This window comes from Hetaerina americana, unplaced genomic scaffold (genome assembly GCF_022747635.1).
Source record: "Hetaerina americana unplaced genomic scaffold, ioHetAmer1.1.p SCAF_4, whole genome shotgun sequence".
NCBI classification, from domain to species: Eukaryota; Metazoa; Arthropoda; class Insecta; order Odonata; family Calopterygidae; genus Hetaerina; species Hetaerina americana.
In genome coordinates this window covers 30685186-30747702 of record NW_027286985.1, presented here as the reverse complement: position 1 = coordinate 30747702, position 62517 = coordinate 30685186, and the positions used below count along the sequence as shown (strand labels likewise).

Sequence of the window (62517 nt, the reverse complement as noted above, 5' to 3'; positions counted from 1 at the left end):
ATATAAATACTATTGGAAGATTTGGAGTTAAAGTAGGTTGGAACTCTTCAAACCATATTTGTGGATGATCAAGCCTTAGTTGGCCAAAGAGTCACAGTAATTCATTGTTGCATTGACTAGATTAAGAGGGTAAAAATTGAGCACAACAAAACGGTACTGATATTCTCAAGGAAATAATACAGCTAAGTTAAACATTAAAGCTGGGGGACATGAACTAGAACAAGTAAAACAATTCATCTATTTGGGAAATGTTTTGGAGTGTGGGTAGAGTTGTAAGAATATTGAAAGTAGAATGCATTTAGTAAAGAAGTGTTTACAAAGAGGCAGGAGTTGATGACAGGCACTTGAGGGGAAGAATACTAGGGAAAACTTTAATAAAGGGCTTCAGACAGAATATGTGCTGGAGGAAGATGCATCTCTTGGAAAGAAGAGCAGAAAGGTAGGGCTTTCTTAGGTTTTTGACCCTATCCCCCTGGCAGAGTGCAATCTGCTGGCACACTTAGATAATTCAAATATAAACTAAATGCTACCATGTGTGAAACTCGCATGCATGGTGCAGGTCAGTTCCTTTTTCTGTGCTGTATTATACAAAGTTATGATTTCTGAAAATCTCATAACTAGGATTTTAGGTATACCTGCGGAGAGGTTTAATCTAGATTTGAACTTGGGATCCTACAGTAGGTAAGAAAATCTCTACTCATGGCTACCATGCCATTCAAGGTTATATGTTACAGAATGCATATTTATTATACTCCATGAAGGTATTTAGTATCCGAATTAAAAGATTTTGTCCTTTTAAGGCACAACACATCTGCCCTAACCATATATATTCCAGCATTTAATGTAAATAAAATTTGTACCTGATGATGCCACAAGTTGGTGAAAAGCATTCCTTTTTAAAATTATGTCTTTGGAATGATGCAAAATCTTATAATATGGTGTATTCAATGTTCATGCAAATAGTCCTGATTTGCATTACACTAGTGAAATTGCTTTGACTAGAGTTAATGGGATGGTCAAAAGGTAGTTTATAAATTCATTGGTCAAAACTATAAGTTTTCATAAATGTATGCCATTGCAATTCAGATATGGACAGCGAGCTATTAAGTTGGTATTAAACATTAGACATTCAAGTGTCCAAGAGTGACAACCATTGGTATCACTGAATTAATCAGGTGAAAAATTTATGCTGAGACTGTAATCAATGGCTAATATTTTTCCATTAATGCTGTTATGATTCTGCGTGTGTTCAAATGATTACTTAAATGAAACAAGATTCTGAAGTAGGAAGGCTAAGTTAAACATTAAAGGAAAACTGAATGCATGAGATTGGGAGGAAGAGTTCGCATATTTGAACGGTATTTTGGAGAAAAACGGGCAGAGTAAGTAGAGATATTTGGAGACTAATGGCATTCACAATTGAATTTGTAAGAAGATGGTAATGACAATGGACCTGTTGAATAAATACCGAAAGAAAAGACTGCAGTTATATGTTTTAGAAACTTGAACTTAAAAGGATAAGGGTAGATTATTTTTGAGGCTTCCAAGATATGGGTATGATGAAGAATAGAGCAAATAGTTGCAAGAAACAACAATTAAAAATGTGGGGAGAAAAGGTAGCATTAAATTTGAAGAAACTAGAAAATAAAGATGAAATACAGAGATGCTGGAGACGTAGGAGGATGTGCAATATTGGGCAAGCTAGGGTAGAGGATGAGAGTGGGCTTTTTGGATGGCATGAAGGTTGGTAGAAAGTGCCAATGGATACCAACAATTAAAAAGAATCCTCATCAAGTAACTTATTATGTTAATCTATCAGAATGTTCTGTAAGGAAATAAAGTGAAGGATTTTAAATCCAAGTCAGATTAATGACACCTTGGTATTTTAATGTAATACTTAAAAACCACCTGAAGTTTCACTAATAAGAATAATTTAATCTCACATTTAAAAGTTATGATTCCACATTGAATAAGATTAACAATTTCATAGGAATGCACAAATTATCTAAAGTATGGAATGTAAATACAATTACCATGAGTCCTACGCGGTGCATCCAACTTAAATAAGTTTCTGGAGGTCACTTTAGGGCCATTAACTCTGGTTCTGTTTTGATTCTGGGGAGTCAACTCAAGTGGAAATACATTGTGCATTTCCACTTGAGCACTATGTGGTGAAAGCTCAGCCATTAGCCACAATAGCACGACCATATTTACATTATGTATTTGACTACATCATCTACTACAGTCCCTTCATATCAAAGAACCAGCATCACTGTTTATCATATAGGTTTTTGACCTAGTTTAATCTTTCAAATGCTTCATCAAACATGTCTTCAAACAATAATGATGCAGAAGTTCAGTTAATTTTTTAATTTTCAAAATATACACATACATACGTACAAAAATATTGCCCCCCTCGTATTCACAAGAAAAATCTCAACTTAAGTGTAGAGCCACCCAAGTTACCAAGTACTAGCTGCATGTGTACTCATGAAGTCCATTATTACACATGCTTTCAGTGATTTACACTTATGCAAATACACTCAGCAGTACACAATGACAATAAACACCCAAGTCACCTTCCCAGATGATCTCTTCTAAGATACTAGGTTTGTTTCATATTACAATTTGGTCCTCAAAGGTGGATTCCCTCCGAATGCTTCTGCTACCTTGTACACCTGCTTGTGGACTTCATCATAATGCGGGCTCAAATAATTTTTTACACGGTCCAGCCAACTAGACAGATGCGGGCGGTTGAGTCTTACGTCGTAGCCAGCCATCTCTATCCAAACATAATTGAAATTTAATTAAAATATTGGCTTGTGAATTAGTATACAAGCCACCAACAACCTAAACCATGACATCCTAACAAAAACATATTCAAAATTGGTAATTTTAGGCTTGACCTTTGGGAACTTATCCATTACAGAAAGAAAAATTTCAGCTCTGTTCATTCCAATTAATGTTTTAATCCTACGACCCAGATTTCAATACATAGTACCATCATCAGGTACTTTTTTGACCTTTACCTTCCATATGTATACCTTTGGGTCGTATGGCAACAATATGGGGGCAAAAGATAGAATTGATCTGGGCTCAAATCCAGATCCCTATACAACCAGCTGGATGATGCAGCCAAGAAAGGATGCCTTGGTAGCTTAATTGGCGGAAGCACTCAGCTGGATACAAAGGGATGCGGGCTCGAATCTTGGTCTAGGCAAATGATTTTTATCCTGAGTATTTGTTAGTCAATGAGGAGGAATTCCAAGTGACAAGTGACTCTTCAAAATAGATAAACGAGGGAAGTCCCAGAAGTACCTGGCCTGACTTAGAGATGGCGGTAGTTGTTTCAAAAATATCACTGCATTAGAAAGTATTCAATCTATAAAGCACATGTTTCAAGTTTGAAGATGCTAATTTGTATAGTATTTGTTTGGCAACCATCAATAGTGAACGTTTTCGTGAATTTGTGAAAATGGAGTATATTGGTCTTATTATGTGATACAATACTTTTATTGAAAAGGCCTCAGCCCAACCGATATAAAAGCTGAACTGGATTCTACTAATTATTTGAAGGCATTTCAAAAAGTGCAGTACATCGCATATTAATTGAAAACTTGGACATGAGAAAGCTGTGGGCAAGATGGGTCCCGCGTTTGCTCACACTCGAGCAAAACCAGTGTCCTGAAGATGTTTCAATTGAGTGTTTAGTGAAGTTTCACCGTAACAAAGCAGAATTTTTAAGCCGTTACATAACCATGGATGAAACATGGATCCATCATTTCACGGTCGAGACAAAAGAACAATGAAAACAACGGATTCAAAAGGGAAACCAACTCCAAAGAAGGTGAAAACCATTTCATCTGCAGGCAAGGTCATGGCGTTGGTTTTTTGGGATGCACATGGTATAATTTTTATTGACTATCTTGCTAAAGGAAAACTATCAACGAATAGTATTATTTGAACTTATTGCAGCATTTGAGCAAAGAAATCAAGCAAAAAAGGCCACATTTGGCTAAGAAGAAAGTGTTGTTTCATCAAGACAATGCACAAGCTCACAAATCCGTTATTGCAATGGCCAAAATTCATAAATTTAAATTGCTACCTCATGCACCCAATTCACCAGAGTTAGCCCCCTCGGATTATTTTCTGTTTGCAAACTTGGGAAAATGGCTCGGTGGTCAAAGATTTTCTAACCGGAAAGAAGTGATTTAGACAGTTAGTGGCTATTTTGGGCAGCAAAATAGTTCTTATTATAAAAAGGGTATCAAACCTATTGAACATCACTTGGAAAAGTGAATAGAGCTGAAAGGAGATTATGTTGAAAAATAAATATATTTTTTTCCAAAATGTTTGAGTTTTCTTCGATGGGTCGGGTACTTTTGGGATTACTCGCATGCATACAATCTCAAGTCTGTGTTTGCTTTTCATAAATAATTCGAAAAGTATTTTATTTTGCACACGTGTTAGCCTAGTGGTGACCATTTTTCTGCTGTATGGAGGGTCCCAGATTCAAGTACGTGCATTGACATTGATGAACACTTTCTACTAAGCCCAATCTGTGTGTGTGAGAATATACCTACTTGGGAAAACTCGGACAACATGTGCAAAAGCAGTTAAATACAAATTGGGGTTTTAAAACTCTTCAGGGTGTTTATCATGCCTAATTACATTCTATTACTCAATGAAAATGTCATGATAAAGCAGACAATCCTTCAACCTTACCGTGAGACATTTTATAATATAATAATAATTTATTTTGAAAAATGGTACAATCATATTAAATGTCATCAATATAAATATTACTTAATACACAAACATAAGTTCTTAAATGTGATGAAGATTGTCATAAAAGAATTCATCCAATTAGTAAAGTGGGTGAACAAGTAACCAGGTAATAACCCTTTTCTTGAAACTCTGGATACAGTCCAATTTCAACTGAGTAGACAAATAGTTATACTGTTATATAACTAACTATCTGCCAACTCAGATTATGAAATGAGTTGTAAGTTGATGACCATCTACAATAAGTAGTATTTAGATTCGCTTAAACCCTTGTAGTTATTTTACTCATTTTATTACAGGTCTGACTGATGTGAGTCTTCCAGTTAAGTTTTGCATCAATATAAATTCCTAGCGTTTAAGTTTCAACATCAGTTATTTTTTTAAGACTACATACAACATGCTGGGTTTTTTAAGTATTTAAATGGAAATGATTAATATCAAACCAATCCTTAGCTCGTCTTCATGTGGCACTAGATTGTGCCTTTGCACCTTCTAGATGTTGACATTTTTGTATAAAAGAGTTGTCATCAGCATATAAAACATATTTAGATTTCATATTACAAGGCAAATCATGATGATGAAAACTATTGGACCAAGCACAGAGCCTTGTGGGACACCACATTTTACTTTAAGAGCTGCAAATCAACAGCCATCAAACTCAACCAATTGGTGACCATCATCCAAATATAACTTCATGAGTTTCAGTGTTGCACTGAAACTAAATAAGTTTATGAAATGCACAAAAGAAATGATCCATCCAAAAATCACTTTTCAAACCATTACACTATAATATTCTAGCTTTGATAGGAATATTGAATGTTAACACAGTCAAAGCACAGCCTTACTATGATCACATAGTGTCACGGAGACTGATTCCTTCTCTTCAAATGCATAAATGACATAATTAACTATGGACTCAAGAGCCGTGATTGTAGAGTTCCCAGAGCAAAAGCCATACTGGGATTTGGAAAGCAGACTATTTGACCAAAACAATCACATATTTGATCTTTCATTAAAGCTTCAAAAATTTTACCAAAAACAGGGACTATGAAAATAGGGCAGTGGTTAGTTAAATTATCTTAATCACCTATACTATGCCACTCAGGAGTATTTGATGAAAAATCTCAAGCTGCCAAAAAACAAATTACCACTGAAACTCTGTGATATTCGAAGGATGCATTTATATTCCAAAGACTAGCTTCGCCATGTCATAATTTTACCATTACGTTTCCATGATATCAAATTTTGACAAATTTAGAGCCTAAATTGTACCTCTCACTTACTTGGTTGTTCAACTTCACAGGCCCCTAATATATCTGCGATGGAAATTTCATTACCAGTCAAGTATTTCTTTTCACCATTTTTCAACCAGAATTTCTCAACGTCATCCAAGGACTTTTCCATTCGTTTCCTAAAATCCATTACTCTTTCCTCCTTCGCAGGGATTCCTGTTATGGCTGGTTGCAGGAACTGAAACAGTTATTCTCAAGCTCAACAATCTTTGAGTCGTATAAATGTATGATGCCGAAGCAGTACTCAAGGCGTCGTATAAAAGACAAAGCAAATAAAAATATGATTCAATTATTTACCTTGATTTGAAAATATCTGGCACAGTTAGCACGAATATCCAAATGTTGCCATTCTAAGTATTCGTCCACTACTGCCTGGGATTTGAAGTCCCTGGGATACCAGTGATCTGGTACATCCCTAGTCTGTGACAAGTAGCGTAATATTGCTACGCTAAAATATTTTGCAAAAGAATATAAGATAAAATCCTCTTTGAAAAGAACTACGCGGCGGAAAAGAAAAACACTACCTCTCGGTTAATTTGAAACCATCTTCATCAATGACTGGAACCTTTTGAAAAGGATTTATTCGTGAATAACTTTCGGTAAAGTGCTCCCCTGTAATATATAATACAAAGGCATTATATTCACTCCAACTGTTGCCAAATTCCATTGCTACCAATTGATAATGCGAATTACAGATTTGATCTGGAGGCTTCCACATTTGTTCAAAACCAATGGAAGTCGTATAAAGTTGAATATTTTTTATGTCCCAGTTAAATCCGAAGATAATCATGAAAATGTAAAAACCTTAAACTGAGTCATTACCTTTTCGTAACGCAACCGGACAAGGCTCATATGGTATATTATTTATTTTCAAAAATAAAACCACGGCCCTTGACGGCTGGGACATCAAATCAAAATAAACTTTGAGCATCGTAGGACAATTGTAATAACTCTTGACTTGGAATTGTTTCGAAATAAGACGATTCTCCTGAACAAAATGTTTCACTTTTGCCTATCAAGTCTTGAATTAGCGATTTTTATTTATTTGTTTTTGGGGAAAAGATATTGCTTATCTCTCAACACCCTAACTGTCCTCGTCGTTGCCCATGACGTTGTTCATGTAGGATTTTAATTTGACATAACTTGAGCTTTGCCCGCAGATGGCAGTGGTGTTAGGCATTCGGTGTCGGTATCATGCGGTGAACCGGTTAACCATAAAGTTAGTTACGAATTTACCGCCACTTCTCGTTCAAATCTCGTGAGTGACGTAAAATCGTGAAAGTTTTCCCTCCACTTTTTGCTTGATGTCAAATGTAGTCAACAGAATCTGTACAAGTTCGTGTGTGTTAACTATCAGTCATGGGTGATCATCGAGCTTTAGTCCTTAAGCGACCTGTTGAATATGAGGACGTTGACGCTTTCCGCAAGTGCAGGTCGTTCTATCAAAAAATAGGGGTAAGTTTGAGTATCGTTATTGCGTCTAGGTAAAACTACCATTTAGGCTATTACGTAGTGTAAGGTTTCAGCGGGAATGCTCAGACAGAAATTCGAAAGGACGATGACTTGCTATGCTTAGTGAGTAATTGGTGCTGCTACTGTATAAATCCGGATGTTATTGTAATACCTTTGTTATCTGTAAGAAGATTTTCGTGCTGCATCCTGGGGTGCAGTTGTTTGTTGATTTACGGCATATGTGTTTGCATGAGTGCTGGATGAAGGGATTTTTGCATGAGTGTGTGCGCTGCTGTGGGTGTAATTTTCCATGTTGTTGTTTTGCATGTGGTATTGTTCCTTATTACGGTTGGTGACCTAACACCCCCTGCCACACGCCCTTGCGGCGGCTTGCGGGGTATTATGTAGATGAAGTTGGCTGAGACGAATTTGAATTGTATGATTCTTATTGTTGTATTTTTCTCCCTTAGTTTGTTTTAGATAAATGGGAAGAATCGATTGGTGATATTTGCCCCCGAGTATCAAAGCATGAGGTAAGAAATTTTTTTCTGGCTATAGTTATTTTTTTATTATTGACTTCTTAAAATGGATTGTATTCATCACACCAACTTTTTGTCGGTGTGATTTCTGCTACTTCACATGTATTTCATATGTGGTTGTTAATACAAAGCCAGGGATTATACCACGTAATTGTTCATTTACTAAACGCTGGTTAGGTAACGTTTATTTCCCTCTAAGGAAGTGTAATAAAGTCGCAGTTTGGATGCTTTCTTTTCGTTTCTCTGAGAAAATAAACCAGTAGCGAATTCAGCTGTAACTTTAGTGTTGTATAATATTTTGGAAAATATTAATTAAGTCAGTTATCAACAATTGCTTTCAGTTATCCTGCGCAGAAAAATGTCTTGATGAAACGGAAAAGAAATTATGGAAGTTGGTTGCTTGTCAAATGGCAGGTGCAACTGTTGGAGGTAAGTGAGTAATCTTTTAGAAACTCATTTCTGCATATCATTATTGTTTGTATGCACGATATTATTATATTGACCTTTTTTATTTCATATCTAGGTACTGGACAAAATAATGCAAATGCTCTTACTTCTTCCGATAAGATTCAAGGGCCAGTGAACACACAAATTGAATGTGTTCAAAGGGAAGTTCTTGCCTCTCGGCACTCGCCCGAAGTTAATAATCAAGTGGTTCGTGTGCAGAGATGTGTTCAGGTTCAGAATGTGGCACTGCATAATGTTGAAACAGCTCAACCAAAACTATTATCCATTAATGTGAGTAGCCAAATCTAGATACTTGAACTTCCTAGTAATTAGAGGAGCACATTGAGATTTGTCATTCTTCTGATCGGTGTCTGTATTCTTTATTCAATTCACCCATTGTAAGAGCTTATGAAAAATCTTGGTGAGCCGAAGATCTGAAATATTGTCTTATTTGATTGTTTATGGATGATTCATGTGTGGGTGAAAATTAATCGGTTTTGTTAGTGACCATAATCATAAACTTCAGCCTAAATTTTGGCTTGACATGTGGGTGGGGAGCCCACATTTGTAAGTTCTATGATGCATATGATTCAGTTTCATTTTAGTTGTTTGGGTGCTGCAGCATAAATTGCTGATCAGAAGGGGATTTGAATTCAAATCAGCAAAGTATGTGGCCACATCCTGTTGTTATTTTGAGTTTTTCCGGTGAAAAAGTGTTCCCCTGAGTAATTTCTTTAGCTTATTTCATATGCTTGCTCTGGCCTGGTTAAAGATATTCAAAACCACCATCTATGTTTGGATTTAAAACTTTCAGAAAGTAGATAAGCACAAGGCAATGCACTGCTTCATCCTTTTTTGATGATAGTAAGGAAGAAAGCTCTGTGGTCTCCTAATTTATACGATAATTTTATAGTGCATTAATAAATAGCAGTGGCTCACTCTGGGAAATAAGATATACAGAAGGTAGTAATTATATATCAATGTAGTAGGGTCATTGCATATCAAATCAACCATAGCCAGAAATCCACTTATACCACAATGGCCAAACAAAAGCACTAATCCACGTAGAAATCTATTGTGGAATAGTGACTTGGTCATTATATTCCAATCCCTCCATATCATGTCTGTAGCTGTGCAATTCATTTACCTGAACGAATCTTGCAGATCCTAAATAAATAAATTGAATAATATCTGGCATGATATGGAATCAGAACCTAATGACCCAAAAATAACATTTTTCTGCTTTGTAAAAATTGATATATGGTTTTGATGTGCTACATTATCCTTGGTTACAGAATGAGTGCAAGTGCCATCTTCTGTGCATTTTACTTGGTGCAAAGGAAGTATGGGGGAGAATAGGGGGTGAAGGGAGGGAGGAGTGCACTAAAAGTTCACAATTATAGTCTGGCTTCTGTGTAATTTGGAATTTTGCATATTTCTCAATCTTATGCCAAACCTTCCCAGCCTTCATCCTGCCAAAACTACCTTTCTTCTTCTCTGCACTCCCATTTTCTCCTGGTTAATCATTGTTTATCTGTGTATATGTTTTATCATTGTAGCATGGCATCTGTACTCGTTCTGTTCCTGATGATTAAATAGTCCATTGAATCTTGGTTAGTAATAAATTATCTAGTAGGGAAGTGCTGTTATTCAGCAATTTTCATTAGATGCATGAATTTGTCAAGAAATTAGCCAAATGTTTATATGCCTTTAATTTAGAGGACCTCAACCCTCCCCATGGACTACGAACTTGTCATGTTGGGAGGAGTTGCATGTTGCATTGGCCCAAAGAGCAATGCTAGCAGGGGCAATGATGATGAATAAATTAATACCCGGAAAAAGCACCCAACAGTGATGGGGGTATAAATGTGGTGGTATACAGAGGGGAATGAAAGTGATCTAGAAGAGTATGTTTCTGGAGAGAGGAATGAATGCCCGCTGGTAGAAATGAAATAGTATTGCAGGAGAAATTCATTATTTGTATTTAACACATTTAAGCGCTGCAATCTACTTTGGTAGAAATGAAAAATTTCATTCTCCAATCTAAGAATGTTAAGAATATTGTGCCCATGCTTATTCTAATCCTTGAATAAACCACACGTCCACCAATGTGGTGGCTCCTTGTAACCATTTTTTTTTGCTCTGTAGAGTGATGTACTGTGCTCGTGCAATCCCTGAAAGCGCGACCTCGTTGAACATTACTCAGATTAAAACTAAGAGGGTCATCCGGAAAGTAGTACCCGTTCGTGAAATAAAGACACAAAAGTAAATATTAACAAACATAAAAAATTTTATTTGAAAGAGGATACTTTAAACTACTTCTCAACATAATCTCCAAGCAAATTAAGGCATTTGTCATAACGTGTGACAAGTTTCTGTATTCCTGCTGCATAGTCCTTCACCGCCAGCTCATTGAGATACGCGAGGGACCCATCTTGCACAAATTTTTGCATAATGCAGATGGTGTTTAACAATTTCATGAACAATTGTTCGAGAAACATTGGGAAAATGCTCACAGATGTCATCAATTGTGACGCGCCGATCGTTCCTCACGAATTCGTCAACTGAGCTCACCAGTTGGTCTGTAATGACAGACGGTCTCCCCGAACGCTCATCGTCGTGTGTGTTCCCCCTCCCCATGTTGAAGTTGCGACACCACCGCCGAACAGACGACTCGTCCATTACATTGTCTCCATACACCTCCTTTAATTGGCGATGAATATCACATGGGCGAACGTTTCTTGCATTGAGGAATTTAATCACTGCCCTCACTTCACAACTGGCGGCGTTCTCAATTTTTTTAAACATTGTAAACAATCACAGAAACAACACAGGCAATGCTAGCGTCACGCAACTTGGCTCAGAGAAGGCAGACAAGCCACTGAAGCTATCTGGCCTCGTCCAGCGGCTACTCGCGTCGTCAGCACTTCATGCGGCACGAACGGGTACTACTTTCCGGATGACCCTCGTAGATGCGTACACGATTTCCAGGGTGACAATGTTGTGCGCCAAACAGTCTGCGACATGAACCCAAGCATCTGCCATAAAGAGTCCGAACAAAGAATCCCACTGCATTTACTTTCTGACGGACGAGGGCTCTGCCTGGGTTAAGAGTTTTGTGACCGCCTCCTTCCTGTCGTTATCCCTTACGTCCCGACAAACAAGGGTTCTGCCTGGGTTAAGAGTTTCGTCCCAGTCCCAGGCAATGTTCTGCCATGCTAGTATTGTCCGTTTTCGAGTTGGGTTGTTAAGGGTCTAGCCATCCATGATACTCAATTGCTTTTTGTTGTTTAAATGGTGTAATATGACTGATGTTGTATAATACACGACTGTTTTGGTAAGACTCAGCGTATTTAATGTGACTTCCCGATACCCTTTGTGTCACAGTCGAAACCCCCCTTGCGACAAAGACATGTTTGGCCGGTGGATGGAACATGTCACATTAATTGCAAATATTCCAGTCAAACACAATACAAATGCAATTGGTGTTTGATTGATACAGTCAAAAATAAATAAAAGAATTTATGTTTAGTTTAGACTTAAATGGCAAAAACTTATGGTTAGGGATAAATTTAGGACTAGTGTGGCCAGCTCACAGTTTCATGGGCGCAGATGCTGATTCAGGTCACAATTTAGTTCAAGAAGAATAGTGTTAAAGTTGAGAGAATAAGGAAGGGAATTCATTTAAGTAAATGGAAAGGAAAAGACTAAACTGGGGTGAAAAGGAAGGAGTACCAGGAGGTAGTTAACAAAATTATGAAAGACAGGTGTAATAGAAGAAAATTGGATCAACTGAAACAAGAAGTGAAGGATGCTGTAAAGAAAATGATGAAAACAGTAAATAGCATAGGGTTAAGAAAATAAATTCTTTAGTGATTATAGGAGAAATTAAATAGTATTACGTCTTGGGATGTGTGGGATCAGAACTGAGGGAAAGTATGTTTTTGTATGGCTTAATTTTGTATAACTTCAAAATAAGTATTCACTCAAGTGTCCCTAGTATGATTGCATGGTTTTACCATTTGTCTCTAATTTTCTTCTGTGCTGTGGTGAATAGCTACAGGTATCCGATGTAAGATCCCGAAGTTTGGCAAAGTATTATGAACAGTTTCATGGATATTGTTTGCCAAAATGATCCAAATTTCACACACTATTCAGCCTGATGGCTCTACCCTATAAGCCATCATGCCATAAGTAATTCTTATGGGCTTTTCTATTGTTTTAGTCCCTATGACCATTTTTCATACTTATCAATCTTATACTAAACATTAAAACTAATGCATTTTTTTATTAGTATTCTTGACCCATTTTCAAAATGTTTAAGAATCTATATTCGATTATTATGTGGATTGCAGACTCGATTGGGGGCTAATTAATTCATTTAATCTATAAATTCTATTTTAGCTCAGTAACTTTCTAACCTATTACTTCCCATAAGACACATTTTATTTTGGCAAATTAATCTTTTAATGACTTATTAAAAAATTTCAAATCTTTGTTATAAGGTTCCCTGTGGTTATGTTTAGTACTTTGCTAATTGTATGTTACTTTGTTTCTTGTCCAGAGTAATCCGCAAGTGTTAAATTTGCTGGTGAATTGGTTCATAACCCCAAGTGAGAATGGTGTCCATTTGGAAGGAATGCTGCTCAAGTAAGATATTCATTAATTGTGGTAATGTGCTATATATGTATAATTTCATGTGAGGAAATCTTTTGATTCACCTATCACTAATCATAGTAGTTTCAGGTTTAACTTTGTGGAATTCCTTCATGTGAAGGGTAAAAAATAAACTTTACACTTCCACAATAAAGATTTAATATTTCACGACCATGGTTTCGATGCTGCACATCATCATCAGGTGATGATGAAATCACGGTTGCGAAATATTAAATCTTTATTGTGGAAGTGTAAAGTTTATTTTTTACCTTCATCTATCAATAATCAAATTGAAATTAAAAATATAATAGTAGTGGCAAATATTTCTATTTAAAAAATACTTACAACAGGGTATCGCCAGAAGTTCCAATTATTATTAAAAAAATGATCAAGATACAAACTTAATTTTTGTTGATAATTCTTAAGATTCTCTACATAGTCACCATACAGAGTTATACATTCTATCAGCGTTCCTTGATCCTTTGAAGGCTATGTAGAACTCCACAGAATGCATCAGAAACACATTCCGTTTCTTGAATTACATCATGTTTGTTGTCAATCTCTGACCCCTCAATTGTTTTTTGAGTTCTGGGAATAAGAAATAGTCACAGGGCGATCAGGAAAATGGGGCGTATGTGGGAAAATTTCAAAACTACGTCGCTTATTCTTCTACAGCCCTTTGAGATGAGTGAGCAGGTGCAGGTAAGAAGACTGATGCCTTTGGTGATCATTTTAATCCTTTATTTTCAGAGCATCGCATAATTTTTTCAGCAGTGTGCAGTAGTAGGCACCAGTAATGATGTAGTGATCCTTCCCCCCATAGTCTGTTAAGATGACTCAACAACAGTCCTAAAAAATAGACATCATGACCTTCCCTGCCTACTTCTCTGCCTTAGCCTTCTTGGAGGAGATGAGTCGCTGTGCTACCACTCCTTGCTCTTCTCTTTGGTCCCTGGTCCAATCATATTGGTAGATCCAAGATTATTCCATTGTACCAAAAGAATCACCATCTTCTAACTCCAAAAGATTAAACATCTCCCTTGATGGGTTGCACCATATATTTGCTTCTGAAAAGGGATCAGTAATTGTCGAACCCAGAATGCTGATACTTTGTGGCATATGCAGTTCTTCTTGAATAATTTTCCACGCATTGCTGCAATTAACATCAATCACATTCATGATCATTTGGATGGTCACTCATTGGAATAATAGGTTAAATTTCTCTGTTTTCAATCACTGTGGCAGTATCGTCCAACAGTGATGATCTTCCACTTCTTGTGTTGTCTGCAAGTGATATGCAGCCAATTGGATTATTTCATGTCAAAACAGTGTCATATGATATGCTATAATTTCCATGAAAGGCCAGCATTTCATGGATTTGCCAGCCACTGAAACCTTTCAAATGAAGGCACTTAATCACCCTGCGAGCATCTATCTTTTCCATTCTGCAGGTTACCTCAATCCATGGCTTCCTGACATTGAAAAAAATTTAACTCAACATTAATACAACATAGCTGTAACTATAACCAAAAGAAAAATTGCAATTTCGCAAACTCCAATTGATGTTTAAATCTTTCAAACTGGGTTTCAATGCCTAGTATTATCTTCAGGTACATTTTCAAGCTTTGATTTGGTGATGGGACAAAGGTGATACGGCAAAAGAAAGTATTTTGAGATTGGAGAGGAGTATGGTGGGGAAGGGATTTTGGAGGAAAAAGGTTTTGAATGTCCCATAAAATTGGTAAGGCATGTTACGTTGTCTTCTTACATTACATTGTCCTCTTCATAATAATTTTTCTTAGAGGACAATGTAATGTTAAGCTGAAAGAGGGCAATGTGATATGTTTTTCCAATTTTATGTAATGTCCAAAATATTTTTTCTAAAATGTGAATCCCCTGATCTTCTTGGAACTTGAACTACGTAGTGATTGATTGTTTATTTTTATTCAGTGCTCAGATGTCTTTAGATCTAAAACCTTTCATGAATACTTTGCTTTAATTATTAAGAAAAGGCAGACTTAAATATTTAATTCTAAATTACTCTGAATAGGTGTTGGATGTTTACAATCCACTTTACATTAGGCAAAATCATTAACATCTATGGTTGTTGGCAAGGAAAAAATGAAAAAAAATCTATATACATAGTCTATTTCCTTGGGTACCCTTTCAATTAAATATGACGTTTCAATTGTGTTAACTTTACTGGTTTGTGAGTTCATTTTACTAAGTAGTCTTTATCTATGTTGCTTGAGAAAAGTGGTGATGTTTGCGATTACTGATGTTCTAATGCATAGTTGATTAGTTTCTGTGCTTGAAAATTCTCATGTATCACAAGTATCATAAAAGAACTTTGGTAATAGTGATTCATACATATTGATATACGGTAGCTAAATAAAAAAAACACAGTAATCAACCCAAAGGTCGGTTTGGTTGGTGATGGTAGAGTTCACACAGTACTAAGTCTGATGGTGTGTGAAATTCACACATCAGGGTAGGGGGGCCAGTTACTTTCCCGGTGCCGGTTATGGTTTCCCAGGAAGATCTGGTACCCGAAAAATTATATAGCTTGGGTGGAGTTGCAGGTGCCGAGAGACTTGCCTGGGAATCGAAGCTGGGACCCTCCGGTCAATAATCCAACATTCTACCCCCTGGACTACCGCGACCCACAGTAACTAAATATGTATTCATATTAACGAATACCTATCTAATGTTCATTTTACTTTGATAAGATAGTCTGCACTCTTAGAAATGCAAAATGTATAGGTTTAATCAGTTTTTGGAATAATGTTGACTAATCGGGACTTAGATGACTTACTTTGCATATTTTTACCATGTAATTTCCAAGTATCATGCTATACACCAAAGTTTCAATTACAAACACATCAGAGATTACTCCTAAAGAAACTTACATTCAGTAAATTTAAAAATTAAAACTCTTATTTCAAAATCACTCCTGGCTGACCAGTGTAGAATCATGATAATCTTAATGGTCTGTTGAGACATTCTAATCTAGTTTTAAACCAGGAAATATTTTTTGTTTTTTTAGTTATTCTTCCAAAGAACATTGTGATTAGGGAAGTGAATGTGTTATATTAACTAAAATGTTCATGTTGGCAGCAGTTCTGTATTTTTATGGCTGTAATACTGAATTTTTTACTTTAACTCGAAATATTACATTTTTCTTCTCATTTGTCCCATTGGCCAAATCATCCAACATGGGTTCCTTTACCCGTTGTTAAATTATGAGAGAATCATAGAATTAAATTACAAGATACGCAGCAGAATTTTACTTCTGTTTTCCAAGATTATTCGGGTCTCCCACCGGGTCCACGTTCGTAGGTTTGCCGACGTTTCGATGGCCGAGTTGTCCATCGTCTTCAGATGCCCTGAAGACGATTGACGACTCGGCCATCGAAACGTCGGCAAACCTACGAACGTGGACCCGGTGGGAGACCCGAATAATCTTGGAAAACATTATTCGCCGGGAAAGTACCAGATCATTCTTCAGAATTTTACTTCTTTGCCTCAATCACTGTATTCAATAAAGAAAATTTATTCCAAATCTTGGGAATTGTTTCCATAACTTGAGATATACCATATTTTCTTAATACATTATACAAAGTCTTTCTTTACCTGCAGGACTATCTTGAGAACTAGATTCCAAAATTCAGCCTGTGCTTCATTGACCAACTTATTAAAAACCTACTTAAGAGGAATATGGAAGGTATAATTTTGTATGTGGATCTCAAAATTTGTAGTGACTAGGTACCTTTAGGAATGCACAAGTTGTTTCTAAGCTTAAATCTTTGGCAGTCTTACGTGATGGAATTTCACTGAGAGACCCAAAAACTGTGAAGCATATCAAAGCTGTATTTTTTATACCAATGTTTAAAACCCATCTGAAGTCAAAATGTTATTGAGTCTGCAAGTTACCTTTTAGTTTCAAATACTCGTCTTTTCTTCATCATTGTTTACACTCATGTATTAGATATTTTTGATATTTAGAAGTTGTATGTTCAATATTCAAGTTGATGTTGGAAGTATAGACTTAGGATATTACATTCCTCATCCAAAATAAGTGAAGTAATCCGTGCAATGATGACAGAATCCAGGAAAACTTTGCCATAAAGCAGATAGTTACTATGTACCAAATGAAAAGTGAATCACCTCTTTGTATTTTTTATTCTCACGGAGAGGCCTAAATGTTTTCTTTTTTTTACCTTGATAGAGCTTACCTTTCAAAATTATTTAGTGTGTGCTTTTTCACATAATGTCAGTTGTAATGTATAATCCCCTTTCATGTGTTATATCTAATTTATTTTTGCTTTGCAGTGAAGGTCATTGGAAAACCTCTGCAATTGCTGTCCGTGTGGGACCCAACACATTGAAAACTTTATCGGGTACTACATATAACATAAGTGGGCAGATGTGTCGTCCAGAAGGTATATATATGTCTAAAAGTGAAATAACATGATTGTGAAAATAAGTATAGTTCTTGGCTTAAGTATTTAACCACTAGTTTGTTTAGAAGGAGAAAAGGACAGAATCAGTGTGCCGACATTTGTGAGTGAACTCACTCTATTTGAAAAGCATTTAATGGTAATATGCAGTGTTACTATTTGACCCAGGAGATGTCCCATTTCTGCTCTTGGGATAAGTGGAAATGAACTTGAATTGTAAATTTCCGTGGCATGGTCATTTGATTGAAAAGGAAATGCATCTGCATTGTATTCACTCTGACCACTGTTGAAGGAGTGGCAACATCATGCCAATGCAATATAATGAAAGTGAATGTACATGACTTTTGAATACATTTCATTGTTAGTAAATGAATTTAATTTCCATGTTCATGTTTAGACTTTGCACCATGGATCTTTTGTAGTTAAAAGAAGTTCACTAAGTATTGTGGGAGCTGGGCTCGATTTGTTCTGTGAAAGTTTTAATTGTATAGTTCTGTAAAATAGAGGTTTTACAGTATTAAGTTGGCTCTTGTCATTGTCGCCAAACATACTTAAATATAAATGAAATTCCATATAATTAGGATTCTTTTTATGTTTTGCGTAATCATTGGGGAATGCTGGTTATAGTTTCTGTGTTTGAAAGTTATTTATTATGCATATGTATTGCAGGTGAGAACATACCTGATTTTGTGTACGAAAAATTTTGCCACGGATTCCCCAGCAACTGGCGGGAGGTTGTGCAGGAATGGATTGCACTGATAGAGAAAGAAAGAAGTGAGTGTAGTTTAACTTGTTCTTGTTGACATTTCATTGGGATTCAAATGGAGATAATCATTTTAGTTCCTTTATTAAGTCATATGACTATGTTGTGGATATTCATTTGCTCATGATTTCCATTTAGTGGCTGAAATCCAGCAAAATCTTGGTGTGTTGGCAGAAAAGGGTCCAGCAGGAGTTCAGAATCCAGTGAAATGTCAAGGAGCTCCCAGTAACAAAGCACATGAAAAAAATTTAGATAATGAAGAGATTAAAATGCCTCCACCCACTCAGCCCTTACATAACCTGAAGAGAAATCAGAGTAAGGAAAACATCATGGTACCAAGAGCACCCTCTCTAATGGGGAGAGGTCACCCAGCAGATAAGGTGATTATGTTCGACTCGCAAAGAAATTAAATTCTATGACCATTTTAAGTTCTAAGGTCTACATTTTTTCTGTGAAACTGCATAATCGTAAGTTGACTTTCCTATTACTTTTCATTATTATCTCTGTGTACGCAAGCAGATTTTTCACAATGTTGGTTTAATGATTTCATGGTCACTGAAAATGCTTCTACAGACGTTCCTTTTGCCCCATGGAAAAATCTGTTGATCTGTCAGAGAGGTATCTTACAATCTTTCTTGGCTTCATTGTCGCATGTGATTTTGCACAGCTGTTCTTTACACTAAATCATGTCATTTTAAGATAGAAAACGCTTTCACTATTGGCAGCTGTATGAACCCTATGTAATGTACAGTGCAGCCATATTTGTCTTACATTCATAAAGAATGACAGCATTCATTAATCTCAATCACATCTTTCTATCATCATCATCATCTTGTGACTAAAAAAATTGGGAGGCATTGGATTTTGGATGCATCTTTTCATATAGTTTGATAATTGTGTGGCCAATAATTGAATTCATGTTTTAAGTGTCAACAACATCCTTGTTATAGTCCTTACTTTGTATACTTCTAATGGAATTGTAGTCGGCCTAATGCTTCCCTTATGTGTATAAGAAATGATTGAAGACCCTAGTTGATTTGTCCCTTTTAGCAAATATCACTGTAAAATTACTGGCATAAATTACCAATGTTATTATGTTTCTCAGTCTGACTCCTCACATGAGTGTTTTTGTCTTACTTGTGCTGTGAAGTAACGTGTAGTAAAAAAAAGTCTAAATGGTATTTTTGTCTAAAATATGTTATCAAAGAATTTTGCAAATACAGTTAAACACTATGAATGCATTGCTGAGTAACTAAAAATGACTATTAGTTGATTAGGTATAAATTTTTTTGGCGAGTACATTCATTCCCCACTCAGAAGGTCTCTCCGCTCTCAAATACTACCTCTCCCAATGCCCTAAGCGTCACATACCCAGCACTGAATTCCTCCTATACAATAAATTCTACTCAGAATTCTATTTATGAAGATATTTAGATCTCCAGGAATACATGACTTCATAATTCTAATTATATATATATTTCAATCATAGAATTGGTTGGTTAGGTCTTAATTCTTTCTTTTCTAAGGCTAACTCCTTTAGGCCCTGGTAACTTTATAAGGTTTTGCTTCCGATGTTCTCTCTCCTAAGTTTGTAAAAAATGGTTTCTTTAATTTGCTTGCATGATTTATTTAGGTCCCTTTCGTGAGACTTTCAACCGATATTTTTTCAACGCATTTGTGAAACTACCGGCATCAGTACACTCAGATTGCCTAGTGATGGAAAAATATATGGAGTTGCTGGCAGTGTAGGATAAAATGTTGTTACAATGTAACAATTTCAGAGCAAAAATCATTCGCCTTGACCAGGAATCGCACCCGAATCCCTTATGTTCGGCCGAGTGCTTGAGCCAGTTAAGCTTGTCAGGTGTGTTAGCTTTAGCAAATTCCAATAAACTGCAGAATATGCTGCAATTGATGACTGAAATTGTTGCATTGTAATGCACACGTAGCAGATGACTCCGTTAAAAGTTATTGTCGTGGCATCTCCTGCAGTTTATTGGAATTTAAAAAAAATATTTTTTATGATTTTTCCAAATAATTTTTTCCCTGATATAATTCCTGAAAAAAAGTTTTTTTTTCCAAGGTGTTAATGGAGTTAGGCCAGACTTCAGTGTATTGTTTTGGAAATAAGTAAATCATTGTTAAATATAAAGGTGCACAACCCAACTCTAAACTATTATTGTAATGACCCTGAATGTTGGTTTTGATTTTGTGAGAGCAGTGTTAGTTCCTATTCCGAAAAGCTGACCAAGCTTTAGTTTGTCAGTCAGCCAAGGGGTTGCAAGCATTAATGGGATGAGAATCAATAGAAATAAAACAAATATTATGTGATTTTTTGACAGAAATGGCCAAGGTAAACATTAAAATAGGAGGGCAAAAAATAGAGCAGGTAGAACAGTTTACGTATCTCGGTAGTGTTTTGGACCTACGCGGTCAATGTAGTAGGGACGTAAGGAGAAGAATTGTGCTAGGCAAAGAGGCTTTCACAAGGAGTGAGTGAATGGCTGGGACTTAAGCAAGGATGTTAAGAAAAGACTCATTTGAACTTTGATATGTTGGCTAGTTATGTACGGCACGGAAACGTGGTCACTGAAGCAGGATGATAAAGTAGATCGGAGGCTTTTGAAATGTGGGTGTGGAGAAGAATGAAGGTGGTGGAATGAACCAAAAGGAAAACAAATGAGGAAATACTAGGTATGCTGGGCGAGGAGAAGGGTTTGTTAGGAGAAATCATAAGGCGGCAGGGAAAATGGACAAAGGGAATATTGGTCAGTCGTAGGATGTTGAAGACTGTAATAGAGGGGAGAATGTGGCAGGAACAGGATAGGGATGTTGGATGGGATGAAGGGAGGAAGTACACAGAGATGAAGAAGAAATTGATGTAGAGTAGGTTGCTGGATTGCGTTTTGTTAGGAGTCCCAAAATATTTATTTGGTCGTTGTGTCCATCCAAAACCTACCTTAATCGGTAAGTTACTTACTTAATAAGTTGGTTTTGACAGGTATCTCACCTAGTAATAAGCCCTATTTTGTATGAAAGTCACTATTGAGCTTGTTTACTACAAGTAAAGATATTACTAAATCACGCCTTAGATTTTAACCGAAGAAAAAAAGTATAACCAGAAGTGCTGACTGGATTTGAACCTGGTAGCTGAACACTCTTAACCTAACATGGCCCAGCAGTTTTTCACATTCTATTTTCAAGTCTTGTGTATCAATGGCTGTCAGAGATGTATTGTTAAACAATGCATAGTGATTGAAGTGTTAGTGAACAAGTACATGAGGCAATTCATGTTCAACAAGTTTTCTTACACTCCTGTGGCGATTTCTTGTGTAAAGAATTCATTTGATCTCTTTTAAGTAAGATATTGAATCAACTTAATTTGCAATCAATCAAGTTCATATGCATGCATAATAATCATTAGCGTTGCATTTAGTAAATGAAAGTTGGATTTTTTCATTGCCATTGTTTAACAAATTATGTTGTATTAATTTTTATTTTATGTTTTATAATGATTCATCTCCTTTTCACCAGGCTCAAGTCGGCAATGAAGGAAAGAAGTCCAGTTCCTCATTGGAAAGGAGATGTTCAAAGAGGGTTCTAATGAGGTCAATATCGGATTTGTCCTTGAACGGAAGTGTGGCAAGTGAGGTGGGATATTTTTTTCTCCTCAGCCATGTTTGCTTTGCGGCCAATGTCATGCATGACCACCTTGTAACATGCAGGGTACAATGTAGACTTGGAAATTCCTTCCGTAAAGCAATACAATCTTCCTGAATAATGAGATAAATAAATTTTATTGGTCCCAGGACTTTACAAAGTAAAATATAGGATGAGTCAGAAAACAAATTTGTTTCAGAGTTCCGGAGGCTCCATAAACTCTTCCACACTATAATAGCATTTGCAGAGGTGGTTAGGTTGCAGAGGGTTAGACTGCGTTAGAGACAATTATTGCTCAACGTTCCTCTCCCGTTGCAGGGAGTGTCTTCAGGAGAGAAGTCTTCGCTCCTGAAGACACTCCCTGCAACGGGAGAGAAACGTTGAGCTAAAAATGTCTCTCACGCAGTCTAACCCGAGAACCACCTCTGCATCTCTCAACAGCTGCGAAAGCCTCCAATCTATAATAGCATTTATCTATTAGAAAATGCTTGTGATATTTCTTAAATGTTGTACCCCGCTAGAAGGAACAGATCTTATACCTGGTGGCAGACAGTTGGAAATTTTGATGGCCACATGAAAGCGACCCTTATTGTGCATAGCAGAAGTGGCAAAACCTTTTAATGAGTAATTCTTTTATCAGAGGGACGGGCACCTTGTAGGGATTGTGCATCCCATTTTTAATTTTGTTTACAAAAGTAACCTTCTTTTGATTTTTGATGGCAATAGATTCTGGATTACTTTTTATACCGTTGAGTTCTTTCTTCAAGTACTTACTGTCAGCAGCCATGTTGCTTAGCGATATCTTGCAGGAAAAGCATTTCCTGTGTATTTCACAGTCTTAAAATGAAGCTTTTAATGATTATTCTTTAAGCCCTGTATATTAACTGTGAGATATTCGTGGAGACTGGTCACACAAAATGAACTTTTCATTAATTTTGATTGAATTTTTGCAAAAGCCATATTTTTGTGTTTTACATTCAGGTGCCATTTTGAGTAAATGTCTCTAGAAAATGAAATGAAAATGAAAAAATTTTAGGGTTACCAATATGACTAATTCCAGCGTTTAAGCTGCTGCAGTTGAATTATTTACATGTGGTGCATAGTATTTACTTTTGATGGGGATGTAAACACTTAGTTCAAGAAAGAAAGTGGCTCCAGTTGATCAAGTTAAGTACTCAAGTCAGTAAATTATGAAATAGTATTTAATTACCCTAATATTTAAACATTTTGGGGAAAGAGGTGAATTTATTTGAAAAAGACTTGAATTTGAAATTCAAATGGGAAGAAAGATGTGGGAATCTGGTTTTACCAATGAGAGACATGCTCCTTGTAATTGTGAGATCATTTTAAGTTTGCCGTGAACCCATTGTTTGTTCAGGCCCAAGCAAAAAGTGAAACTGATATTGGGCCAACTTCAGTAATACCATTGACACATAAAGGGATGATCTATGTAAAAAAATTAACCAGTTTTTAAGGAATTTGGAATGTTTTTGAAAAGAAATCCCTGAAGTGAGTGGTCACCCTTTCAGTGTACATTTACAAAAGACAATTTTCATCTGAGCATCCACATATCTCCTTCCCAATATACTATGATAATAATGTGGTGAAAGGGCTTGCATGTTCTAATAGCCTACATATGCCCAGGCAATCGCAGTGATAATTGCTCATGGTAGCCTTAACCATTTCAGTTAGGTCGAATGGTTTGAGTGAGATGCAAGGGATTCTGTGCAGCATCTTTTCCTCAGGGAAGCAGCTGCAATGCAGTGAAGACCTCAGTGGAGAGACCATTTTAGTAATGGTGTTACATTAAAGGTACTATTGAGGAAGGCTATGGGGAACCATTTAAATTATGCATTCCCAGAAATCATGATAGAACCAAATATGAAAATGAGTCCTGGCAACATTGGGACTTGGCCCACAGGCCTGAGTGTTGTGCCTGGCAGCAGAGGAGATTAACCTCTGTGGCCATCATTCATCTATTTCCTTCAGAGAGGATGGGAACAGAAAGGAAGACACAGAAGAGGAATACTGACATAAAACTGAGTTAGAATGTTAGGACAGTGCTGAGGACAGGGAAGTTGTAAAATATCAAGCAATAAATGGAGGAAAGACACGTTGGGCCTCAGAGAGTTGAGATGGAAATATGCGGGTGATTGCAATGAATTCAGAATTAAGTTAAATATAGCACAAAGGGTAAATGCTAGTCTAATGCAAGGAACTAGTTAGAAAAGATAGTAAAAGAGTTAGTAAAAATATCAGAATGAGTATATGTTGAGTTTATGGAGACACTGTGAAATAGGTGCCTAATGGAGTGAAACGTACTTTGCAGGAAGGAAATAAGTCAGGATGTAAGATGGGAAATTCCATTAAAAATATTAGAGATGCATTGCAGAAGAAGTGTGACAAGATGGGTGAAATGTAAGAAGGAACTTTATAGTAAAGATTATAGATCATTAAAGAAGTCTGGAAGAAGAGACAACTTTGCTTGGCGACAGGCAACAAGGAAAGATACATTTTTATGGACTTATTTGCAGCATGTTACAAGAAAGGAATATTCCTGGAACACTTTTTTAGGTCCATATCAATACCATCACAGAAAAAGCATTAAGGCAGCAGCATGCGAGGAGCATAAGTTCGATTTTGCATATGACAAGGAAGTACATTGTGTCATCAATAAATGGATTGAGAAGAGAGTAAAATATTATTTAGGAGTTGTTGAGATTTAGAAGGAAGGTTGGTACATGTGATACCATTGCAATTATGTGATATGGTGGAAAGGATCATAGAATACATTCAGGATGTAATTTTTAGCTTCATCAATATTTGAGAAACCACTTGACTTAGTAAACTAGGCAAAATTAATGAACTTTTGCAGAAGATAGGAGAAGACTCTTAGACACCACTTGTGTGTATTGTGAATGGAAAGTTGGGATGGATAATGCTAGGAAAGGGAGGAGGGTAGATGTCGATTCTCACTTATTCGTTTCAATGTATGTGGGGAAATGGTAACGGAGACAAAGGAAGGACTGGGGTGAAAGTAGGTGGGGAACTCTTCATCAAATCAGTTAGTTTTGCAGATGATCAAGCCTTAGTTAACCAGCTAGTAAAAGGTTACTGCCACTACACAGCAAATTTCAGAATGAGTGTGATAGGCATTGGATGAGAATTAATCATAAGAAAATAAAGGTATTGAGATTCTCAAGAAACGCAAAGGCTTAGATTAAATTTGAAGTTGGTGGAACATAAACCAGAACAGGTGGAACAGTTCAGCTAATTGAGAACTTTTTTGGAGGAGGATAGGCTGAGTAGTCTGGATATTACAAGAAGCACTACATTAGGTGAAGAAGCACCAAGCAAAGTAGGTGGTGGTTTTCGCATTGGTTTTTTGACTGTCCATAAACTAGAGAGATATGAGTTTTGTTGAATAGAAAATAGTGAAATATCAAGTCTTTTTTAAAAGCAGTAGCAAAGGTGGTTTTAGACATTTACATCCTCTAGAACATTGCTTCGTTATTAAAAGTCATACTGTCTGAAGAGTAGATAGTCTGTTTCTCCCAACAAATCATTCTCTCTACTATTATTAATTTCCCCCAGGTCCATGCTTCCAATGTTAGTTGCTAATGTGAAATCTGTAATAAGGATACATTATATTCTATTAGAAAAGTTTTAATTTATTCATGTAATTTAAAGTTGTATTTCAATGGTGAATCCTTTAAATCACTCTCATATTAGCGTATTCTAAGTAGGTCTCCACGCACTAATTAGGATAAACATTGAATTATCATTACTGAGCGAAGTAGGGGCTATTTTGTAATCAGGAATGAGATTTTATTTTTAATGAGATATTTATTACCTGCGCATGCTAGTGTCCAACACTGCCTTTTACCCTGCTGTAAATGTTTTATTGCTTTTTGTACAAATTTTAGTTGTGAAATTTTTCTGGAATACCTTCAGTCATATCCTGTTCATAGCTTCCCTTAAATCTGCTTTAATTATTCCAAGAGCGGATGCTTAATACTATGTAATTTGGGTTTATGGCAAATCAGTAACCACCTGGGTCTCTGGTAAATTTTGCATATAAGGAAATCGCTTCTCTCAGTTAGTTTGTTTAGTATTGCTTCAAACAAAAACAGTTATGACAAAACAATGAAAAAGTTCATATTTTGAAGCAAGGGGATTCATTAAATTTACACAACTCTTAACTGTAGCAAAAATTGGTTCAATTTATCCTTGTACATTTAAAAATATATAACATTGGTATTTTTATTTATTTTTCAGGGTACTTCTCTATTTGGTTTAGTAGCTTTTTCTCATTTGATTTATAGCTATTCTTTTTCCAACACACTTAGCTGCTCTGTAGTCTAGTCCAGTATTTATTTAAATTGTTTATTATGATGGTGATTTTGGATTATTCAATAGTTTTTCAGTTGTTATGTGCTGATAAAATTTTCATGTAATGGTCATTGTCTATTAATGTACCTATCTTTTGCAAGTTAGATTTGTGGTCATTAACCTTTTTCGATTTTTGCTCTGCAGAGTCCAGACATGTCTGTGTATTTAAACTGTTTGAGAAGATGGGGTGCTGAGCATGTTGAAGCAACTGGGGAACTGGTGTTGGTGGGCAGCCTTGTCAGGTGAATGGCATTCGAAATGAAAATAATTATTCACAACATCTATTATTTAGCTTGTCTTTTCTTAAATACCATGGTCAGTTCTCTCCATAGCAGCTCCCGCTTAAGCAACTATCAGATCACTACTGTGTCAATTTATATATTATGGACCAGCTTACCTTAACTGCTGTAATTGGATTTGATTTGTATTGTTGGTCTTTTTGTCTATGTGGGCAGTTTCTTCATCACATTATCCTTTGCAAATATGATTTTGCAGATACCTTGGACAAATGCAATTTATTTTTTCCCAGGCATAATTAACTCTGAATTTGAAAAAGTGAACTTATGCACTTAAAAAGTTAACTCTTAAAGAATTAATTCAGCATAATTGGCTTATGCTGTAGCATTTTACTGGAAAAATGATTCACCTTTAAAAAAATGAAAGAGACTTGAATTTAGCTGCAACTTTTTACACTGTATGTATTGTCTGCTCAGCTGTCAGCATAAATGTATATACTTTTTTGAGATATACTAGCTTAAGATAGAATTTGGATTAATTGTCGCTCCTCATTAAATGGATTAATTGAAACCTTAATTCTGAGTGAAACATGCTGCCTTCTGTTTGTGAAGTTTTTTTTTCTCCAAAAACTCAATTTTTTCAATCTCAAAAACTTCCTGGAAAGTAGATCCAAATTGGACCTGGACGATGTTACTTTGTGTATTTTTACCCAATTTATGCCAAAAATTAGAACCCCCTGCTGTTTCATCTTTGCACGATTTGCCTCTAATTAAACATACAAATTAATTTTCAGATTTATGTATCAGTAAGATGGGTGTGGTAGATATTCTTCATCAATAATAATAATAATATACTTGATTCATCTTATAATCATATTCACATATGGTAGATGTCGTCATTTAGGAACATACAGTTGTTCCTGGATAATGTAGTATACAGCACAATATACAATCACATAAAATACTTATTTGAAAATATTTGCATACATACACTTAGTATTCTACTCATGCTAGACCTTATAATTTTAGGCTAGTAAAGTCGAGCTCATAATACTCCTCTATTGAGTATAAAGGATTGGAGGTAAGCCAATCACGCAGCACCCTGCGGAACACTACATTGCGGGCTGACTTTACAGATTTTGGAAGCATATTAAACAATTTGATAGGTAGACCTTCAACTTTAAGTAGCTTCCTATTTCTAAATCAGAATATGTTCACCCTATGCAAGGTAGAAATTAATTTATCTCTACTTCAATAATCTCCTCACTGAAACCTCATGACGCATTGTGTAACTATGCCATCCACAATCTAATTGAACAAATGTTAGTCCAGCCATCATAATGATCACTGCGCTGGCTTAAATGTTTCAACTAAGTTGCAGGAAATGAAGTGCTGTCACTCAGCACTGGTTGAGATTGATAATTATAACCTATATCAGTTTTGCACCTTCATGCAAAGATGATTTTCACATGATACTTACTTGCTTTAGCTAGCTTAAAAAATTTAGGAAGCAATCACACAAAAAAGTATTATTCCAGCATAGAATTCATTCTACATTGATGAAACATGAAATACATATTCATAATAGCCTCATTTAATGGTCATGAATGCCTGGACTTCTTCATTTTGACAAATCAAATGTCATGAAATGACCAAATCTACTCATGGTTTGAAAGCTATCCACGTCTAATTGTGTGTGTGTTCATTATTCATTGTGTGTTAATTGGTTATTATATCATTATTAATTTAAAATTAGCAATTTTCCTCAAAATATTTTGTGGAAAATTGCGAATTTTTATGAATCATGATATTCAGCCATATCACGCCTGAAATGTCCCTTTTTATTCATGTTTCCAGTTTACCAACTGTGTAGTATCTAGGTGTTTTTGTTTTTCTGCCCAAAAGTGTTTTGGATCGTTTGGATTAACCTTAATTGTCAAGGAAATATCATTGTTGATGGACTTCTGTCACATTTTCGGTAAAGTGGGTATATATGTATGTCACTTATATTGAAAAAGTATAAGACTAAATGATACAGATGGCTCTGAGAATTTTTTGGCTTGTTTTATTTTGTACTGAATATATATTTCTTTTCCACAGTGATAGCCATCATGTTATAGATAGAAATTTTATATCATCCTGTGTGATACGCAGACTGCAACCTGATCTTGTTGAGACAAGCGATGGACAGATCTACCGCCTTCTTGGGCCTCCACAATCATCAGGTTGGTAATCTTTTTATTTTAGTGTTTCTCAGCAGGATTTTTTAGAATGAATTGTTCATACACTTCAATATCCTAGAAATATAAATGGATTTGAAAAGTGACTTATCCTGTGGGTCCTTTATATTTATTTTTCCACATTCTATGATGTTAAGTACTAGTGTGAGTTTAGATTCAAATGGTATTTTATGTTTAACAAGGAAGGTGTTTGCCTTCAGTAAGTATTTTGTTGTTTTAACTCTTGAAGCTCATCGAAATATACTGTGAAACCTAGAGGAACAAATATCTATGCATATTATTTTCTAGCGATAGGCTTGGCCGGGTAGCTAGATTTCATTGTAAGTGTTCAAATGAAATTTGATCGGATGAACTGCAAATTCATGCATTTAGTTCATTTTACTTTGAGTGAATTTCATTCTTTCTCACCATATCATTGTCGTAAAAATGAATTTTGCGGTATGTTAATTCTTTGTGAGATGCAATTCAACGGTAATTATATTGTCATAGGACAGTGAGCCCTTCACTGAAGTCTGTTTGACCCAAAAATAATTCCTCGTAAGTGGAGAAACATGTAACTAAAAAAAATTTTACCTTAATGCATACTTATTGAGTCAACATGGTCTTCTACCATGTCTCTTTTCATCATTTTAAAGAGAAACATCAGAAAACTCCTTTTGAGGTCTCTATTAATCTGATGAATAAGACGGCTGGACAAATTTAATGTTCCAATAATTGAATAATTGAAGCTGGAAAAAATGGAACTAATACAAGAAAAGGTGAATTGAACATTTTAAGTAAATTTATGAAGAAGTAAATAGTTGGTAAAACTAATTGATAAGTCCATAATGCATGCAGACATGTTTATGCACATTCTACATTAGACTGGCTTATTGTTAGTTTCTATTTGATGTATGATTTTCTGGTGACATATATACAACTATGTTTTCCTCATAATTGGAAAATCATTTTATAGTATGGAATAACATTATAGACATCTTTGTGAAATGGTCAGAATTTGGGTAAGGAGTCTAAGAAACTGCTATGGTCGTTTATGTAAAAACATTATACCATCTCTTTAGTCTAATGTTTTTGGAGTTTTTACTTCAGGTGTCATGGAAATGTTGCCTCTCTTACTTCTATCTTCTAGATCTATCATCTCTTCATTGCTAAATACCATTGCATCATATTGTAATACATCAGCGAGTTAATTTGCTTTGATATTTGCTTCCAGCATCCTACATATTTCCTCCAGCTAAGTACATTTGAGGTCTGTTCAAACACTTCCTGAACTTTTTGAATGGCACGTCTCCAGTGGGTTATTGTTTGATCCGCTTCAAGACAGTTTGTCTGCGGAAACTTCCCGAAAAATTGCCTTCAACCAGTTTGTTGGTATCAGGTTTTGATGATTCCTTATGGTCTTTTATATGAAAGGGTGTTCGTGGAGTGTGGCAACAAATTAAATCTGCAGAAATGAGCTCTTTGAAGAAGCAACATTGTTATGTGAAACTGCCAATCCTGTATCGAAACTTTTGAGTGGATTACTAAGGCTTATGGGGAGGATGCTAAGAAACGTAGTGCACGTTATGAGTGGTTTATCTGGTTCAAAAAGGGATGGCAATCCGTGAAAGACAACGAGCATTCTGGAAGACAATCAATGTTAAAGCATGAGTTCCACAAGGCAGTGTTCTAGAGCTATTACTCATCCTAATTTACATAAACAATAACCAAATAATTTAAATTCCCCAGTAAGACTCTTTCCTGATGATTGAATTATATACAGATTGGTAGAGCATGTAAATGACCATGTAGTACTGCAAAATGACATCAATCGCCTTGGTGACTGGGTACAAATAATAAAATGAGCATTAATGTAAGCAAGAGTAAGCTGATGAATTTTTCAAATAAAAAGAATGCACAAAAGGATATTTGCACCCTCTTTGGAGGAAGAATCCTATTTAGCAGTCATCGCAAATATTTAGGCGTTTACTTAACTAGGGATCTTGGGTGGGCTTTCCAAGTAGATAATGTGACATGGAAGGCATTTAAAGTACCTCATTGGTAAATGAAAAATTTAAAGGAAGAGTCATAGCCACAAAAGAAGATAGGAAAAGTTCAAAGAAAGGCAGCAAGACATGTACTTGGAAGGTACAAAAGATCAGATAGTGTAATGGAAATATTGGTTTTACTGAAATAGGAGAGTTTGAAAATAGAAGAAAAAGGAATAGGTTAGGCACGATGTACAGAATTGTTAAATATGACAAAGCGTGGGAAGATTTATGGAAAGAGATAGAAAAACCAATCTTTACGGGAAAAAATGACCACAGTTTTAAAATAAAAATTATAACACAAAAACAAATAAGAAGAAATACTCTTTTTGAAATAGAACTCTTGTTGAATGGAACTAGCTGCCTGGAGGTTTGTTTGAGCCTTTTCCATCAAATTTTAGGAGTTTAAACAATAAGTGTAAAGCAGCCACTGGGTGATGAACGTCATTGATCAGTGAGAATACTTTTATACTTATTAAAATATTGTTTTTTACATGACGTGGACGGCGTGAGAAGTTGTATTTCAAAAGTGAATGGTGTGTTAATGGTGGTTTTGAACTGTGTATGAAATTGAAGAATGCGTGATTATAGATGGAGTGTTGTAGGTAGTATGGTGCGAACCTAGTCCATTTGTGATGGTAAAGGTGCAGTTGGTAATCTTAAGTGTCATTTTTTGTGAGAGCATTTTGTGTGTTATACGCTCATCTTGTGTGTGTACGTATGTTCATTTTAAGAGTGAGCATTGACCAGACATGACCATTGCTGCCAGGAAAATTGTCTGATTGCAATGAGTTTTATGTAATAATATAAAAATGCTGACTGATGACCCTTATATGGAGAAAGTGAAAGGTTTCATTTGTACAAATTGGCATTTGAATGTCAGAGAACTTGCCAAAGAGTTTGGTTCTCCATTCGTTCATACTATAAAATCTTGACTGGAAAATTAAGGATGCATCGAGTCTCCACCAAATTCGTGCCTCACCTGTTGACAGCAGGCCAGAAATGATCTTATATACCTGTACATATCTAGCTCATGGGCAGAGTATTTGTTTATGTATCACTTTATTGTTAGTTTGAATTTTTCCTCTAGGCTACGTTATAAGTGATGGTTCATGTTCAGTAGTGTCATTAAAATGTTTCCAAGACTTTTCAATCGACGAAAATTTTGGCACGTTGTTCTGTAATGTGTAAATGCTTTTGCAATTGTGTCAAAATTTCTTAAACTTTTTAAAAACTTAAAAAATGATTAATTTTGTTGGATTTATCTTCTATGGCTTGATAAAACTTTACTCACCCTTAAGTGATTAAATTTTTTTAACCTTTATGGTTTGTGCCAGTGTTTGCATTGAATAAATAATTTGCTTAAATTTTACAGAAATGATATTCCGTCATGGTTTTCCCGGGAACTGGAAAGATTACTTAAAGAGAGGTGCATTTCCAGTCCAAACAGCAACTAATGCCAGGGCTTTAAAAAGACGTGATTCTTGTGCTGGTAATAAAAATTATTTATACTTGAACTCTGAATGGTTATTGGAAATTTATATCATGGCATGTTTAATTTGAGAAATATTATTTCTTTGAGAAGCATTCGGTTAATGCATAATAAAGTATGTAGCTTTAAGATAATTTAATACATGATCCTGAATATCATTATTTGCTAGCTATTTTGTTGCTAAACTTAAGACTTAACTATTGTATGTTCTTCTAGACAAAGCTGAAAAACCATCCCGGAACATTGCCAAAAACAGTCCCCTTAGTTCAAATGGCCGCACAATTGCACCTGAAAAAAATGTTTCAATTTCATCAACCATCCCTCATCAAAAGAGGACAAGTCAAATGATTCAGCATATAGTCAAACATAATATAAATCAGGTATGTATATGCTAGCTTTGGATATTTTGATGGAATATCTGGTGAATGGCTCTCCTCAAGTTGGTACTCTTTGCCTTCAAATCTGCCCTATCCATCTCCTCTTTGCTCCTTTAAATTTCATATATCAAGTTGTTGTTGTACTTTTTGTAAATGGAGTGGTTAGAGGATTAACCATGATTGTGTTTTCTTTTTAGAGTCAGAATGCTACAGTTGGCAGCAAAAGTTGCAGTGAGTATTATAGCATTCCATAATCTTGAGATTGATGTACTCTTGATCTGATGGCAGACAGACTTTTGAATATGAGGAACAGTGTAAGGTGTAGTTGCTTAGTCTGTGCAGCATTTGGTTGCTGATTGGAGTGTCCTGGTTTCCTATTCCAGATGATGCCTTCAAAAAATATAATCTAAATTCCAAGAATGTCATTATCTGATTACTGGAACTTGATGGAAAAAAGAATAGTGGCAGAGGGAATAGAACTCATTCCTTAACCTAAATGTTAGCATTTCATAAAACTTATCAATTAGTTTGGAGTAAGGGCTACCCTACCTGGCTGAAACCAGCCCTTAGAAAATATTTTTTTTAAAGTCTGATATGCACGTATAGACTTATTCATGTATTTTATTAGTTATTCGTTTTAATTATTCATATGCAGTTTTTATTTTCAAAGTGATTATATTTCATGATACTGAAATAATTCTTCCAGATTCATTAATGAACAAGGAAAATGGCTCATTGAATAAGAGAAAAAATAAGAGCCTGCTTCCATTACAGGGTTCCAATCCCTTAAAGAAAATGAGGCCAGATGACTTCAAGAGCACAGGTAAACATTTGAGCATGATATAAGTTATTTATTTTTATTGACTTAAATAATGGGATTAAAAATTTAATATTTGTCTTTCTCCCATAGGTGTTCCATTCAGGAGGCAACAAAATAGTTCTGAGGTTTGTAAAATTTATGGAAATTTCTGTTAATTACCATTGAGTTGTTTTCCAATTATTTGCTTATGGAATGTCAATCCAGTGAGTTGTATTGAATGTTGCTTTTAACTTGCTTTCTTTGCGTTTAGATATTTTTTCAAACTCGAACTTACAGGCTTATTTCACATCATATATGTAATAAACAGAGTATCAGAAATTGGTTAATTGTCATGAATAATGGATTATTTGCTTTAATACATAACCATTATAGTGTGAAAGTAAAAAAATAGAAATTTCCCCATTCAATAGCTAATTATAGAAATATCATTGATTTTGTTCTGAAAAAACGGTTAATATGAAAGGTAGTGAATGAACAAGTTATATGTTATTCTCAGGCTCATTTTTTCATTGTTGTGATATAACTAGCTATATTAAATGCATTAAATTTAAAATATCTGTGCTTTTACTGTATCTGATGGTGATTGATCATTAATTTTTCTCACGAAGGCAGAGGTGAGTTCTCAATCTGAACAGAATGTAAAGCTGAGCCAAGAAAGGGATTCCTCTGCCAAGAAAGATAAAAAAGCAGAGGAGGTGAGATCAGATGTGCAGTAAGTACATAATATGTCCTTAATTTCCTGTGGCTGTTGGTTTTTTCAGTAAATGTTCACTTTCTTGTTAACTGTTTTGACATATCATGGTCAAGTTTGCATTTTCTGTACTTGCTTAAGAATAGCATTTCACTTACAACCCAAGCCAGTGATATGCAAATGTCACTGATTGAACAAACACAAGACTAGAAAGTGATAAATGAATGCAGACTATGGTCATAATTGTTAATGCATTGCAACTAATCGACGTAATTAATCCTGTAGTCCAATTGTTTGTGTTATCCTTAAATTCTGGCCTGCGAGTTCCTTCAAATAACAGATTTATCGAGTAAATAGTAAGGGAATTGTCCATTTTCAGACTCAAATCTAATTCTTAGTAAGAGGTGAGATCTTACTGCAAGAATCTTGTACCAATCCATACGTTTGATAAAAATCATGATAATTTCTGTGATATATTATTCATAAGACAGAAGTTTGTTGTGCTGTGGTGTAGAAGTTTTCATGGAAATGTTTTCATTTAAATGGCTAATCAATTCATCTTCCTTTGGGTGTTGAGCAATTAATTAGTGAAAAGAAAAAATCATTTAATCAATTTAGCAGGTAACATTGACTTTTTAATTTCTTAAGAGCTTCCAATAACTTTTACTGAATAAAATGGTGCGAATTGTTAAACATCAATATTCAATGAAGGATCTCAGGTTTTCCCGGCGTATGGTATTCAAGAAGTTCTCTTGGGTTTCCCACCGGGTCAAGTTGCAGTACACCGACGTTTCGATAGCTGACTCTGCCATCGTCTTCAGGGTGAAGTTGAGCATAAAAAAGGCCTGGTATTTATACTCTCCGCCAAACCTCAGGTGTGCCCTGATTGGTCGAAAGCGTTAATGTGCTCCGCTATGGCCAATCGGGTGCGTTCCCGTGCATTTTTTATTTTCTTTAGCACTGGCTTCCAAGTGTTACTGATTTGAAGCCGTTGTCTCGGTTGAAAGTATTGTTGTCTCGTCGGATTTCAACGGCTTCTTTCACCATGTGATCTCAGTAGCCGTTGGCGTGGCATAGCCTCTTTGTGCTGGTAAAGTTGATTCTGTGGTCGTTATTTAGGCAATGTTCGGCGACCGCAGATTTTGCTGGGTAGACTAACCTGATGCACCTCTCGTGTTCCTTTAGGCGCGTTTCAATGGTGCGGCCGGTCTCCCTAATGTATGCTTGGCCGCACTCGCAAGGAATCCGGTACACTCCTGAGGTCTTCAATCCCCGTTTGATATCCTCAAGACTTTATTAGAAATCGTAGAGACAAATGGGATGCAGGCTCTTGCAACAGGTTTTCTGCCTCTCCTCTCCTACCTCCAGGATTTGTGAAGGCCCTTTTAAGGGCAATGTTCTGAATTTCACCCTGAAGACGATGGCAGAGTCAGCTATCGAAACGTCGGTGTATTGCAACATGACCCGGTGGGAAACCCAAGAGAACTTCTTGAATCAATATTAAAGTTTTTTAATACAGTAATATGTGTCATCAGGTTTAGAACTTCAATTTTTCATGTTCAAATTTTGTGTGACATCAAGGTACAAGAAATGTCATTAATATGTGGTCTACAATGCCACATTGCTTTAAGAAGAATCATTAAATTTCCAACATTCATCTTCCAATTGCTAATCAGGGGTGTTAACTCAATGGACACCTGTTAGGAAATTTGGAGATCTGTTTTAAATGGTTGTGGATTAGTTTTTGAATTGTAATTATCTGGTAAATTATGTTCTGTAAACATTTGACATAGTGTTGTTTTTGCCACTTATCTGAAACGCTCTTACAAAAATATTTTGCATAAATCTTGCACAGTCAGCATGATGCCTAGAATGGAATTATTCATTAGGGGTTACATTTTTTTTGCGGTACAAGGCCTGTTCCAAAAGCAGTAGGAATAAAATATTATTACCAGAATTGATAAATTCACGCGAGTATTTGAACTAGCACCCTTGTGCATCCACGCACGTCTGCCAGTGAGTTTTCCATGCCTCATATGCCTTTTGGAAGACAGTGGCTGGAATACTGCTAAGCTCCCTCGTCATGACCAGTTGTACTCTTAATACTTCCACTGAGCCATGGTGACGTCCTTTCAGCATGGATTTGAGGTGGGAGAAGAGAAATCTGGTGGGGCATTACCTAAAAAATTTGGATCCTCACTCTCATGGTCAAGAAGCTCTTGGCAGATCAGCGTGCAATTTTCTTTTTGTTCATCCAAGAGAACTTGCAGCACCAACTTTGCACATACCTTTCTCATTCCCATATTTTTGGGCACAAGTCAATGCACATCACTTTTAGGGATGCCAAGTTTATCAGAAACCATGCAAACACTTAATCTATGATCCTTCTCCAAGAAAGCCTTTCTTCTTTTCTTGCTGGATTTTCATAGTTTTTTCAGGTCGAAGGGCATCCTGAACGTCAAGCTTCTTCATCTCCTCCCCCCTTCTGAAACAACTTCTGCCCCTCAAAAACACTCAACCTACCCTATTATTGTCATAAGCTGCCATTAGCATGTCATGAGTCTCTTTCCTGGTTTTGCCTAGTTCCATGCAAAATTTGATGGCGTAGCACTGTTCCAATGACCCAGTTCATGGCGGAGCGTAGTGAGGTCACATTATATAGGTTTTGCAAACAAACTATCCACATTCTGCATAGGCTGGGAGCAAACTGCTACAGGCCTCCAGCCTTTCTCAAGACTCCCCTTCCTTGAACCAAGCCAGAGACACCACTGCCAATCCATTCGTCTATCTGGGAAAAAATGCCATACTACTTTTGAGACCAAAATTGTACATGCGATAATGAATTCCCCTTCACTGCATCCAGCTTATTGATGAAGTAAATTCTCCTTGAGCCTTATAGGGGTCCATCTGCTGAAGCAATAATTTATTTTAAAAGGGCCATCCATAATACTAATGTCAACATGCTTGAATAAAAATTATTTTCAACATTTTTGAACGAAAAGCTGAACAGATACCTAAATTTGAGGCTTCCACTTATGAATTAAAAATTTTTTTATGAAGAAAATCTTTGGGCTTATAATAAAGTTAGAATCAGAATTGAAATCAGAAGTGTATCACATATTCTGCTAGTAAAATGTATTCTATAAAATTACTTACTAAATGGCTGGTGATAACATATTAAAATGATTTTACAAATTTTTTACTTACATTAGTGTTTTCTAAAAGTTTAATTTCTGAACTCTGAATAATAATTTATATACTTAGGTTTGTCTAATTTTTAATGTAAAAACATTCATCATAGCACTGTCATTTCATCAGGTAATCTTTAATGACTTATGTACTAAGCTGTTCAAATGTGTTTGTTCCCCAAATAATGTATTGTATTAAAATTGCAATGAACTGTTTAATGTAGATTTTGGGTGGAACCAACTACTGCTACATTTCTAAAACTTGCCCTTTATCCCTAAATATCTGTGAAATTCGGTCTTATAAATGATGCTTTGTTATGTTTATCTTAAATGCAGTGTATTGCCATTTTTAAATATCTTAGCTTAGCATGTGATTTTGCAGGGACCTATTATGGGATGATGTAGGCAGATTCCCCCAAAATTACCACCCCAGATCTGTAATATTCACTTTGTGAATGTTGCCTAACCTCTGTTGCCATCATTTGCTTTAGATTTGTTTGTTTACTTTGAGGAAAGTTCACCAGATAACCCTATGTCCATGAAGGCTCATGTTAGTTTGGTACAATAGGCCTCCGCTATATAAAGAATGCAAGTTAACCAGTTGTTTTGCGACTCGAGGGGATTCTTCTCATGGACTCTGGGTTTATTTTTGTCTGAGGTTATCGTAAATTGTTGCAATGTATATAATCAAGTGGTAGTCCCTATTGTCTTGTCCTTCCTACATAGAGTGCACAGAACAGTGTTGAGCTTAAGCTTTAAATCTTAACGTCCACTTGCACCTTCTGGCATCAGAGCTGCTCAATCAGTTATAAACACTTGTGAAAGGCTAGTCCCTAAGATATTTGAAAGTGATAATTGTGGGCAAATCTTTACTTGGTTGTGTGATGGAAAGTGCACTGGTCATTGAATAGCTGGAAGCTATTCCCCAACTGACCTATAGCAAGTCAAAAGAAAGAATAGGGATAGCTATGTCAGTTTTACTTGGAAACTGGAGTGAATAAGCTGGACTTTTTCCTTTTTCTTTACCTCTTCATTGTTTGCTCCTAAGATATTCTAATACGCTTATTAGTATTTTTTCAAAGTGTTTGTTTAAAATTTAGTGTGAATATTATCGGAAAGCATTTGCATTGAACAACATTGATGGATTCTAAGAGTTGATATTGATTGTATTTTATTCAAAAGTAGTGTAGACCAACTTATGATCACAGGAAATTAATGCTATATTTTGTACTTGATGCATGTTCAGCTTTTAACTTTGGGACTTGCCACATTCTTGCTACATCTTTCTTCATGTCATGGTACAAATGGTCTTGTGATAATAAACTTGGTGGGTTAGTGACTCATTTTTAATGTTGCTTTGATAATTTTTTCTCTTCAGGACTCATCCTCATAAATTCATGGCATGTATTATCAATCAGTGTTGGTTGTTTGTGACATTCCCTTTGGTGTCACAGCTAACCAAACCGACATCAGTGTTATAATGCTGCAAACCTGCAAATGCTATGAGATATCAAGTAGTAATCCTGAGAAGTATAGAATTTTGTGGTGCCTTCCAATTCTTGAATTTTTGGAGTCAAACTTGAAAAGAAATGCAATCTGTAATATGATTCCTGCATTTATAAGTCCAGAAAATAACTGCTAAAGACAAAAGCTGGCAGGATTTTCTACATGATTCTGATAGCTTTGCTGCCAATTCTAGTCTTGTATTCATAGTCACTTTTTGTTACTGAATTCTTGTAGAGTTTGGTGAAATAATGTCTGATAATAGTGCTATTGCTAGTTACAGATTTTAAATAACTGCTCTATAAGGGTGTACAAAAATTTTGTTGGGTTTCAAAAAAATTTTTGGAGAATTGTTTATTGGTTTAATTTCAAATTAGTAAATTGCATTAGATATTTAGCGTTCAAGCTTTTTGAATCTTTAGTTCCCCAGCTCAATTGGATGTGATCACCCATTACATTCCCAACAATGTAATTTTGAAGTTTGATGCATTATGCATTTTGTCACGTTGCAAAATCCGTTACATTCCTTAGCATCAAGAGGTGGTTTTTTTTTACTGCACTAGAGTCATAGCATTTGCAGTTTGGAATCCTCTGTATTCAACCATTTTTAGGTGATATGCTAATTACTCCAGGAGATAACTTGGCACTTAACTTTGGTCTAACAATAAACTATGATGCAAGGACAAATTAGATAACACCTGTGTTTATATAAATTCTAAAATGTGGCTGTGCGGTAATACTAAGATCATTTGTAGATTAAATAAAGATGTGGGAAGTATCATTGTAATGGATTGGCTCAACTGATATTATAATCAAGAAAACTTATTTTTTGTCTTAAAAATATGCAGAGGTCAGGAAAGTACTAAAAGCGAAAATCGATGCTTTCTTAAGTGCACAGTTGTTTAAAGTATTGTGAAATTCTTAAATGCAAGATAAAAATTATTTTTATTTTTGCAAAGATTTTTTCAATTTAAATTTTCCATGATTATTTAAAATGTGTATTTTTGAACGATTGGTTCACAAGAGATGATAAACTAAATTTTTTTAATTATAGAACGGTATTACGCCTAGGTATTTACCAAGAATTTTGAATTAAAAAGAAAAAGAAAAGTCATTTGAAACATTTGGATCTCAAAATTGAGCTTGGGTCTTCTGAACAAAATTGATCTGCCTACATAATGCTGATTGGATTAATAGCTGCTTACTCATATGATAAAAGAGTGAATAGAATATACTGGTTTAATCTAGGTTGCTATCAAACAAGTCATCCAATGCTATCTCTTTATCAGTGGAATTTTTTAAAATCTTTTTTTATGATGAAGCTGGACGTGAGTATTCAGTCAGAACATAATTGGAAGGAGGCTATCATAAAAGAATGGCAGGCTACCCAAAGTAATAGAGCAAGTTTGGATAATTAAACCATTCTGTGAGTACAAATTGTGCTGTTGATTTTCTGTGATCATTAGCCAAAATATTTTTAATTGCTCTTAGTTCATTTAATTATAAGAACTCATAATGTTATGAATTATTGTGTAAATAAGTAAAGACCATGTATGCAATAATACTCAAATGGAGTATTTAGTCCATCTTTTTCAAAAATATTAAATGCTGCCAGATTTATTCTTTGACTCTAATATGCAGTGTTTTCATTTAAATCAGTGTGTGGTTTAACCCAAGGGTAATTGTAGGTACGGCAAGGATCTAATAATGAGGTCTGAGCTCTCTTCTTGCTTATCAAATTGACCTCAAGGTGCAAGACCATTATTGGTGTAAGATGTATATGTTGTGAAATGAATGACTTGGAAGAAAAAAAGCTTTCAATTACTGATTTATTATGCATGTTTGTTTTAACAGAATCTATGCTGGTAAGGTAACTGAAGCTATATAATTTGAAGTTGTAATTGACTAGTGTTTTTATGTCACTTAACGCGCCTCCATTTTCCCTACTCATTTATCCTTCTCCATAAAAATAATCGAGTCTGCAAAGTGCTCATCAGCACTACCTGGTGACCAACACTGTCACAGTGGCAGTGGTGGCTCTCATTTAACAAATGGCCTATAACAATTATCCATATGTTCCGATTATGGTATTATTATTATTTTATTATTATTATTATTACCTTTTATTTGCCCAGAGATCACAATACAAAAATACCAGGTGGGTGAAGTATGTACATGATATAAGGCACGTCAATGAGGAGCAAAGACACAGGCTCAGTTAAGATACATAAAAGAATAGATGCTCATAGTTACATAAGTGTTTGGTACAAACCCATGAACATCGGCTGTAACATGCACATACAATATCAAATTCAGAAAAATCATTGATCACAAACATGAATCAGACCATTACCATTGCTAGAAACTAAAAGTATGAACTTACTGGTCGGGAATATTGTTGAGATATTCATCAACCGAGTAAAACATATTGCGTTGTAGATATCTTTTTAGTTTATGCCTGAATACGGCAGTTCCCTGTGTATCCTTGATACTTTTGGGTAGTTTGTTAAATAATCTGATGCCCATTTCATTGGGTCCTAATTTCAATGCTTTAGTTCTTATATTCCCATAATGGAAGTCATTCCTGCCTCTGGTGTAATGATGATGATAGGCAGAGTTAAGAGAATAGTTGCCGATGTTATTTTTTATATATAGAATTAAAAACATAATGTAGATGCATGGGAGTGGTAGCAAATTTAATTCATGGAAAATAGGCCTGAATCAATGATGTGATGGGGTGTGCTATCCTGATGTGTTGTAAAAGCCACTCCTTTCATGACAAGTATTGTTTTTAAAAATTGTAAAATAATAACCCTTAAATAAATTGTAAAAACAATTTTTGTCATGGTGAAGGAAGAAATTCTTGGTTTTCTGAAATTTTGTTTTCTTTTTCTTGGATCTAAGGCATTCTTAGGTCTATCGACCTCTGATCGATTTTAACATTTAGATGACCAAGTTCCAGTAGTTTAATGCACACAAAATTTTGTGACGAAATAATAAAATTATACAATTAAAAATGAAAACAAACAACGTTATGTCAAACTTTGAATCATAGGAGACAGAGAAAAAAATTTTCACACAAAAGGAGTAATTTCGTCATCACTTCTGATGGCAGGATCCTACTCGGTTTGTAAACATGATTGCATTCAGGAGCCAAAACATGTTCCACTTAACACAAAGCAGCACTTTCAAGTGAGCAATACAACCCATGAGGTGTAAACAAGAGATTAATGATATTGCTGTGTGAAGATGAGAAAACAGCATGGCAGGACTGTCTCAAGACAATTACTCAAGATCCCAGGAGAGAGGAAGGATACCACAAAATGAGTTGTCTTATATCCTAAGTACTAAGAATGAACAGAACACAGAGAGGGATTTCCCTGGTGTACGTCAGAATTCCTGGTTTTTTTCCCATATTTTTCATGGGTTGTCTAATTCCTGGGTTATTCCACATTTCCAAGAATTTCTGGATAAATGAGTATCTTTTGGCATGTTTACTATATCAAAATATACGGATCACTTAATAAAATAAAGACATTATTTGCACTCTTCATTTCAAAAATTCTATTGTGGCAAAAAAAGTAAATATGTATGCATTCACTGTACTTTTTAATCGGCTCTTATTAATGAGGATTTCTTAAGACATTGATATCAATTCCAGTTAGTTAAGCTTTGGAAGCTGGATGGAATTCTGTATTCTGATAACTTTCAATCACTTAAGAAAACCTTAAAATTATTAATATACAATCCTTCAAAATTGTAAAAGATTGATTCCGTATTACTTTAAATTTAGGAAGTAAAAGAACTCCTTATTTAATTTTTCATTTGTTATCTTGTGTGTGTGTATTGCATTAGTCAAAATAATTTCTTATGTAAACATTAAGGTCTATATGATGCTAGGGTAGGGTATGATGCTAATAGGGTAATCATGTTCAGTCAGAAAAACTTATTAATTATGAATTATTTTGTAAGTGGAACCATATTTTATGGTAAAAGTGAATGAGATAAAAAATAATTGTTTCACCCGTAATGAAGGTTTTTTTAAACGTTCTTAAATATTTCAGATTTGATTTATTAAAATTTTCATTCAATCTTTAATCTATTTGTAAGAGGCATGAGATCAGTAAATACCTTTGTATTTAGTTTGCTAAATTTAGTGTTTGCATTCAGTTGAACCCAAAGTGCTAACACAGTGAAACTTGTTAACAAATGTTTTGAGCAAAGTACAGCTGCTTATTTATCCTTTCATCTGAAATTCTTTGAGACTTATGGCTCTTCTCTTTAATAGCATGTATCATGATAAAGTTGTTTTGGCAAACTTAAATATGGAAATATTTCTTTTTAGGTCGTCAAGACAAGAAAAAAAAGCCACAATCAAGAAATCAGCCATCAGCAGTCAGCTGAATACCACTGATAAATACCTTGCCGTGATGGTATCAAATGAAGGGAGCATCAACTTTGATTTTAATATTTTTTAAGATGCATGGTTAACATCCAGTATATGGAGCTTGTAATTTTATAGCACAAATCATCAATTTTAATCGTTGTTGTTTATATTGATTGATAATTATAGTGGTCATTTAAGCAAGGCATGTATGTTATTTATTTTCCTCCTTTTATTCTATAATAACATTACCATATGAGTGTGAGAATCAATATTTTGTAAGGGAAGTAATGTAAGTCTGGTATAAGGAAAGTTGTTAATGGTATATTTCTAAGTATTATGTGAATAAGAAAGTGGAATAAAATTATAAAAATCTTGAGAATAAATAACAATTTTCTATGCTTATATATGTATATAGATTTTATTTCTACCTGCTATTCAGTTTTGGAAATATTCATAATACCTATGCACATTAAAGTATTTGCAGTGTAGATGCTTCTAATAGCATCTTCTATTTGGACAATAATGTATGCATTCCAACTGTAAGTGGATATCTTTCAGCCATCCTCTAGTCTAACTGTTAATATTCATCAGAATTATTCTCTTGCTTTTAAGTTCATGGTCCAAATTTTGATAGTTAGAGAAGTGCTTATTTCTTGCTAAAATATTCATGTATACAGGATATATTTAATGTTATTAAGTCGGTTGAAGAAAGAATAAAATCAATTTTGCTTTTTGGTCAAATAATTGCTTCATTTGGAGTGTAATGACTTCATTAGTAAAATTAGTGTAGTTAATGACCTGCTGGCAAACACTTGAACCATTGGAACAGGTAAAATATCTCGGAAGTGTTTTGGACCCAAATGGTCAATGTAGTAGGGACGTAAGGAAGAGAATTGCATTAGGCAACAAAGCTTTCACAAGGGTGAGGGATTTGATGACTGGAATATTGAGTAATGATGTTAGGAAAAGGCTTGTTAACACTTGGATATGGAGCATAGTTATGTATGGCGTGGAAATATGGTCCATGGATGTAAATTTGACTAAAAAAATGGGGGACTGAAGAAGGTTAATGGGCAAAATGGAAAACGAATTAAGTGCTAGGTATGGTGGGCAAGGAGGGAGTATTGTTGGGCTAAATCATGACAAGACAGTAAACGGATTAAAAGCATCTTGATTGGCAGTTCGATATTTAAGGCTCTGAAATAAAAAACGTCAGGCAAACATGGAAAGGACACGGATAGGATAGGGATATTGACTAAATGAAGGGAGGAAGTTAATGCAATTGAAAGGGTGTTAATTGTAGAATAGGTTGTTCTGTTGTGTTCTTTTGGGAGAGACAAAGTAATTGTCTCTGCTGTTTGGCAGCTAGTGTCCATCCAAAACCTACCTTGACAAGTGGATTACCTATAATAATGATGCTGATTGTATTCCATGCTCATGCCTATTAATCATATGACATACTCTCTGTACTCTATTGATGATCCAGAGATCCACTCGGTGTATACAAATTCCAACTTCTTGCACAAATTGACTTCTTGACTGTTTTTCATAGATTTGTCCCTTCATACTTCCTGACAGACTTTTGCCTTCCTGTGTAAGAAACCTATTTCACACATCCTTTATAAACTTTCCATATTCTTGAACTGCATCGTTCACAATACTTCTTTTGCTGTTTGCTTCCCTCCTCACATTATGCTTTGACTTTTCATACTTCTACCTACCTGTATTTTAATTTTCTATTCCCCTCTCTTGTCTATTTTCCTCATGGTAATCCATGGTTTCCTTATCATTTTCTTATTTATTGTTCCTATAGTTTTTTATTGCATATTTCTATATCCTTTCTTGTTATTTTCTCCCTATTCCTCTACTATGGAGCTCCCTGCGCTGTGATTTTCGCTACGACCTGCTGATACTCCATGTCGTCCTGTTGATGCTTCTTCATTCCATTTCCTTAACCATCTTCCATATTGTATCTTTTTGAATCTCACACTTCACTAATTATTACTAACTTATGATCTGAACTCAAGAGGCATGTCCCTGAAAGTTTTGAAGTATTTATACTATTGTAAATGTCAATTAACATGGGAAATAATTTTCTATGTTAAATCAATCTAGTAATTTTCACAAAGTATACCATACAAAGCAAAGAAAATCATTTTGACTTCCTCAAAATTATTTTCTTTTGACCTCAATAATAAATTAGTTAAATACTGTTAAAAGTCTAAAAAATATTTTAAGCATTTGGAAGGCATATTCGGAAGCTGATCGTGGAAAATGAAGTCGTCTATTTGTCGCTGGTTTATGTATTTGAATAACAGAACACCATGGATGACAGTGTCTATTCAATAGAAATGAACTAGATTCAACCTGGTACATTAAAAGAAAACATAACATGGCTCGTAATACCTACTTTCATTAGTGTTTGTATGAGGCTCTTATTTGCTCCTGATCACTAATTGAACTAAATTACTGCCTAAAGACAAGATTTCTCACAACACAATGCCAACTTTAAGAATCCAACCTCCTGGCACTGTATTATGAATTGTTGGAACGCCAATTGCAGCATCAGCACTAAAAATAACCTTCATAAAAAGATCGCTTTTCACTAAGTGTTTTAGTGACTTACATGTATGCAGAGACGTTCTTTTTTAGATAGAATTCTCGTATCAGTAGTGACAAGCAAATGTTTCGTAGCCTCATCTATGGCTGAAAATATTGTCAAATGTAGATAAATGATGAAGGTTCCAGTCCATCAGCTAATATTAGCCATTTGGTTCAATTTTTACAATTACAGGCAAATTATCTTCGGATGACTCCTATTAGTGTACTAAGTATTGATAACCATAGAACCTGCATTTTTGAGGCTTTTACAGCCTGTATTATGAAGCTACACAGTGTTTCTGTTTAAAAAGTCTCATGTCACACTCACCAATACCTTCCTATTGCCTAAAATTCCAGAGCAACAGCTGATGCCGCTTCCTCCAGAGGAACTCGAAGTCAAGGGATCAGAATCCCACTGAAAAATGTTTGCCGCCTTTGGGATTTGAAACCATGCCCTATGGTGGCAAGCTAGTGCACCATCTCGATCCCCCTAGAGGTTAAGGAGCACAGTAGAAATGCCATTGCAAGGATATGAAAATTTTGTTGAGGAGGGGTGAAATTGGTACACTATGCAGGAAGGGAAAATCGGTGTTAACTGTTAGGGGTAAGTCGGATAGAATAATAGTTGGAGCAGAAAAGATCCAAGAGAGATTGAAGGAAAATATAGAAGAGCCGTATGGTAAAGAATCAAGGCCAGTGAGGTTAGACATAGATAATATGACATATATGAAGATAGCTTAGGTCCAGGCATACTTGACGGTGAGATAGATAGGGCATTCAGGGAAATGAAATCAAATTAGGCCGCGGGGGTAGACAATATTTCTGCGGAACTACTAAAATGTTTAGGAAAATGTAGGAGGAAGAATCTTTTAAATAAGAATAAATGTTGCTGAAAAATAAATTCGCCACACACAGTAAAAATGGTTGGCAGTATACTGTGATTGCAGCGACCGCGGAGATGATTGGCAAGCATAAAGGCTGAATTCGGATTGTGATATCGGAGAAATATAATGATAAGAAGAATAAACTCGCTTGTCATAAATAGTTAAATGAAAAGCTTGTAGCAATGAACCGGTTGACTGAGCATGACATAGGGCTACTATGGTGTAATTTGAATGAAAGCTTTCTACACTACACAAGCTCCGAAAATTGAAGACCAATGTTTTACGTGCCGAAAGATAACATGTCGAAGATTCCTCTGCAAAATAAGAAGTTTCGAAAGTAATCATATAATATAATTTTAGAGAAAATTATGTAAGAGGGACCCAAGAGACCAATGTAATTCGGACGAAAGGAAGGGAAGGTGAGAAATCTCAATTCGTTAAATATTTATTACTATTGGTATTCTACCGATTAAGGGAGGTTTTGAATGAATAATGCATGAAATACTATTGAGGATACATATTATTGCGTAAATACTAACCCACCAACTCTGGTGAACACATGTGTCGAAAAATTGCAAGAACTTTGATTTCGTGACTTTTCAATGCCCTTTGAACTCCACAGAATTTGCATTGCAATTTTTATAATACAGGCCGCACCGAACGTAATTAAAGGTCGCGAGCAAATTATCTGTGATTTGAAGTTAAATTACAAACAGAAATAATATCTTCTTCGAATGTAAATGGTCATGTGGATATTTCGTCGTCGAAGTCACGAAGCTAGCATAAAGATCTAGTCTAATCCCAATGGCTGAGGCCGCCAGCCGTTCAAATGGAAAAAAAATCATCTGAGTGATAATCGCCACTCAATTGTTATTGAAGATTGCAAGATGGGGCCCGCAACAACTCGTAACGATCGGAGACCTAGAATATGTTGGGATAGGTTAGGATCTGTCCAAACTAGGAGGGCAGGAGTTGTCAAGTCCCTACGGAAGGGAGTGCGCGATATATGATAAAAATTGAAGTAAAGAAATGGTCGAACGTTCAAATCTTATGATCTCCACTCTTTCGTTAGAGGCTAAAAGGAGCTGAGGGTGCTTTAAAAGAAACCTCATGAACTCCATCCAGCTTATTCTTTTAAAACTGTGCCATATTTACCGACCAAAACTTGTGTAATTTCGGAAGCAAGTTGCATATTGTTCAGAGAACAATCATTTCGCAATTATCGAAGAATGGAAGAGAGTTCATCACTGAAGGACTTAGACCAGTGGATTGAGCAGTTGTACGAGTGCAAGAAACTATCGGAAACTCAAGTCAAGACATTATGTGCAAAGGTAACAATAACTTCATTTTTTTGATACAAATTATGTTAATATCAATATATTATCTCACGTGAGTTCTAAGACTGACTTAAAAATATATTTGTTGTAGTTGTACTCATTATTTATGAGTTAACGTTACACTGTCGTAGGGGGCGGGGTTTTTTTCTTTCACAAGATATACTTATCATTAGTCTGAGTTGAAGATGTTTGGCATTCAATTCATTTGTCGATGTTTCAAAGTTAGTTTCTTGCGGCCTTGTCTTTTTATCTTCCCATTTGATACCTCTCCTATGCCTTACAACATAGGCGCTAATATAATAATGAAGAGAAATGTTTCGCACGAGTAATTTAACCTGGTGATGATTTCGATTACCAATTCTATTGGGAAAGGCAAAGAGTGAGGCAAGGATAGGTGTGGATTCAAAGGGAAAGGGTAACTCGCAGGGCTCAGTCGCTCGCTGGAGATCGTGGACCGCTGCGTGAATAGCTGGATGAGCGACGTGAGATGACGAGTGGTCACCGGGTTAGGGTTTTGGTGTAACGTCAGGTTAAGGGTATGGTCAAGGGCCTTATAAAACCTAAATGTTGAATTATTAATCGAAATCAAGTTTGCTTTTTCATTCCGGGCTCAGTGCAGGTATCCAGTAGTATAAAGATACTCTCTGCTCATCAGTAGAAGAGGATGTATTTGGGAAATACATTTTTACAGTTTCAAAATGTGGGTACCCTTAGACTAATAAATACGAGATATTTTCAATGTGTATTTAGGTAGGTGAGAGAGAAATGTTAAAATATTTTAGAACAAGCTTCCAAGTGAAGATTGAGTTGACCGATTCCTGCAGAGACAATAGTGTTTGAATTAAAAAAAGCTTGAGCTGGATCCGAGTGTGTCTGAATAATATGAACTCTAAACTAGAGTTATGGAAGTGACCTACCACCTCCAAATGTAAACTATGTTGATAAATCTGATCGGTGATATAGGAAGAAAGAAATAATATTCTTTATTTGATATTATGTATACATTCATGTAATATTCATCGTAAATTATTTGTCTAATTCGTTAATAAGTCATAAAATTCGTAGCAAAATATCCAAGTTAAAATGCAGCGTTTGCTTGGCTTATCATACCTGAGGCGTAAATGGTATCAATGACTATGCAGTGAGAATTAGCATCCCAGTCGCGTTTTTCGATTAGTCTTGCAATATAACTAGAACTATGGTCTTTTCTCGAGTTTGTTTATAAATATTTAATTCCTTCATTTTCCAGGCCGAAGAGATTTTCGCAAAGGAATTAAATGTTCAAGAAGTAAAATCCCCAGTTACTGTCTGTGGCGATGTTCATGGACAGTTCCATGATTTAATGGAATTGTTTCACATAGGGGGTCAACCACCAGATACAAATTACCTTTTTATGGGGGATTATGTTGATAGAGGATATCACTCCGTTGAAACAATCACCCTTTTAGTGGCTCTCAAGGTGAGTTTGTTGGGTTCATTTTAAATATACAAATGCATAGGTTATGGATATTTTCTGACATTTTTAAAAAATCAGGTGTGTTGGATTTTACACCCATGACTCCAGAGGATATTGATTATGAAAAGTGTTTGTGGTTGTTTGTTTCTGCTATGAATCCTACTTGCTAGAAATCCTCTTCAAGTTGTTTTTTTTAATGACAAGTTTGATATTATTTTTATCTCTTAGAAGAGAATATTCATATTTTCTCGATTACCATAAAAACCATTGCTACTAGTTTTAGTCAACTGGCTTACATAGGTTTTGGTGGGATACACTTCTTAACCACAGCTACTTTTCTTAGCCTCCCCAAGCATAAAACAAAGTGACTCCCTACTTATGCTATTTTCACTTTCATACTGCACACCGTTTTACATAACAAAAAACACTTCTTTAATTCCAAAACTTTCTCGTTGATTCATTCCATCAAATACACCTATTCTTTTCCTCCCCTACCATGCTTTTCAGTTCATCTCTCCCCTATCAATCCTCAATTCAAATCCCATCTCCATTCAAAATTCTCTGCTTCCATTTTTGTTGTCTCCTTTGATTTTCCCAGCAATCCTATCTCCTCCCCTGCCATCCATATTAGATACTTTTTTGTTTGTTTTCCTTTCTGTCCAGTTTATTTTCCCCATTCTTTTTCATACCCATGTCTATAAAGTCTCGAATCAATACTTATCCTCGTGTTTCAACCACCAAGTTTCCCTGCCTCACAAAACTTCATTCAATATGAAAGTTACAAAATGTCTTTTCTTTATTGCCTTACTCCAGGCCATCAACTCTCATCTCTTTGCACTATGAAAATTTTCTTCATAATTTAATAAATTGCCTATGTTTATCCAAAATACTCTCTAGAAATTGGACAGAAATAACATTTACCACCTGTGATTTCCACTATACTATTTTGGTCCTCATACCCTGGGTTTCAACACTTCATGTCATCTTCAGGTGAAAATTACATTCTTGTTGGTATATACAGGGTGCAGTGCTTACATTCGGACAAGCATGCGTTTTCTCCAATGAGATTTTCTGGCCAGGTTTGCAAAACCTTCCCCAGACTTCTCCAAAGCATTATACTTAGCCACAATATTGTAAACAGTCAATATGGGATACCAGAAGAATCGAACTATTTTGAAATATAGCCCAGTGTGAACACTTTCAACAATAGCGACTCTTCGATTGTACTCCACACGTGTGCGTAACATCTAAGCCATTTTGAGGTTGACTGTTTACTAGATGCCTTTAGATTTCAAGAACACTAATCGTGACCTCCAGTGGAACTACGATATGGTGGGTAATTCAAATTGAAATTTGTCCGGATTAAGCATTGCACCTTGTATATGTATACCCTTGTTGATTAGAGGAAGGAAGGGGGGATTTAGGTGGGCAGGAGGTGGAGACTGATAGATTAGGTGAAAGGGCCAAAGAGGTGGTTTCCAGGCGGATAGTGGAGTGGGGAAGAAAAAAGTAGCCCTATTTTCCTCATGTTGGTCTTCCAGTCATTGCTGCCTCAGCATGTGGCTGGTCTCTTGCTAGGGCTGGAATGGAGTTGGGTAAGGAAAATGGGGCGGTGGCTATTTATGCAGGAATCAGAAGATGGCAGGCTGTTGTGTGTCCTTGTGATGCACTTAAGGGGAATTGAAAACGACAGGGAGTGGGAGGGATATACTTTTGCATTCACTAGGATTCATTGTATGAAGCACTAATCCTAGAGCTTCAATCTTAGGTTGAAAACTAATTGAAAGTATTCTTTTTCCACATATTTAGGTAAAATACCAAGAGCGAATCACCATTCTTCGAGGAAATCATGAAACACCCAAAATTACTAAAGTTTATGGTTTTTATGATGAGTGCATGAGAAAGTATGGAAGTGCGAATGTTTGGAGGTTTTTCAACAATTTATTCAATTACCTTCCACTCACGGCTTTGGTGGACTCACAAATATTTTGCCTTCACGGAGGTCTTTCCCCTTCAATAGATACCGTAGACGATATCAGAGCTTTGGATAGGCTAAAAGAAGTTCCTCTCGAGGTAAGTACATTGTTACTTGGGTTTCTTTTAATGTTAGATTCACTTCTCTCGCTTGACTTTCCTATAAGAGAGTGGAACTGAATTTTGAACTATTTAGGCTTGACTGTAAAAACTGGAATTCATTTACAAATTGGTCTTAAAAACCTCGCTTCAAAATATAGTAACTTTGTAATTCTTGAAATTCTATATTTTATGGTGAAATCATGATGCTATTTTATCTGTCCATTAAAATATTAAGCAAATTGGCTATAGAATTTGTAATTGACTTTTTTACATTATGTTTAGTAAAGAAATATTTGCTGTGCTACAAGTATTTATTTTTAAAAATATGAAAACCAATATTTAGCTACGGCCATAAATTGACAAAATATAGCATTCAATGAACTGATCTAAACCCATAAAATCAGTGCAACTGATGTTTTTAGAGAAAATTAAAGCAGTCTTCTTTCAGTTGTCTTTCCCTCCGCGTTGAAACCTTACACTACTTTATCTTTTTTTTTCTCTCATTGCCATTGAGGTTAACTGGACAAAATTTTATTTTTTGAGCTCTGGTGGGGTTCTCTTTCATTATGCTCCACAGGTGTTTATTTTTCAATGACTGAGGACCCTCTCTAAGGTAATGCATGTAGTATATAGTATATAATGGTAGTTGTAGTATAATACATATAGATGTAATATTTATTTGTCCCAATCATTATTATAAATTCCTCTTTTGGTAACAAAATATACTTTCTATCATCAGTGGTTATTTTTTATGTACTATCGTTGTAGCACATCATATGGCAACAGCAATCACTTGGTAAAATAGTAAGAATATCAGCTCAAAAAACCAGCGCTTATGTATACTCAAGAGTGCTAATCACTAAAAAAGCAGCCATGTTTAACACTAAAATTTTAAGGAATAATAAGTTTATTTATAGAAATGTAGTTCATATATTTCTTTGATTAACTACAACCCTGATCTGGTGAAACGGCAAGTAGATATAAAGCGAGAGATGGAGTGAGGAAATTTAGATTCTTTGGGCTGTGCAAGGTGAGATGGAAGAATAGCAGGGGTAACTGAAGGGGTAGTTATAGAGTAATATACAGTGAAGGGGAAGAGAACTAGTGAGGGGTGTCAATAATCTTATGTACATAAAAATGTAACTGTTTGTTTGTTCAAACTCTTTAATCTTTGAAAGTTCTTCATTGAAGACTTTGAGGTTTTTACATAATGTTGCATTCGAAGATGCGTATGTTTTATATACCTACTATATATTATATAGATGTCACACCTGTGACAGGCAGCACAATCTGTTGGCTGCAAAAGCAACACACGCTATACTAAATATAGGAAAAGATGCCATGGTAACAGAAGGTTGCCATTGGTAATAAAGGATGCCATGGAAGAGGAAGATGTACAGCTAAGACGGATACTGAAGATGTAGCAAAGGCGATGCTATATTTAGTTTTTTCTTTTGTGTTTCTCATCTTTCAGTGCAAGTGGACTTGAGCTGTGTCGATTGATCCGGGTTTGAATTGAAATATATTTTGTTTGTATTTTAAATTTTTTGTTTTTGATTTGCTCATTTTATCATGTTTTTTTCCTGCTTAACAATTATATGTTTTTGTTATAAATTTTTTCTTCTTTTATCTCTTTAGTTCATCAAAATAATGCCTCACCGAAGATCAAACTTAGGTCTTCCTACTCAAGGAGCAGAAACAGTGCAACGAGTGATTGCAAATTAAACTGAGGAAAAACTGACTTGAGGATGCACGGTGATCATGTTCTGCAGCTTTAGTTATGCTTTGTCCGCAACAGAATGAACGCGACAGCCTAAGAGTGGTCAGTTTAAATCCACTCCATCTGCCAGGGATGCTACCACACGTATGGCATTTTAAAACCAGTGTACCAATTATCAATTTGTGAAATATCAACCAGCCAAAGCTTTGCAATTCCACGCTGCTTGCAGTAAAAAAATTAATTAGCAACTTCATAGAAGCAAAACTTTTGACAGGAACTATTCAAAAGTGAATATCTCCTCATTCCTTGCATTCTTATAAATCCAACAGATATGCCATTGACATTTGCAATCACCATCAACAAAGATCAGAGCCATTCTTTAGAATTGTGTGGTTTAGGTGTAGACATGGATTTCTACTCACATGCAATTATATGTTGCTTGTTCTAACAAACCAGATAATCTCTATATCTTCACAGGCAATGGAGCAAAAAATATTGTTTACCAAGAAACATTGTGAAGTTTAACTTATAAATACGCACTGTCCCTTTTCTTTTTTTTTTCATTTAACCAAATTATCCTCAGCAACATGTGGCTGGGTACAGCTAGTGTGGAATAAAATGGCAGTAAAAAGTGTAGTTAACATATATCAAGCAACTGATACAATATTATCTGTTCAAGTGAAAGCAGAAACATTGAACTTGGTAATTATTCAGTTATACAGGGCACGGCAACATACTTTCTTTGTTATAAAGTAAAACTCCTTTAAAAAAGGAAGTTACATTGCTACACCCTGTACATGCCACCAAGCAATCATAGAGAGGAAGAATTCGATAGGATATATGATCAGTTAGAGAACATAATCACGGGTGTTCCTGGAAGGAAATATTTGATACTGATGGTTGATTGGAACACAATAATAGGCAAATGAAGAAATGGTAGGGGCCTATGGTTAAGAGATAAGAAATGACTGCTGGGAGAAAGCAATGGAGTTCTGCCTGAGACAGAGGTTAATCATGACCAGCACTTCGCTTAGACACCACAAAGGTGTAGGTATACATGGAAAATGTCCAGAGATTCAGAGAGATTTGGCACAGATTTAGGAATAGCGTGAATAGCAATTCTCAGTTTCCCAGGAGCGGATGTGGACTCAGACCATAGTTTATTAGTAATGCAGTGTAGTGTCTGATTCAAAAGGTGTTAACTCATCATGCATAGTTAATGGATTCTTCCTTTTTCATTTGATCAGTTTTAGTTCCTATTCCCAAAAAGATAAAAGAAGATTTCTGTGAGGAATATAAAACAAAAAGTTTGATTTAGCATGCAGCTTAAGTGGTACTAAGGATAAAAAATAAGAGGATGGAGAGCAAGGCTAATGATTACTTAGGGGATGATCAGTTTGGGTTCTGGAAGGGTAGAGGCACGCATGATGCCATTGCAGTAATGAGGTCACTATGGAAGTACTTTGGTAGAGTTCATCCAGTACTAAGTACTGGATGAACTCTACCATCACCTACTGCATCAACTTTTGGGCTGATAACTGTGTTTATGCTATTTTAATAAATACAGTAGTCATAAAATTATATCGTATGAAGTAGTTTTCACTTCTAAGTGCACTATCCACTAATTGTGTGTATTGTTAACTGAGGGCCCCAAAGAATGGATAATAGTATTTTAATTTTGCATTGTTATCCCAACTGTTGCACAGCTACAACTTGTGGCACTGATAGTGATCTCTTATATCTTGCAAATTTTTGTGCAATCCTACTCTAATATGAAATGGCAATATACTGTGAAAAACAGTTTATACAGTTAATGTTTCGAGCTTGCTCTTCTGCGGTGCTCCAATTCATAATACAAATAGCCATGTTCCTTTAATTCGTCCAAGTTAATTTGCATTTCAGTCAACTTTTTACAGCATTTTCATCGTCCATTTGATTTTGGATGCGTTTGTTAAAAAAATAATTTTTATCAATTGAATCTTAAAATGAAATATCTTGAACTAAAACAGCTCTTCTGTTAAATTATGTTATTTTCAAATTTCAAACTTCTGCTGTAAATAAACCAATGTTTCAAATTAATTTTAATTGAAGCAATATTTGTAATACATGCACACTTAAACTTGTGCCCACAGTTACAAATGAAACCTGAGAATAAAAAAGGAATGCCTTTTTTTTAAAGGATAGTAGCCATTACCATAATATTTATTGCAAGAAATACACCTCTGCAATACAGTACTTGAGGATTATTCCTAATGAATAGAATTATTATTTTGAGTTTGGAATAATGAACTAAAGAATGAGCCATGAGTTAGAATTTTATTTCAGAAACTGTGATTTTGTAAATGATAATTTATTTTGCAGGGCCCAATGTGTGATTTACTTTGGTCTGATCCTTGTAATCGTGAGGGCTGGAATATATCCCCACGAGGCGGGGGTTATGCCTTTGGTCAAGATATTTCAGAAGCCTTCCTCTACTCAAATGGGCTGACGGTTGTGTCTAGAGCACATCAGATGGTTATGGATGGATTCCGCTGGTAAGGTGATAGCTGCAGAGCTTCTAGTTGTATATATGCCTCAAAATTGTTATGATTGTAATAATGGAATTAGGAAAGGTAGATGAAGGGTGTACAGTTGACCAAATTTTAAAAATGAAACTGCATTTCTCTCCAGTTATAACTCCATCATTAATACCATGGATTTAGATATTCTGCAAGTCTTTGTATCCATTCATAATTGCCATAATAAATTACTAGAATTATAGAAAATATTGCTATGCTCTTGTGTCTGTTTGGATTTCCTCAAAAGGAAAATTTCATTTGTTTCGTGGCATTTTGTCTTAAAAAGTGGCACATTAAAAGGATTATCATATTTCTAGAAAATCAGTAATGTACAGAAAAAAGGCAGGGGTTATATTCTGGGCGTGTCATAATATAGGATTCAACCTATCCCTTGAAAGCTTACTGAATTACTGGTAAGAAAGGCACTAAATGGTTGTATAACATGTTTTAGTACGTGTAGATAAAATGTTTCCTGATGAAATAGCTCCAAAATTTTCAACTTCTGTCTCTTAAACATTAGTGTTTCTACAGAATGTCACTATTTGTAGCTTTTCCCCCATTATTACCACTCGAAGAACTTCTTGTTTTTCTTGGATTATGATTGAAAATAATGACTAATTATTTTACCTACATCACATTTTTTCTCCAGGTAAGTTTTTTCATTATCAGTGGCTGATGAGGTACAGCCACACTTTTCAATTATTGTAAATTAGTTCTGACCTACATGCAATATTTTGTTGACAGGTGCCATGATCGTTGTGTTGTAACAATATTTTCTGCCCCTAATTATTGTTATCGCTGTGGGAACCAAGCTGCAATAATGGAACTGGATGATGCACTTGAATATACCCTGTAAGTATTTAAACAGGATCATCTTTCAATTTTGATAAATTTCAGGTGAGCCTATATAACTTTATTCAGATGCTGTTGCTGGTCCCTAGCCAAAATATTTACTCAAAGGTGCTATATCTAGTATAGTTGCTCATTAAATAATGAAAAAGGTTATGTGGTAAAGGAGTGCATTTAAAGGTTGACAAGAAAATGTATTTCAAAGATAAGTGGGGAAGTATCAAAAGAAAATGATTTTTAAAAAGTGAGTCCCATGGATTGTGAAAATATCTACATGAAAGCTTCTGCTTTGTTTGTCTGAGACCACAAAATTGTTTGGCTTTTTGTAATTTTTGTACTACCAAAAGGATGTAAGGATTCATTTATCTCTGCCTATTATTTGCTCTCATTGAAATCAACTACTTTTCATTTTTTAGTTTGAATTTAACTTTATTAGTTTCAGAGAGTTCACAAAGCAGGGATTGAACATGGATTTTGACTCCAGGAAAAACAGTAAAAGTGAGGAGTTTATCTAGTCTATCTTTGATGTTTTCATTTTTGTTTAACCTTTTCAAATTTGACTATACCTCAAAATGTATCGTGTCAACATTCATTTGTCATAGTTTGGCCTTGCTGCTTAAAGGCTGTACATTTTATTTTCAGAATATCATATAATTTTATATCAATTTAAACTCCATCATGTTTGGTAGGATACTTTTACATTGGTTCACTAATCGAAAACTGAATTCATGTGAACCAGTGAAAATAGGCATCTCAACTGACAAATGCATTTTTGTTTTATATTAGAAGTTAACATTCATAGTTTAAGCCTTGTTTTCCTACTAGTTTCAATAATAACCATAAGGAATTAAGAGAATTTTATTCTTCCCAAATGAGTAATTTTGTATTGGTGCATTTAGAGGGCATTTGAAATCTGGTGTGGGTTGATGTTAGTACTTTTTGGAATGTCTAGAAATATCAGCTTCCTATGTAATCTAACTGCAAGTTTATCTAGCAAGAAATATCGAGCTCTACGGCCTCTCAGTTAAATTAGAATGGGGAAAAAACTCCAATGGCCGTAATAATTAGTCACAACTCTCTCGTCAGACCAATTGTTGTGTTGGTTTAACGGGAACCACGTCAAGGACCAACCACAACCTCTCAACCAGAATACCCTCTGTGGTGGTTAACGGGAAATTAATCCGCGTCAGGGACCAACACACAGCTACACACACACTATCCTGACTGAAATCCTTCAAGAGGCTCTGAGACCCTGTTAAAGAATTTCAGAGAGGTTGTGGTTGGTCCTTGACGTGGTTCCCGTTAAACCAACGCAACAATTGGTCTGACGAGAGATTTGCGACTAATTATTACGGCCATTGGAGTTTTTTCCCCATTCTTATGCAAGTTTATCCTTTTTAAATTCAATGCACCAAATTTTGTTGTAATGTTCCATACAGTGTGTGGAAATGATTTTTTTCTGAGAAAAATGCATATCTTTGGTCTGGTGGACACTTTTAAGTTTATTCAAATATGACTTTTGCATTCCTCAGGCAACTTTTATATAGCATAAGAGTATGCATTTGATTCTTTTTAATTAAATTAAATTTTATCACTCAGCATATTCTCATGTATTTTTGCTTATTTTTACAATCACTGACCTCACTTTTTCTGTTATTTTCCTCAGTCTCCAGTTTGACCATGCACCTCAGGAAAGTGACCTTGGGGCTGAAGAAAGGACACCAAACTATTTCCTGTAAAGGAGAGGTGATGAGCTGCATATGTGGTGAGAGGAGAACATTCAATTGCAGTCTCCAAATTTTCACTTCATAATGAGATAGGGTGGCCAGCAATCCTTGAATCCTTAAAAAATGCGGAAAATATTGGAATGGGAAAAATCCTTGAAACAAAACTGGATTAGAGTAGGAAAGCTTTGAATTTCAAAGATTTTTATCTCATTTTACTGGAAAGTACATGGTGGACAGAAGAAAGAATGATGGCTTGTGTATTTTCTTCATTTCAATTCAACATAATGGGATAACTTAGTTATTTTTTTTTCACTAATGCATTTCAATACGTAATGTGTTTTGCAAGAAGATAAAGAAACTGTCTCTCATCTGTGTACTGTGAAGGAGCAATTTTAGATTGTGTACACATGAATAATTACCTAACAAATCATATACAGGAACACAATGTTTCACAAATTCTTCATTACTTATGTGGTTAATTACATCCCACATGTATGTCCTTGTATGGATTTATTCTAAACATGAACATTTTGTTTAATGCATTACTTGTATGAGTTTGCTCAAATGAAAGTGAAGTATTTACAATAATAAATTTAAGGGCTGTGTATAAATTGTAAAAAAACTGAATATATGTCGCATATAACATAAGTATCACTTAACAAAATTAATAATTACATAACATTGATGTATTAGAGAAGTTTAGCTAAGTTCTTGCGAGATACTTTTGTGAAGAACTAATATTGCTAATTTCACTTAACCTGTTCTTACTCAGCCATTCTGGTTATTTTTAATGCAAAATAGTTGCGTTTAACGCACTATGCTTACATTTAATGATTTTATTATGCCAGGTGAAGATCATCAATGCAAACGAACTGCTCTCTTATTGAAAATATACCCAGGAGGAGTTTCAAAGGCAGGGCACCCTGGCTGGGGTGTAACTTGGACCCAGTATCATGGTATCACTCCATCTGAAACTCATTCGTAATTGCTTTGGACAGTGAGACTCACTTCTCGTGGGATAATATGGTAGACACACTCTGCTTTTCGTAATTGCCCTTGGCAGTGAGACATTTCAGATGGTATCATATCACAGGCAGGTGAAATCCACTAGCAGTAAGCATTTCGTAATAGCCTTCATGGTACTTTTCAGGTAAGATCCACTTATTCCCACACTGCCATAAAATAATTCATATGACACAAAATATTCTTAATAGTCATTTTTGTGCAAATACTCATTCATTGGCTCTGCATACCTTCTGTCTTTCTTAATTACATACAAAATTAATATTCTTTCCCCCCCCCCACTTTGGTTCCCTCATTGTATTACCGTTTGAGGCATCTTACTTCCCCTCAGTATTTCCTACATCACCCTACTTTCTTTGAAATTCTCCCAACAGCTCTCTTTCAGTATCATGCATAGACTTCATTGTTTGTTTGACTCTTCATTTTTTTCTCCATGCAAACATCTCAGAAGTTTCTTATTATTGTTTATATGATGTAGTAAAAATTGTAGCACACAACTTTTTCTTCACTTTCTGGTGGTCTGTGTATTCTTTGGGATCCTGATAAGCTTTTGGCTTGTCATCAGGTTTGCAAGCGGCCAAATCATTATTTGTCAAAATGCTCATGGCCCTAGGGTTAGCAGTTGAGCGGGTTGCCCACCTGACTACCCTGGCTAGCAAAGCATGAAAAACAAATATTTCTCCTTGAAAACCTGGACTTACTGGCCATCCTGTGAGAATACAGTAGCATGAGACTCCTGGACCATGAACCTCTCAGAGCTCAATTTATGTAGGAAATATCATAAGTGATGCTTACAGCCAGAGTGAATTTTTGTTGAGCTAGGCAGTACAAGAACAAAAAATTTCACTGAATGGGCAGGGCCTTCAATTTATGATGTAACCACTGTGAAAATAGATGGTGATGGAGAAATAATTCCATCACCATGATTGCAAAACAAGAAAAAAGCAACAAATGAAGACAAGGAAGTATGAGAGACAAAATATGTTTTTGAAAAAAATGAGAAAAATTTCATTTTTCTTTTGCAATGATTGTTTCAGTGAATGTATTTTTTCCTGTGATATTAGAGTTAATTTTAATAAGAAATATACGAGTACATACTAATTATGCATTTGTTATTTCAAGTTGTAATCTATTTTTAATTCAGGTGTTTCCACTGTCAACCAATACAGGAATCCATCTTTTCAGATGCTAGTGCCGGCCAATTTTGTCTTCTGTAGGTGCAATTTCTAAAAAAAAGGGAAAATGGAATTCATAAATTAAATAATTAAATTTTTGGTTTTGTTTGAGAATTGTTTAGCTTATGGATACCCAAATCGTATTCTGTTGAAACGAGGAGATGCAATTAATTATTTAGTAAGTTTCCTCATTCTTATCAACTTTTGGTACCTTTACATTACTAGAGCAATGAGTTTAAGATATTCATTACCCAAGACATTTTGTAATCAGCGTTTACATTTGTTTATGTACCACATCAGCTGAAAGGATAAATTTGACTCTTTTATAGTAGATTAATAAAATGAAGTGTTGTGTCAGACTTTTCTTTCAACCAATTTGTAAACGTGTGGAGGAAAGGGTTGATGAAACTGAAATAATTAATCTTAAAGCCACATGGGAATTCTCCACATAGCTTATTATTGATATACCATGCTAAGTTGTATCCAAATTATCTTTTTATTCCAGAATATATTGACAAATGGTATAACTTAGTTGATAAGTGACCCATTAGTGATTCTTAAGGAAGATGTTGGGTTTATGATGTTGGGTCTAACACCCAAAGACGAGGGTAATAAGAAAATTTCTCAGGATGGAATAGAAATCAATAACTTACATCTGTGAAACATTTTAATCATTCCCTGTAGTCCCCCTGTACACTAATGCACTTGGTCCAGTGAAGTTCCAATGTCTTGATTCCATCTTGATAATTAGATTTCTTCAGTCTTGAAAAATACCTGTTTACTTTGGCTGTTGGTGCTTTGTTTGAAGAGAATCTCTGTCCATTTAGCAAAGTTTTGAACTTGGGGAAGAGATGGAAATCTAATGCTGCCAAATGTGGCAAAAATTCATATCTTAGTTCACGTATTTTTGCTGTGACAACAACACTTTTGTGATGGTGTGCTCAGTCTTGATGATAGGTAACTTTCTTCCTTACCAAATTTGATATTTTTTTGTGTTGATTGCTTTATTAGGTCCAGAAGGTTATAGTAGTATTGTTTGACCAGTGGAAAGGGGATCTATCAGCAGAATCCCTTTTGCATCTTAGAAAACTGAATTTATCATCTTTTCGGCAGACCATATTGCCTTTGCTTTCTTAGGTGGTGGTGAATTAACATGTTTCCCCTGCTTTGACTGCTGTTTTGTCCCTGGGATATAGTAGTGGACCCAAGTTTTATCTGTGGTCAAAAACCGGCGCAGAAAATTTTGTTGGTTGCTCTTTAAATGAGTCAAACATTGTTCAGAAATTTCAATTCTCATGTGTTTGTGATCCTGTGTCAAGAGTTGCGGCACCCATCTGTCAGATAATATTCTCATATTCAACTCTTCAATCTTCTAAAGTTAAAATGTGATATGCCCATTCAGATGACAACTCTACAGCTTCAGCGATTTCTTGCACTTTCAGTTGGTGATACTCCATGGCCAAATTCCAGAGCACTGACCTGTTACATGTTTACTCTTTTAAGGATTACCTATTACTACGAGGGAAACTCCTTGCACTAGCCCCGACTTCTGCTGGCGATTCTGAGAGACTTTCTACCAACCCTCATGCTTAGATGTGCATGACATGATTTTTTAATAAAATTGGATGTGGTAGATTTTGTGGACTGACTCGTCTTCAAAGCATATCTGTTATGAAACATTTTTGAAGTTAATTTTTAATGCCA

The 62517-nt window shown here is 35.4% G+C and overlaps 4 protein-coding genes across 4 annotated transcripts; 3 read left to right on the top strand and 1 right to left on the bottom strand.

Annotated features, from left to right (window-relative positions):
- Positions 1-2355: 2355 nt before the first annotated feature.
- Positions 2356-7182, bottom strand: GstT3 (Glutathione S transferase T3). The gene is made up of 5 exons (XM_071589790.1): positions 6900-7182; positions 6602-6689; positions 6375-6525; positions 6069-6255; positions 2356-2782 (listed from the first exon to the last, which is right to left on the bottom strand). The coding sequence occupies exons 1-5, from the start codon at positions 7006-7008 to the stop codon at positions 2622-2624; spliced, it is 696 nt and encodes a 231-aa protein (XP_071445891.1). The 5' UTR covers positions 7009-7182; the 3' UTR covers positions 2356-2621.
- Positions 7183-7417: 235 nt separating this feature from the next.
- LOC139692149 (uncharacterized) lies at positions 7418-21945 on the top strand. The gene is made up of 9 exons (XM_071590205.1): positions 7418-7532; positions 8000-8062; positions 8410-8497; positions 8592-8806; positions 13080-13165; positions 17504-17613; positions 18301-18405; positions 18533-18709; positions 21929-21945. Exons 1-9 carry the CDS (start codon positions 7437-7439, stop codon positions 21943-21945), a joined length of 957 nt encoding a protein of 318 aa, XP_071446306.1. The 5' UTR covers positions 7418-7436.
- A 4703-nt stretch (positions 21946-26648) lies between these two features.
- Positions 26649-43704, top strand: LOC139691985 (uncharacterized). Its single transcript, XM_071589973.1, has 9 exons — positions 26649-26688; positions 28783-28907; positions 32325-32441; positions 32658-32821; positions 33016-33049; positions 33525-33641; positions 33729-33763; positions 40343-40446; positions 43366-43704. Exons 3-8 carry the CDS (start codon positions 32327-32329, stop codon positions 40436-40438), a joined length of 561 nt encoding a protein of 186 aa, XP_071446074.1. The 5' UTR covers positions 26649-26688; positions 28783-28907; positions 32325-32326; the 3' UTR covers positions 40439-40446; positions 43366-43704.
- A 4088-nt stretch (positions 43705-47792) lies between these two features.
- On the top strand, positions 47793-60719 carry LOC139691984 (serine/threonine-protein phosphatase 2A catalytic subunit alpha isoform-like). The gene is made up of 6 exons (XM_071589971.1): positions 47793-48223; positions 49479-49688; positions 51495-51758; positions 55843-56015; positions 56784-56891; positions 58555-60719. The coding sequence occupies exons 1-6, from the start codon at positions 48122-48124 to the stop codon at positions 58625-58627; spliced, it is 930 nt and encodes a 309-aa protein (XP_071446072.1). The 5' UTR covers positions 47793-48121; the 3' UTR covers positions 58628-60719.
- Positions 60720-62517: the final 1798 nt, after the last annotated feature.

Excerpts from the sequence above, each read along its gene's own strand:
- LOC139691985 (XM_071589973.1), top strand. The coding sequence starts at position 32,327 with ATGATATTCCGTCATGGTTTTCCCGGGAACTGGAAAGATTACTTAAAG. Across the intron at positions 32,442-32,657 it reads AAGACGTGATTCTTGTGCTG|ACAAAGCTGAAAAACCATCC; the intron begins GTAATAAAAATT and ends ATGTTCTTCTAG. Across the intron at positions 32,822-33,015 it reads TCAAACATAATATAAATCAG|AGTCAGAATGCTACAGTTGG; the intron begins GTATGTATATGC and ends TTTTCTTTTTAG.
- LOC139691984 (XM_071589971.1), top strand. The coding sequence starts at position 48,122 with ATGGAAGAGAGTTCATCACTGAAGGACTTAGACCAGTGGATTGAGCAG. Across the intron at positions 51,759-55,842 it reads TAAAAGAAGTTCCTCTCGAG|GGCCCAATGTGTGATTTACT; the intron begins GTAAGTACATTG and ends TTTATTTTGCAG. Across the intron at positions 56,892-58,554 it reads GATGCACTTGAATATACCCT|TCTCCAGTTTGACCATGCAC; the intron begins GTAAGTATTTAA and ends TATTTTCCTCAG.
- GstT3 (XM_071589790.1), bottom strand. The coding sequence starts at position 7,008 with ATGCTCAAAGTTTATTTTGATTTGATGTCCCAGCCGTCAAGGGCCGTG. Across the intron at positions 6,526-6,601 it reads GGTTTCAAATTAACCGAGAG|CGTAGCAATATTACGCTACT; the intron begins GTAGTGTTTTTC and ends AAAATATTTTAG. Across the intron at positions 6,256-6,374 it reads CCAGATATTTTCAAATCAAG|TTCCTGCAACCAGCCATAAC; the intron begins GTAAATAATTGA and ends TAACTGTTTCAG.
- LOC139692149 (XM_071590205.1), top strand. The coding sequence starts at position 7,437 with ATGGGTGATCATCGAGCTTTAGTCCTTAAGCGACCTGTTGAATATGAG. Across the intron at positions 8,807-13,079 it reads CAAAACTATTATCCATTAAT|AGTAATCCGCAAGTGTTAAA; the intron begins GTGAGTAGCCAA and ends TTTCTTGTCCAG. Across the intron at positions 17,614-18,300 it reads GCAGATGTGTCGTCCAGAAG|GTGAGAACATACCTGATTTT; the intron begins GTATATATATGT and ends TATGTATTGCAG.